At 41.8% G+C, this 72,089-nt stretch overlaps 1 protein-coding gene across 1 annotated transcript; it reads right to left on the bottom strand.

Annotated features, from left to right (window-relative positions):
• Nucleotides 1-25,509: 25,509 nt before the first annotated feature.
• On the bottom strand, nt 25,510-38,787 carry LACRT (lacritin). Its single transcript, XM_055127746.1, has 9 exons — nt 38,691-38,787; nt 37,599-37,652; nt 36,105-36,212; nt 33,605-33,658; nt 31,957-32,070; nt 30,907-31,020; nt 29,018-29,152; nt 28,361-28,462; nt 25,510-27,919 (listed from the first exon to the last, which is right to left on the bottom strand). The coding sequence occupies exons 1-9, from the start codon at nt 38,746-38,748 to the stop codon at nt 27,873-27,875; spliced, it is 786 nt and encodes a 261-aa protein (XP_054983721.1). The 5' UTR covers nt 38,749-38,787; the 3' UTR covers nt 25,510-27,872.
• Between the last annotated feature and the right edge of the window lie 33,302 nt (nt 38,788-72,089).

Here is a 72,089-nt window from a genome sequence, read left to right as displayed (position 1 = left end):
GAACTTTCTGTCTGGTCTGGGACATTATTTTATAGCCCTGTTTTTCTCATAGCCTAGTTCTCCCTCTCAGAGAACCTGGAAAGGTACTGAGAGCATCCTGCCCGCACGGCAGAGCCTGGCAAGCTTTCCGTGGCATATTTGATACGCCAAATACAGTAATAATGATGAGTCTCATTCCTCTTACTCTGAAAGAGCCTCTAAGGCAGCACCACTGGGAAGAATGAGTAAAGAGAGGCTGCTGAAATCTCAGGACTAGGACGAGTGGCAACGTTACTGGCGCCCGTTTGAGAAAACCGATAATCAACGAGATGACAGTGATAGAGTGATTATAGTTTTCCAGCAGTTTCCTTCACATACCTCAGGGTCAACTAAGGAGAACCCATTTACATGATTTATGTATGCCTTTTTCTGCATTTCTGCTGAGTCAATTCTCTCCCTTCACAATATTCTCCTTCCAAATACCTTTAAGTCTCAGTTTAAGGATAGGTTCTCTAAGCCCTACCCCAACCTCCCTCTGAGTGTTGCCTAAACTTTCCCACCTTCTAAGATAGAAGCGCTCTCTTAGTCCATTCAGGCTGCTACATAATTACCAAAGACCACATGGCTTTACAAACAGAAATTTACTTATTATTAGTTCTGGAGTTTGGTGATGGTGCCTTTCAGGGTTATAAACTGTCAACGTCTTATATGCTCACAAGACAGAAAGATGGAGGGAAAAGCTTGTTTTGCATCTCAGTTATAAGCTAAGCTCATTCTTGAGTGTTCCGGACTCAGGAACTAATAAACTCCTCAAAGCCTTCCTTCCTAATACCATCTCATTGGTGGCAGACTTTCAAAACGTAAGTTTGGGGAAAGCAAACATTTAGTCCACAACAGTCAAAGAGGATATCGGAGTCCCACACCTTTTTTAAGTAGGCAGCTTTTTTGGGGGGGGTGTCACACCCAGCAATGCACAGGGGTTACTCCTGGCTCTGCACTCAGGAATTACCCCTGGCGGTGCTCAGGGGACCATATGGGATGCTGGCAATCGAACCCGGGTCAGCCGCGTGCAAGGCAAATGCCCTACCCGCTGTACTATCGCTCCAGCCCCTAAGTAGGCAGCTTTTACACTGCACCCCCTCTATGTCTGACGCCTGGCACATGTTAGGTCTCTTGAAGCCCTGGCACTCATTCCAAAGGAAAACAATAATATGGCTTGGCTAAAAATCAACATTTGTATGTAGCTAAATTTGATGTGGGCAACAAAGGTTTGACAGAATCTGATTCGCTCCAGGAGACATACTCAATGCACCTGGACATTTCAGGGGTAACTAGGAAATTATCTGAAGTTAAACCATGAGAAATAAGGGAATATATCCGGCTTACCTGGCCAGGTGTTCTCAGCAAAAAACAAATCAAAGTATCGCTGCCAACAAACCCATGTGACCCAACAATCTCCACCCACAGAGACAAGCTGCTGGTCAGGCTGACTATTCATTTTCCTATGGAGGTGCTCACTGTACCCACATACAGACTTTCTGCTGTGGTAGATTTTACTGCCTGCATCATACAGAGTTTCTTTCCTGGCCTCTCACATGTCTGAAAGAAAATCTCGGTCCTCAGCAAGACATTTCCACCTTAGGATCTTTGCACAGGGATAATGCAGAGGTAGAGGGAATGGGGAGATAGTATGGAGAGTTATGGAAAATCTGTTTAAATAATGTAGTTTTATAATTTTATATACTTTTCTTAATGTTTTGGTGGGGTCATACCTGGTGATTCTCAGGGGTTACTTCTTACTCTGTACTCAGGAATTACTTCTGGAAGCGCTTGGAGAACTAAACGGGATGCTGGGGAATGAACCCTGGTCAGCCACATGCAAGACAAATGCCCTACCCGCTGTATTATTACTACAGACCCAAGTCATATAATTTTTTGTCCCAAATTAAGATCATCACTACCATTTTCTCAAGCACTTGGGATATGCCCTTAAATAAGCAATAAAAAATTCCAAAAGAAGGAATTCATGATGAAGAATGAATCAAATGTAAGTGAGCATGAACACAGCAAGCCAAGTCTCCTGGGAACAAAAGAATTTACCTGCCACAATCCAGAGTTGGGGGGCTGGAGCGATAGCACAGTGGGTAGGGTGTTTGCCTTGCACGCAGCCGACCTGGGTTCAATTCCCAGCATTCCACATGGTCCCCTGAGCACCGCCAGGAGTTACTCCTTAGTGCAGAGCCAGGAGTTAAGCCCTGTGCATTGCTGGATGTGACCCAAAAAGTGAAAAAAAAAAAAAGCAAAAAATGCAAAAAACAAAACAATCCAGAGGTGGGGGGGAGGGGGGAGGAATATGACCTCAACTACCACCCTCCAAAATGAGACATTTATTGGTCACAGCCCCTCACTGTTGTAACCTCCCACATTTCATGCCTTCAAATGTTTCCCTTTCCTTATCTACATTCGCACCCATGGCTGTCTGACACCAGATTCCCAGTGGAATCAATCCACTAGCTATTCACAGTAGATCCTGCTTGTTTTCTGCCCTTCCTCTGACTTTAGGGAGAGGGAGTAGGTCCCTCAGCCTCAGACGACTCTAACCTAATCTCCCTAACTCCTACAGGGCCTCATGAGGCTGGAAAGAGTGAGAATTGAGGAGGATGAAAAGGGTGGGGCCGTTATGAGGCCCTTCAACCACTTCTTTTCATTCCACTTGCTTCTAGGGAGGACTAACATTATGCTGGTCTGACACTCAATCCACTAACAGCCTATGAAAATAATGGGATCTCTGGAGTTAAAACCTTCATGTCTGCACCGCAGAGCAATTAAACGGAGAGCTTCCCCCTGCCTGTGTTCTGCAGCGTAGGCCCTCTGGGAGAGGGAAGAAAAGTTCTACCTGGGTTGTCTCGAGGCACTGGATGTCTTGATCAGGCCCTGGAGATATCACAGCCTGCCTTGGAGATACAACCTTTTAGAGGACACAAGACTCTAACAGGGCTTCTTTTATTTGCACTGAGCCACAACCACATGCCTGCTGAGCTTCCTTCTACTCCACGTGCCAACCCAGTTGCGACTTCCTCCTTCTTCCTCACACCTTACACGCCCTTCTCCTGACACTTGCACATTTTCAAAAATGTAATCAACCTCAAAGAACTCTGAAAATGCTGAAAGTCTGAGCCTTTTTTGGGTCACACCTGGTGATGCTCAGGGCTGACTCCTGGCTCTGCACTCAGGAATCACTCATGGCAGTGCTTGGGAGACCATATGGGATGCTGAGAATCAAACCCAGGTTGGCTGTGTGCAAGGCAAACGCCCTACCTGCTGTACTATCACTCCAGCCCCAAGTCTGAGCCATTGTTGATGTGACTTTGTGGTAACTTTATTAAACATTCATCCTTCGGGACATAGCTCAAATGTCTGGATCTCATGCTTTGCATACAAGAACTAGGTGCCAAGATTCCTCTGAAATCTGTAAGAAGAATGTTTGTTGTCTCTTCTAGTGTCTGCTGTTTTCTGGTAATTTGTGGCATTTCTGCTCATGTAGATGCATCACTCCAGTGCCTGCTCAGGTGTTACACATCATAAAGTTCAGAAAGTAGGTGGGAGCTCGGGGTGGGTTGCTTTTTGTTTTGTTTGTTTGTTTGTCTTTTCATTTTTTGGACCACACCTGGCAGTCTTAGGAACTAATCCTGATACTGTGCTCAGGAGTGTTTCTTGGCAATCACTCTTGGGAATCACTTATGGTACCAGGGATCAAACCAGGATTGGATGCATGAAGATGGTGCCGTAACCTTGTACTGTCTCTCTGGCTCAATATAGAGAGAGACTTCCTCATAAACAGTAGATCTTATTTTTTTGACAACCACTACCCTTTCTCCCATCTCCCATTCCCAGGAGAACCCCATTTCTCCATATCTATGGGTTTAGATTTGTTTAGATTCCATATGTAAGTGAGAATATACAGTATGTGTCTCTCTCAGACTTAGTTCATTTATCATAATGCCCTCAAGCTTAATCCATATTGTTGCAAGTAACAGGATTTTCTTTGTTTTCATGTCGGCATACTAGTCCATTATACTTATATTTATAATTGAATTCCTTTAACTGAAAGTATCCAAATTATTAGAAGCTAGAGCACAATGGTGGTGACATCCAGTTGGAATGGACCAATAAGGAGCTATAGGTCAAAGTTTATAAATTAGTCATAAATTGAGAAATCTAATATACTGCATGTTCATGAGAATTTACTACTTATATAATGATAGAGGGCTGGAGCGATAGCACAGCGGGTAGGGCGTTCATTTGCCTTGCACGCGGCCGACCTGGGTTCGATTCCTTCATCCCTCTCGGAGAGTCGGCAAGCTACTGAGAGTATCCCGCCTGCACTAGAGGATCCCACCCGCACGGCAGAGCCTGGCAAGCTCCCTGTGGTGTATTTGATATGCCAAACACAGTCACAAGTCTCACCGTGGAGACGTGATTGGTGCCCGCTCGAGCAAATTGATGAGCAACGGGATGACAGCGATAATGATAGAGTCTGTACCCGAAACTGGCTAAAAGAATATATACCAATGTTCCAAAAATTAAATCATGTAAAAGGTGTGATAATTAATGCTTTGGTAGTTATGAAACAAAACAGTGTGCATCAAATAACCATGTTGTACCCTTCTAATGTATATTGTGCTTTATATCAACTAAGTTTCAATTAATCTAGGGAGAAATGAGGAAAAAAATTCGGGGGTTCTAATCAGAGAGAATGGAGTGCAGAGGGCACAGACCAAGGAAAGAACATGTCATAATTTAAATCTCAACTCAGAGGAAAAAGTAAATGGGAATGGTGATGGAAGATTCATACTAGAGACATGAGTGGGAAAGTAAAACTGTGACACTCTCATCAAATATCAACCAAATTACCATCTCCTGAAATGCATCCAATAGTTCCCAGATTTGCCACATAAATTCAAAATCCTTAGTCAAACATTTAGAGTGACCTGTGATTTAATTCCCACTACTTTCTGAATTCATTGATCCAAAATGTACCTCTTAATGCTCCCTCCCTTAAGTCACAATATAGATTCCCCATTCCACAGACCTCTCTTCTCCTGTTTTAGAATAAATAACCTTCTTACCACCTCACCTTCTCCCCATGGGAAGCCCTTCTGCCATCCTTCCCACCCAAATTTCAGGAAACGAAGAAGAGAATTGTTTAATTAGAAAGAACTTTATCTCTGGGCTCTCAGTGTTTTTAATCCCTATTTTCTGAGATTAGAGAGTTTAAGTTTGGATAGGAAAGATATTTAATAATTTTATCACGAATGACACAATCACAAATGACTGGGAAGGGGACACTAACATAATTGCAAATATAAGGAGGAAAAATAAACAGCTGTGAACTTCTTATCTCTAGAACTAATTAAAATGATAGAGCAAGAAAAATAAATAGATATGGATATTTCATAATAGATGAAAATAGAAAGCACTTACAACCCTAAATCACGCTTTCTGTCAGCTCCAGTGAAACTGGAACCACTAAGGGAGAATCCTGAGATAATATCCCATACTGGAAATAATGGCAGTCACAGGCATAACTTCCACAGCACAACTAGTGTCAGTAACTGGATTATAATTCATTGACTGAACAGGAAGCCATGTATCATATTGATAGAAATACCTGACTACATAACTGTGCAGTGAGAAGTGCAATTGCTACAGCAAAATAACAACTAATAAACATAGTAGAAATCACTGAACTAGAAAATCACTAGTTGTCATCATAGTAATTAATAATTCAGCCAAAACACCAATAAGCACTAAGCCAATTAGTTCCAGTATAATGAGGAATATGATATTTCATGTCTCAAAGTATTTTCCCACATAATATACACTAATTACAAAGAGGACAAAGAGTAACTCCACTGTAGTAAAAACTTGGCAAAGGTAGCGTTAACAGTGATCAAAGTTCATATAACAAAACTGGGATAAATCTAAGTTATGTATTGCCTGAAAGAATGTGATGTAAATACTTCAGTGTCACTTCTAAATATTCCTAAGACTGAGGAACTGACACAACTAAATGCTTTGAATTATCTGGTATTGGATCCTTTTGTCATGGGGACAGAATTTGAGCAACCGACAACTGTGAATAAGATAATAAATATCAAATGTTAATTTTTTGAAGTTAATGGTTGTATTGAGGACATGATAACGTTATTCAGAAAGGTATATGAACTCACACACACACACATACACACACACACACACACACACACACACACAAAACAAAACCAAAAAAACCCAAAAATCCTTATTTACAGTAGCCGAGAATTGAAAGCAGCCTAAGTATTGAGCGACAAACAACTGGATAAATATTTGGTATAGATAGGTGATAGAGATTAGATAAATATAGAAATAATATACTCACAATGGAATGTATATGATATGGTGTACACAATATATACTCAGATATAAATATATATTTATATGAATAAATTCCATATATTTTAGTGAATCAAAATACTTATTATTTAAAGAAATTTAATTAGAAATATATGAGGTAGAGAAAGAGAAATTAGTGTCCAAGAGAGGACACAAACTTGAAAAACAAGCTAATACTCAGCTATTTTTTAAGATGAAATCTTGTTATGTACAACAACATGGATGGAACGGGAGTGTACTATGCTTAATTGTATGTCAATGGAGAAAGACTAATGCTAAATTATTTCACTTCTATGATATAGATCACTGTATCACCGTATCACTCTCATCCCGTTGCTCATACGGGAACCAGTAACATCTCCATTCGTCCTAACCCTGAGATTTTAGCAGCCTCTCTTTACTCATATTTCAAAACGGTGCCACATTAGAGGCTCTTTCAGGGTCAGGGGAATGAGACCCATCACTGTTACTGTTCTAGGTATATGGAATATGTCACGGGGAGCTTGCCAGGCTCTGTGTGCAGGATACTCTCAGTAGCTTGCCGGGTTCTCTGAGAGGGAGAACTAGACAATAAGAGGTCGCACTGCGGGTGATATAGATAAAGAAAGAAAGAAAACAGGGCCAGAGAGATATTAAGTGAGTTAGGCTGAGACAGATTCAGGAGTAAACTCTGAGCATCTGAGTACTGCTAAACTCCCCCACCATCTCCCCCTCCCCACAAAAAAAGGGAAAAGAACAAAATGAGAAAAATCTAAGACTTAGAACAAAGTAGTTATTACCAAAAGGAAAGGAAGATGAGGGATAAGAAAATTGGATAAAAAGTTTTCAACTATGGGGCAGAAGAGATAATGGATGGGCAGGGCACTTGCCTTGCAGTTGCATGAAACAACCAGTTTCCAATCTATGTGTTTGATGGACTTCTGGTGTATCCTGTATTTGCCCATCAGTTATGCATATTAATACTTAAGAAGTGCCTGTGCTACGGAGTAGCAGGGAGAGGATGTCTGGGTGAGGACAGTGTTCAGAGAGAGCAGTCTCTGAAACAGTACTCACTTGCTGGATTCCAGCCCCCCTCCCCACTCCATCTCTTCTCCATCACCCACCAAACCTCCCCCACTGTTTTTTGTTTCTTATAGCATCAACATTCACTCAGTAACCTAAGAGATCAGACAGTAATGTTATAGTTTTCCCTTCTCCCTGACCACCTATATTACAAGGACACAGATCTGACCTGTACGAAAAGTAACTCAACCACCCCAGCCGGCCCAACCAGTCACTGTTGACTCAATAAGGGCCTCTGTGGTGTGAAATGACACGGGAACACACCATGGAAGACTGGTTCTCATTGATCCCTGTGGTCGTTCCGAGAGCCCAGAGTAACAGTGGAAACAGTACGCACCTGCTAGATCCCAGCCCTGAGCACGCTGTGCTGTAACTCTCCTGGCACAGAGAAGCTTGAGATTCATGGCTCTCATGAGACTCAGCACTCCTGGGTCTCAGGTCTGGTTTATGGCCTTTCCTCTGCACCCATCTTCAGGGCCCCCAGAGGACTGGTCCCAGTCTGCACTCCCCAACCCTTGGCAAAGGCAGCTCTCCCAGTCCATTCCCAGAACTCAGTTCTGCCTCTCTACTCAAGGACCCGAGTCACTGATAGAGGAAGCCACGGGCCTATGCACCCAGTTTGGTTCTCCAGCTGCCTCTCCACGCCTGTCCCTATCTCTGTCTCTGCTTGTCCACTCTGCTCCAGGCAGGCTGTCAGCCTTCTCCCCTCCAGTGAACCAAGCCATTTCCCATTTGCTGGACTCATACCCAACTGCTTTCACATCTCCACCCCTTGCTTTAACCCAAAGTCAAGAGCCTCGTACCCAAGTCTTCAAACTGTCCCCTTGTGTGCCTGAATCTCCTTGTCAGAGAATTCCCTGGGAGCAGCTTTACCAAAGTCTCGGAATAGATTCCTTCCCCATTTCCCAGTTGATTGTTAAGGGTTTTTTTTTTTCTCTTCCTAAGACCATCTAACATGAAATTCAATCTTGTTTATATATCTATGTTAACTATTCCAAATGCCCCCAAGACGATAAACTTTCCCAAAGATTGCCCGACTTCCTCGTAGCTGTGTCTTCAGCTTTTACACAGTGTTTGTCACAAATATGTGGCCCATTAATGCTGCTAAAATACGAAGAAACAGAAGGTTGGGGGCTTCAAGGTGGACAACAGAAAAATTAGCACTACCTCATCACTATAACCAGTATGTATGGTTTCCACTGAATTCTGAAACTCAGATGTTGAGATTGACTCCATATTTTTCTGAATAAGGACCGGGTAAGTAAAGTTGATTTCAGGGGAGAAAAACAGAGAAAGGCTTTGTTTAGATATTTAAAAGTCACAGTGAGGTACAGGAAAGATCAACAGATTGGAGTGCTTGTTTTGCATGCAGGAAGCCCTTGTTCAACCCCTAACACCCCCTGGTTCCCCAAGCATCAGGGAGTAGCTCCTGGGTACCAGGTGTGGTCCCCAATCCCAGCTAATTAATAAATTAATAAAAAGTCATGGTCGATCCCTACTGCAACAAATAGTTCTCTCCAGTCTATTTGTACCCCTGAGATTAAAGATCCAGGAACACCACACAATCCCAGGGGATCTTGTGCCCCCATAGCTGTCTACTTCACTTGGTCTCTGCTCCTTCCCTTGCAGGCAAGCAGTTTCCCCTGCCCTATTAACTGTGACTTTGAGTCATTTCTCTCCCTCCTTCATCAGCTCTGGGTGGGAGGGAATGTTCTGGGTCAGGAATGGAGGAAGAGAAGTAGAAGAGGCATCTAGAAAAAGGATGGTCATGATACAGAACATAGAGACTTGCTGTAAAAGAAAATTGTGCACTGGTGCAGGCTTTAGAGGAGTGGACAAAATTTAAATGAAGCTGGAAAATGAAGAGGTTTGTTTTTTTTTTTTTTTGCTTTTTGGGTCACACCTGGCGATGCACAGGGGTTACTCCTGGCTCTGCACTCAGGAATTACCACTGGCGGTGCTCAGGGGAACCATATGGGATGCTGGGAATCGAACCCGGGTCGGCCGTGTGCAAGGCAAACGCCCTCCCCGCTGTGTTATAGCTCCAGCCCCTGGAAAATGAAGAGATTTTAATGTTTGTCTTAGAGGGAGGAAGATAACATTAGGTGGTTTCGGGATTTTCATCATGACCCATTCTCCCCAACATGGTCAATTCAGAAATCTTTCATGTAGTTCTCGTTTCCCAACCTACAACTCCCAATTTTTAAGCTAAAGTTCAAGTCACCCTGGATTTGACTAATTTGGGGGATTTAGTTCTGTTTTTCTTTTTTGTTCTTGGGCCATACCTGGTGGTGCTTAGGGCCTACTCTTGATCACTCCTGCATCAGTACCTGGGGAAACCAGATGTGGTGCCAGAATTGGCAGTGTACAAGTCAACTTGAGCCTCTACTTGGGAGACAGTTTTAGGTTTTAAGAAAAAGGAAGTAAGAACAAAAGTACAGAGAGTTCTCATACATGACAATCCTTAATCTTAATATCAATTTTTAGCATCTTACATATGGCACTTGTAGAACTGATGAGTCAACTGTATTGATTAGTATGTATTATTATTAACTAAATATAGTTTGCATCAGGATTTATTTTTTGTCTTCATATAGTCTACTAATTTTAATATATGGACAATGGCAGGCATCTTTCATTATAGGAACATGCAGAACAATTTCACTGCCCCCAAATTATCTATACTCCATCTATTGATCCTCCGTTGCCCTCAAGCCTTCAGTACCAACTGATGTTTTTATTTCTACCAGTTTAGACTTTTCCAGGATGTCGTATTGTTTGGATTATACAGCATGCAGTATTTTCAAATGGCTTCTTTTCAATTATTAAACAAATTTGTAATAATTATCTATTGAAGTAATGTTGCATTATAACATGTTATAAGTTTCAGATGTGCATCATTATTAAGCAACATCTGTAACTACTATATTAAGTTCACTATGAAAGTTCCAGTTTAAACTTTTCAAGTCTAATTTCCCCAGGCTCTACTTTCACATCCTCCAACATCAGGCAAAATTAATTATTTTCTAGGCCACTACTTTCCTTTCCCTAGGTTCCTTTCCAACTTCTCACCTGTTCAGGTGTTTCAATACCCATCTGCCCTCTTATGTACCCCCCCAAATCCTTTCTGTAAAAATGGTACCTGCACAACTCTACATCCCTGCTTTCATCTTTTCCTCCTCTGAGCTCTCAGTATGAACCTATTCTGCTCCTGAAATCAAGATCTAACTTCCATGCATTTGTACATTTCCAGCAATCTATACACATTGGGAACCTAATTAAACCTGAAAGTAGGAATGCGTCTTTGTAGGCTGCTGGCCCCAACCACACTACATACCTACACTGCTGCTATCTCCTCTCTCATAGCCTGAAGGCCCCAGGGAACATCAGACATCCTGTATCTCCTCTCTAAACCTCTGACCAGCAGCATGAATCTCCAAATAAACAGATGGATGTATTTATATCTGCGGGACACCTTCAGGGACTGTCAAAGAATATTCTCCAGCCCATTATAAACAAGCACACATGCAGTGAAGTCGGCTTACACAAGAACATGGGGGCAGACAGGAAACAAATTAGATAACCAGGTTCCCAGGGTCTCTCTTGGACACCAAGGACACCATATCCAGATGTGCCAGGTAGATTCCTGTCTCTACCCTTGACAACCTGGAAGTGATGCTGGGGCAAGCAGCATGATGCAGCCACCAGAGAGGTACACACACACATACACACACACTCACACATTTAGAGAGACACCAGGTCAGAGACCCAAGTCAACAAACAAATATAAAATTTAAGGCAGATACCTATGCCTACAATCTCCATGTTTAAATTTCCCATTTTCATGAGAGGCTGGTTGTTTCTTTCATCACATTCATCAATTATTAATTGGTGGTTCTCAAATGTAGAAAGACCAGTGAAAATTGTCTTATGGTTCATGGCTCTGTACTGTTGCTGTGACTTCCTCTATTTAAACTTTATTTTCCAAAAATTTTGTTGACAAAAAAAGTGTTTTCTAACATCAGATCAAAACTCCAAAGTGTCCCCTGTGCCACCCTGGGAAGGGAAGGGTTTTTGTCCCTTGGCCATTTCCTCTCCACAGCATCATGGCAATCGCCATCTTTCAGAGCCTATTGGACAGAGACATAGGAGCTTGCAGTGATGGGGCGCGCAGGAAATCAAGCGATGTGGGGGGCGGAACTAGCCCTGCTCCCGGCCCAGATGAGACCCCAAGCGGCCACCCATGATCTGAGCAGCCTTGGAGATCTCAGCCCCGGGTCCCACACACCTGGGTTCCTCTGCCGGTTCCTTCATGCGTGAGGCTCGTCCGAATGTGTGGACAGTGGCCTTTAGCATGGGTATTGGGTAAATATTATTTTTCATTCCATGGGCTCTCTCTGTATTTTGGTCACTGTTTCTGTGGAGGTGCAGAAGCTTCTCAGTTTAATGTAGTCCCATTTGTTTGTTTGTTTCCACTTGCTTGGTCAGTGGTGTTTCATCCTTAAAGATGCTTTTAGCTTTAATGTCATGGAGGATTCTGCCTACATTTTCCTTCATGTACCTTATGGATTTATGTCTGATATTGAGGTCTTCAATTCACTTTGATTTGACTTTTGTGCCTGGCATTAGACAGAGATCTGAGTTCACTTTTTTTGCAGGTTGCTGTTCAGATTTCCCAGCACCACTTGTTGAACAGGCTTTCCTTGTTCCACTTCACATTTCTTACTCCTTTATCAAAGATTATGTGATCATATATTTGACAGTCTGTGACAGAATAGTCAACTCTGTTTCATTGGTCTGTTGGTATGTTTCTATTCCAATACCATGCTGTTTCAATTACTACTGCTTTGAAGGACAGTTTGAAGTTGGGGAAGGTGATGCCACCCATCTTCCTTATCCCAAGGATTGCTTTAGCTATTTATGGGCCTTTATTGTTCCATATGAATTTCAGGAGTGTTTTGTCTATTTCTTTGAAAAATGTGATGGGTATCCTTATAGGGACTGCATTAAATCTGCATAATGCTTTGGGGAGTATTGCCATTTTGACAATGTCAGTCCTGATCCATGAGCAATTTCCTAGTGTCTCCATTTCCTAGTGTCCTCCTTTATTTCTTGAAGTAGTGTTTTGTAATTTTCTTTGTATAGGTCCTTCACCTCTTTAGTTATGCTGATTCTGAGGTACTTGATTTTCTTTCTTTCTTTCTTTTTTTTTTTAAAAAAATTAGTGAATCACCATGAGTTACAGTTACAAACTTATGAGCTTTCATGATTGCATTCTGTTTACATCCCTCCACCAGTGCCCGGTACTTGATTTTCTGAGGCACTATTGTGAACAGGATTTTTTTTTAAAAAATATCTTTTCTATTTCATTATTTGTGTGTAGGAAAGCCATGGACTTTTATTTATTTATTTTTTTTAACTTTTTATTAAATCACCATGTGGAAAGTTACAAAGTTCGCAGGTTTATATGTCAGTTATACAATATTCAAACACCCATCCCTTCACCAGTGCCCATATTCCACCACCAGAAACCCCAGTATACCCCCGCCCCCACCCCCTACCCCCTACTGTATAACTAATGAATTTCACTTCATTTTTTCTTTACCTTGATTACATTCCATAATTCAACACAAAACTCACTATAGTTGTTAGAGTTTCCAAGCAAGAGAGACAGACCTACTACATTTGATAATTAGTTTTTCATTGCTGGAAATGAAGAGACATGTAGCCCCACTGCTACAAGTACATAACTGTCTCTCTCTCTCTCTCTCTCTCTCTCTCTCTCTCTCTCTCTCTTTTTCCCTTTTTCCTTTTCCCTTTTTTTTTTTTTCCTTTTTCCCCCTCATCCTCCTTCCAGCGCCTCATAGTATGGTGTACGCCACGCCGCGTCGGCCAGCATGGGGCTTTTGCTTAGTTCACAGTCCAGAGAGCTGGAAAGCCATGGACTTTTAGGTGTTGATTCTGTAGCCTGCCACTTTGCTATACAAACCTATCGTTTTTAGGAACATTTTTTGTAGAGTCTTATCATGTCATCTGCAAATAGTGATAGCTTGACCTCTTCCTCTCCTATCTGGATGCCCTTGATATCTTTTTCTTGCCTAACTGCTAGGCAAGAACTTCCAGTACTATATTGAATAGGAGTGGTGAGAGCGGACAACTTTGTCTTGTCCCTGATCTTAGAGGGAAGGCTTTTAGTTTCTCCTCATTGCGAATAAAGCTTGCTGTGGGCTTGTGGCAGAGAGCTTTAACTATATTGAGGAAAATTCCTTTAATTCCCATTTTGCTGAGAGTTTTCATCATAAACAGGTTCTAGATCTTGTCAAATGCTTTCTTTGCATCTATTTATATAATCATATGGTTTCTATTTTTCTTTTATTGATATGATGGATTATGTTGATTGACTTGTGAATGTTAAACCATTCTTGCACCCCCAGGATAGATCTTACTTGGTCATGGTGTATGATCTTTTTTGATGAGTCATTGCATTTTGTTTGTTGGGATTTTGTTGAGGATCTTTGCATCTGTGTTAATCAGGGATATTGGCCTGTAATTTTTTTTCTTTGCGGTATCGCAGTCTGATTTTGATCTCAGGGTGATATTTGCTTCATAGAAACTGTTTGGAGTTGTTTCTGATTCTTCAATTTCCTGGAAAATCTTGAAAAGGATTGGGAGTAAGTCCTCTTTTGGTTTGGAAGAATTCACTAGTAAATCCATCTGGGTCAGCACTTTTGTTTTGGGGAAGAATTTTTATGACAATTTCAATTTCCTCGATAGTTATAGGTCTGTTCAGGTCCTCCAGGTCCTCTTGGTTCAGTCTTGTGGGGGCGGGCATAGAAATCCAGGAACTTATCTAGATTTACCTCGAGGTTTTCTTGTTTTGAGGCATAAAGATTCTCAAAGTCATCTCTGATGATCCTTTGAATTTCTGTAGTTTCTGTTGTGATGTTCCCCTTTTCATTCCTGATTCTGTTTATTAGGGTTTTCTTTCTATCTTTCTTTGTGACTCTTGCTAGAGGTTTATTAATCTTGTTTATTTTCTCAAAGAACCAGCTCTTGGTTTCATTGATCTTCCAGATTATTTCTTGGGCTTCCATCTCATTAATTTCCTCTCTAAGTTTTATTATTTCCTTCCTCCTGTGTGGGTTGGTGTCCTTTTGTTGGTCATTTTCCAAAATCTTAAACTGTGAGGTTAAGATTTCTTATGTGGGCTTGACCTTCTTTCCCGAGGAAAGCTTGTAGTGCTATAAACTTTCCTTATAACACAGCTTTTGCCATGTCCCATAAGTTCTGGTAACTCATGTCTTCATTATTTATTTATTTATTTATTGCTTTTTGGGTCACACCTGGCAATGCACTCAGGAATTACTCCTGGCAGTGCTCAGGGGACCATATGGGATGCTGGGAATCAAATCTGGGTCAGCCGCGTGCAAGGCAAACGCCCTACCCGCTGTGCTATCGCTCCAGCCCCCATTATTTATTTATTTATTTATTTATTTTTATTGAATCACCATGCGATAAGTTACAAAGCTTTCCTGTAAGCTTGTAACTATCTCACAGTGATTCAATAAAATAAAAAAATAAAATAAACCAAAGCTTTCCTGTTTGCATTTCAGCCATACAGTGATTGAACACCCATCCCTCCATCACTGTATATCTTCCACCACCAATGTCCTCAGTATCCCTCCATCCCAACCCTCCCTCTGCCTCTATGTCAGACAATCTTTCCCATACTCTCTTTTGTATTGCTTGTTATGATAACATAAGATGTTGCAAGGCCGAGAGAATCCTGTGCACTCCTGGAATTCTAATATTTTAAATAATTAGGGTCTGGAGAAATCTCTGCAGCGATCTGCTTGGTTCAGAGATTCTTTTGTGTGTCTGGATAATGGCCATTAAGAACTTAAATAGCAGCCAGAGGCAGTTTGTGGGTGTGACCTCCAGGATCCCATGTTGACTGGGGGAGGGGGGAAGCTGGCTCATTTCCTATCCCTTGAGGCCTGGAGTTTGCTGTCACTGAAACTGCATACCTGCCTTATCATTGGGTTCTGGAAGTTGGTGTTCACCAGGGTTCTTGGGAAGCAGGTGGAGGGAGGACGCCTACTCTCATCTGAGGCACCCATGTGAAGTCAGCCTGGAGGAATCTCTGCAGTGAGCTGCTGAGTTCAGAGATTCTTTTGAGTGTCTGTTTCCAGAAATCGTTTGATTTCCTCTTTGATTTCCTTTCTAAGTCACTCATTGTTCAGTAGTAAGCTATTTAATTTCCAGGTTTGATTTGATTTTCTGTTTGTGTGTGTAATTCACTTCTGTTTTCAGTGCATCATAGTCTAAGAAGACTGTTGATACAGTCTCTAGCTTCTTAATTTTATGGAGTTTTGTTTTGTGGCCCAGCATGTGGTCTATCTTGAAGAATGTCTTATGTGCACTTGAGAAGAATGTGTATTCAGCTTTTTTGGGATGAAGTGTTCTATATATATCTATTAAGCCCCTTTCTTTCATTTCTTCCCTCAGATAAAGTATGACCTTACTAAGTTTGAGTCTGGTTGATCTATCCAGAGATGATAAAGTGGTGTTGAAATCTCCAGCTAGTATTGTGTTGTTATCGATATCTTCCTTCAAATTTGTGAGTATTTATTTTAAGTATTTTGCTGGTCCCTCATAAGGTGCATATATATTTAGGAGTGTGAGTTCTTCCTGATGTACCAATCTGAAATCAATGTGGTTGATACCATAATGGCCACCCCAGCTTTTTTGAGGGAGTTATTTGCCTGTAGAATTGTTTTCTAGCCTTTGACTTTAAGTTGTATTTGCTCTGACTATTTAGATGTGTTTCTTGCAGGCAGCAGAATGTTTAGTTCAATTTTCTGATCCATCCTGCCACTTTGTGTCTTTAAATTGGTGCATTTAACCCATTGACATTGAGAGATATTATTATTATGGGGTTTTGTCCATCTTTCTACCAAAGTTTGGTGTATTTGAGGGGCTTGTCTTAAAGTAGCCTGTTTAATTTTTCTTGTAATCATGACTTTGAGTCTATATGTTAGGGTGGAGCAGATCTCTGCCCACGGGAGGCTCGGAGGAACAGGCCGAGACAACTCTTTCTGCAACAGCAAGGGGATTTATTCAGACCAGCATGCTGGGGCTCTCACCCAGCTCTCACTCCTATGCAGAGGAGGGTTAGAGAGAGAGAAAGAGAGCCCCGTATACAGAGATCAGGCTCTTTTTATACACCTTAGTAAATAAGATTACTTTGATCATTATTCCCATTTTTCTCATTTTTCCAAGGCTACTTTGATCAACATCCTCATTTTTCGGGACCAAGGGGGGTCATCAGTGACATTCTGCTTTGCTAGAGTAAATTTTGCCATATTTGTCTGTGCCTTTCCTGGACATTACCAGGCGTCTGGGCAGTTTCATTTCCTGAAACAGGTCCTTGTTTTGTGTAGCTTAGATCATACTGCAAGGTATTGTTTTACAGAGAGTGATCAAGCAAGTTAGCAAGTTACAAAAAGCAATCAAGCAAGTTAGCAAAACATTTGCTGCTACATGGCCCAAACCATTCATATGAAGTTCCTGAGTTGTTGTTTGTGAAGATATATGTTGTTCCTTCGGATATGAATGAGAGTCTAGCTGGGTAAAGTATTCTTGGTGAGGTGTTTATTTCATTGCATTTTTTTCCACTATATTTCACCAGTGTCTTCAGGCCCTGAGGGTTTCATCAGATCAGTCTGCTGTAAATCTTAAGGATGCTCCTTTATAAGTAATTTCTTTCTTTGATCTTGCTGCTTTCAGAAATTTGTCTCTGTCTATGGTTTTCATCATTCTGATAAGGATGTGTCTTGGGGTATTTTTATTTGTATTTCTTTCAGCTGGTACTCTCTAGGCCTCCTGAATCTGCTTGCATGTACAAGCTCTGAGCACATCTCAGCAATGCTGGCTTTGACAGTTTCTTCTTTATCAGGGTTTTCTTCCTGTCCTTTTGGGACTCCAATGATTCTTATTTTATTCCTCTTGGCTTCATCCCAATTTTCTTTTGACCTCTGTTGGTTCATGGTGGGTCTCTTACATTTTCTGCTGTTGTCTGGAGAGTCTCTGCACTTCATCTCATCTTGGAGCTCACTGATTCTGTCCTCAGCAGCTGTTACTCTGTTGCTGAGGCCTTCCACTGAGGTTTTCAATTCACCTGTCAGGTTTTTCAGACTTGTCATTTCTGTTTGTAATTTTGTTTTTATCTTCCACATTTCTGCTCTCAAATCCTCTTGTATTTTATTGGCGGTGCGTTCCATTGTTTCTTTTAGCTCCCTATGTATCCTTAATAGTTCCCTTCTAAATTCCTTGTCAGAGAGGTTGTATAGCTCACTATTACTGGTTGGGTCATCTGGGTTGGCTTCTTTACTCACTAAGCCTGGTGGGTTTCTGTGTTGCTTTAGCATTATAACGTGTGCACTTTGGATTTTCATGCTCACAGTTTCTATTGTATTTTTGGTGTAATATTAATTGAGGTAGGGGCTAATGAATTATGAGCCTAATGTGTTTTTGATAATCAGACCTCCTAGTGAAAGTTCCACATAAGAGACTAATTTATGATTCTTACAAGGTTTGGAGAGGAAGAGTAATTCACAGTCCCTAACTGGAAGCCACTCCCACCAGGCCTCTGACCTGTAATTGGAGGTTTTACGTCCTTGTAGCTGGAACTTGGAATTGGGGCTGTCTCCTGTCTGACTCCTGCCAGTCCCATGAAGTTCTGGCCTTGAGCACCTCCCATGCTTGTGCACAGCCTTGGCTCTGGAAGCTACTCCTACCGGGCCTCTGACCTGTCTTCAGCCACTGATTAAACTGACTGAATTGGGAATGGACTCCACATTCCTTTTTTAAAAAATATTTTTAATTGAGTATCCGTGAGATAAACCATTACAAAGCTATTCATGATTGGATTTCAGTCATACAGTGATCGAACACCCATTCTTCCACTTGTGTACATTTCCCCCATCAGTTTCCCCCGGATTCTCCCCACCCCCTCCCAGCCCCCAGCCCCCAGCCCCCCTCTATGGCACACTTTCCTTCTCTCTCTCTCTCTCTCTCTCTCTCTCCTTTCTCTCTCTCACTTTTCTACAAAAGAAAATGCACAAAGCATTATGGTTTGCAATAGAAGATGTCGATTGAAGTCATCATGTTTGTTCAGGGCATTCAGTATTTTTATCGGATGTTAAGGCTAGAATGGCTTTTACACTGGGTGGCAGCTTTGGAGTGTGGACGCGATTTCCAAGGCTTCTGGAAGTACAGGGAGGCAGAGGGAAGGAGACCATTCTGCCCCTGAGAAAGCCTAGAGATTTCAGTCACAAAACTTACAAATTTGAATTTTCAGCAATTATATCTCTGTGAGTTCCATCCTGAGATGATGGAGTCAGGCCAGGCACATGGTGGTGTTTTAGGATTGCAGAAGCAAGTGGCTGCTGAGACTCTGCTTGGGCGGGCACCAGGCTAACCCGCCCCCCTCCGATTTATCCTGGTCTGTTCAGCCATGCGCGGGTCCAAGAGTAACTGTGGCCTTTGATCTCTTTCAAGATTTATTTATGGGTTTCTGAAGCAATGCTAATAAATTAGCTTGTATAGCTGAGATGGAGGTGAATTGCGGGTGTCACTCCCACACACCTAACTTTTGGTCATTTAATTTCTCAGGAAACTTGATCTCGAGTTATTGGGGTCTGGCCAGAGGCACAGCAGCAATTTTGGGGTATCAGGAAGTCTGAAGGCACCATCAGGCTGCTGATGCACTTGCTTCAGCACTGCATCACTGAGGTTGACCTGCTGGGGGCAGCGTACCCCCATTATATCATGTTTTAAAGTAGAGGAAAGAAAAGTCTCATATCTTCTTTGGCTACTTGAGGTTTTTTTTCAATTGACAAATTCCAAGCCCAGATGGTTTTGCTAACAGTTTGTTCAAAACCTTTAAAGAAAACTTACTTCCAATCCTTTCAAGGCTGGTCCAGATAGCTGAAAAAATAGGAATCACCCTAAACAGATTCTGTGAGGGCAAACATTACTCTGATACTTACAACAGAGACATCATTAAAAAAGAAAATTATAGACCTATATTCCTGATGTAAAACAAGTCTCACAGTGGAGACGTTATTGGTGCCCACTCAAGCAAATTGATGAGCAACGGGATTACAGTGATAACAATGGCATTCCTGATGAACATAGATAAAAAAATACACAGCAAAATATTAACAAGCCAAATTTCTCAATGCATTAACAGGATTATATACCATGACTGAGTAGGATTTACCCCAAGGATGTAAGAATGGTATACACAGGTCAATTAATGTAATACACTATATCAATATCACTGTCACTGTCATCCCATTGCTTATCGATTTGCTCGAGCAGGCACCAGTAACTTCTCCACTGTGAGACTTGTTACTGTTTTTGGCATATCGAATACGCCACGGGTAGCTTGCCAGGCTCTGCCATGGGGGCAAGATACTCTTGGTAGCTTGCTGGGCTCTTTGAGAGGGGTGAAGGAATTGAACCTGGGTCGGCCTCGTGTAAGGTGTTACCCGCTGGGCTATCACTCCAGTCCTTCCATATCAATATAAGAAAAGATAACATGTCAATAGATGCAGAGAAGGCACTTAATAAGACCCAATACCTATTTATTACAAAAAATACTTTTTTTTTTTTGGCTTTTTGGGTCACACTCGGCAATGTACAGGAGTTACTCCTGGCTCATACACTCAGGAATTAACTCCTAGCGGTGCTCAGGGGACCATATAGGATGCTGGGAATTGAACCCAGGTCGGCTGAGTGCAAGGCAAACACCCTACCTTCTGTGCTATCGCTCCAGCCCCTGTAAAAAATACTCTTAACACAATGGGAATAGAAAGAATTCTCCTAAATATAGTTAGTCATTAAACCCACAGCTTATAGTCTGTCTTAATTGTTAAATCTGAAAGCCTTCCCTCTACAATTAGGCACAAGGGGGGGTGCCCATTCTCTCCACTACTATTCAGCATAGTATTGGAAGTCCTTGCCACAGCAATAAAAAAGAAATATTAAGTGGATCCAGACTGAAAAATAAGTCAAAATATCACTATTGGTAGAGGGGACATATAGAACCCCCTAAAGACTATAAAAACAAAAAAACCCCAAACTCCTAGTAATGCACTTGTACTATGTGTATTACATTTTATAAAATTTACATTTTACAAAATTAAGACTCAGAAATCCCTGGTATTTCTATATGCAAACAGCGAAGTGTAAGTGGGAGAAATTAAAAACCCCCAACTCTCCTATTTACAAACAGTTGTGCCTTAAAAAATCAAGTACCTGTTAATCAGCTTCACAAAAGACTCCTAAAAAAGGAAACTGTAAGTCACTATTAAAATATATAAAAGAGGGGCTGGAGAGATAGCACAGCGGGTAGGGCGTTTGCCTTGCACTCGGCCGACCCGGGTTCAAATCCCAGCATCCCATATGGTCCCCTGAGCACGGCCAGGGGTAATTCCTGAGTGCAGAGCCAGGAGTAACCACTGTGCATCGCCAGGTGTGACCCAAAAAGCAAAAAAAAAATATATATATATATATATATAAAAGAAATCACAGAATTATTTACATATATTAAAAACAGTAAATTTTCCTCTTTGTTACTTCTACTTGCAGTCAGGCACCACAGAATTCAGATGCAGTCTCTTTACCAACCATGTGGACCCCGAGCTCACCTTGATTGGGCTCAACCCTGACTCCCTCAAATTAGGCTAAGTTGGCTGCTGTTCTTTTCGAACTTGATCTCTGACACCTATGCCAGGCCGCTGCTTTTCATGACCCCTGTAGACATGTTTCTCATCTTCTGGAATTTCCCCCCTCTCTTGCCCACGTAGATGTACCTTTCTGGATTCTCTTCTGTATGGAATTTTTCAGAGATGGTGATGCAAGTGCAGGCATGGAAGAAGAAAGACAAAATAAATCAATTCCTTTGTCATTGATGATTTATTTTTAGTTTAATTCTGCTGTGTTAAATCTTAATCTGATAATAATATCACTTGATCTGATAATATTTTGTACTACAGAAGAGCGATAGTTTTATAGTATTAATTTTTCTATGATTTCCTTTCTATTTGTCTTACTTGATTTAGCAATTCAAAATAGATTTTGAGGTGCTTTGAACTTGAAACAGCTGCGGGATACCGGGGCAGCCCCAGCCGGGGCCGGTGCTCGGCTCCGGCCGAGTTTCGGCCCGGGTGCCCATGCCTCTGCACAGCCAGTGGATGTGGAACGAGCGGGAACCAGAGACAGCTTTAGGATTTGGGGTTTCAGCAAGTGCTTGCACCCATGTATGGAGACTGTGAACTAAGCTTTTGCTACATGCTGTTCCAGGAAGGGAAATGATTCATTTTCCAACTTAAATCTCCGAGGACTTAATTACTATAATACAGAAATTGTAAACCGCGCGGCCGCTACTGCAGCCGCGCGACATTTTATCTCTTCATTCTCATCAGTGAAAACTTATTATCAAATATTTCCTTGTTAATAGAGCTGTATTCTTGGGGGATAAATTCCAACAAAAATAGTGAGTCTATTTTGAAACTCTAACAACAATAGTGAGTTGTGTGTTGAAATCTGGAATGTAATCATGGTAAAGAGAAAAGGAAGTGAAATTATCACTCACGCACGGGGTGGGGGTTAGGGGGTGAGGTGTGGGATGTATACTGTTTTTTTTTGTTTGTTTTTTGTTTGTTTGTTTTTATTGGTGGTGTAATATGGGCACTGGTGAAGGGATGGGTGTTTGAGCATTGTATAACTGAGATATAAGCCTGAGAACTTTGTAACTTTCCACTTGGTGACTCAATAAAATAAATTTAAAAAATAGATTTTGATACTCAAACAATGAAAATTGTGTTTCAGAGTCTATATAAAGTTTCTCTCTCCTACGTCCTTGAGGCTCTTTCTGATCTTTGGCTACATTCTCATTGCTTATAAGTGCTTCTGTTTTGTAATAATAATTCCCACAGCAATATAATTTGTTGTTTTTCTTTTCTTTTTTTAAAAAAATTTTATTAAATCACCATGAGATAGTTACAAGCTTTCATATTTGGGTTACAATCACACAATGATCAAACACCCATCCCTCCACCAGTGCACATTCCCCACCACCAATATCCCTGGTATACCCCCCTTTCCAACCCTCCCCCTGCCTCCATAGCAGACAATATTCCCCATACTCTCTCTCTACTTTTGGGCATTATGGCTTGCAACACAGACACTGAGAGGCCATCATGTTTGGTCCATTATCTACTTTTGACACACATCTCATTTTTTTTTGAAATCGAATGGATTTAGTTCTCAGAGTTAATACTTTTACTTAATTTCAGCATTTATTTCTTGGTTGGTCAGATATTATTAGCTAGTAGTTGTTTTTAATTTATATAAATAAAACTCCCTGAACTCTTGCATGCTTGAAAATATTTTCTATTTACCTTGGCTTGATAAAAAGGCTTAATTAAGAGCTGGGCCAGTTCTCACTTCCCCCCCTTTCCCACAAATTTTGTAGGGAATTCACTATTACATTCTGGTGCTAAAATCTGCAACCAGTCTGGTTTTCCTGTGCTCCACTCTCCCCGGTGCCCACTCTCCCCTTAATGGGAATGGTGTGTTGTTAGCTTTACCTGCAAATCCAAAGAATTCCTTGTCCTTGAAGATAAGAAACTTTAACTAGACTTTTTTTTTTTAAATTGCTTTTCAGTGAATCACCACGAGGCACACAATTATGAAGTTGCTCGTAATTGGATTTCAGTCATACAATGTTCTAACACCCAGCCCTTCACCAGTGTACATTTCCTACTATGTGTATTCCTTTACCTATTTTTAGCATTCAGTTCTTGTCCAGAGTGATCATACTAGACCAGTTCTTAGCAATGACTTTTTTCCTTCTGTGCACTGTAGCACTGTCGTTGATTTGCTCGAGCAGGCACCAGTAACGTCTCCATTGTGAGATTTCTTGTTACTGGTTTTGGCATATTGAATACAACACGGGTAGTTTGTCAGGCTCTGCCGTGTGGGCAGAATACTCTCGGTAGCTTGCCAGGCTCTCCGAGAGGGACAGAGGAATTGAACCCAGGTTGGCCACGTGCAAGGCGAAGACCTTACCTTCTCCAGTCCTTAACTCTATACAATGTTAAATTACAATAATTTTTCTTTTCTTTTCTTTTCTTTCTTTTTTTTTTTTTTTTTGCTTTTTGGGTCACACCCGGCGATGCACAGGGGTTACTCCTGGCTCTGCACTCAGAAATTACTCCTGGCGGTGCTCAGGGGACCATATGGGATGCTGGGATTTGAACCCGGGTTGGCCGCATGCAAGGCAAACGCCCTACCTGCTGTGCTATCGCTCCAGCCCCTACAACAATTTTTCTTTAGAAAAAGAACCCTTCTGTACTTATAAGGACCCAGGGCCCTGACCAGCCAGCACTAGTAAGTGGAGACTGCAGTGGAGGTCCAGCCATATTTCTCATTACCATACTAAAAATACACCCTGTGGCATTTCGTTTTTATAATTTGCTTGTTTGTCTTTGGACCACACCCAATGCTCAGGGCTTACTCCTGGCTCTGTGTTCAGGGCTCAGGGGACTATATGGGGTGCCAGGGATCCAACCCTGGTGGCCCCATGTAAGACAAACACCTTATCCTCTGTATTTTCACTTTGGCCTTTTGTTTTGATTTGTTTTTAATTTCTAATATTTTTAATTCAAAGATCTTTTCAATTTTAATTATTAATTGTATAAAGATACATACAGCTTAGAACTTGTTGCCTAAAACATTTTAAATTATACAGTTCAATATTACTAAATCTCTTCACATTATTGAGCAACCAATCTCCAATACTTAATCCTTTTGCAAAGCTGCAAAACTTGAATTTCATACTCTTTAAATATAAACTCCCTATTTCTTCCACCTAAGTGTCCTATTTTTAGGGAATACTGTCTTCAATTATGTTTTTCTTTTCTGGTACACTATTTTTTTATACATTTTTGTGCTTGTGTTTCCCTCATACAGTGTTTGTGAGCCCATCCCTCCATCAGTGTCCATTCTTCACCATCAATAAACCCAGTATCTCTCCCACCCAATACCATCCCCCCTACCCTACCCTGCCTCTGTGGCAGGGCATTCCATTTTGTCCTCTCTCTCCTTTTGGGTGTTGTGATTTGTGATAGGGGTATTGAGTGGCCATCGTGTTCAGTCTCTAGTCTACTTTCAGCACCTATCTTTTTTAAACTTTTTTTTTTTTTTAGTCATAAAAAGAAAGGAATCTGCCTTTTAATACAGCATGTTTGAAACTTAAGGGCATTATAAAAAGTAAACTAAGTCAGATAAAGAAAGAGAAAGACAAATAATGTATGTTCTCATTTACATGTGGAATTTTAAACAATCAACATTTGGGCTGCATGAGTGAATCTGTAACCAGTTATTCGACTCGGTGACTGAAAACTCCAGGTTCAATGGAACCGGGAACGGGTTCCTCAGTCCATGTCCCCCCATGTTTCCGGAAACTTGGCTGTCACACCCACAAGCCATCTCTGGCTAGCGCCAGATAATATCATCAAAGGCCATGATCTGGAGACCCGTTGTCCTTCTGTCTTGAAAGAGAGCATAACATGATACTGCCATAGGCATGCCACCAGACCCAGAGCCAGGCTATTTCATTCCAGGTACCCTTGAGGGGGGGTGAGTAAGGTCTCTCCCCACCCCAAGGGACCCAGCCCCCACAGCCGAAAACTTCGAGAACTCAACCTCTGCCATGCTCCCAGCTGCTTTCCACACCCTTGAGCTGGGCCTCACCCACGAGTAAACTTATTTCCTAGATATTTCATACCTCACACCACTCACACTCCAAGAGTAGAACACCACATTTGATGAGGTTTAAAGTAGAAGGTAACCAATCTTAGAAGGAAATATATATTTACAGATATTTATATGTATATATATTTATATAAGCACAGAGGGCTCAGCCCTTAACAATATACTAGCAATCTCTTATAGAAGGGTTTAATGGCCCCTAAGTGAAATACAACAATCTTCATGCACTCTCCTCTAAGGAAGGTTTTTTTGGGAGCAATTTCAGCAGTTTATTTATAACAAACAATACAAAATAAATTAATTCGGTTTTTCTTAGGGGCAGGGGTTGGGGTTCTGGATTGAAACATCCAAATATAGTGGTGGAAGGAGTAATGGTGGTGGGATTATTAATATTAAATGTAATCAAATGTGAACTACACTATAAAATTATAATGAAACTAAAATAAAAAAAACATCTGGGGTGGAGAGATAGTACAGTGGGTTATGTTCTTGCCTTTCATTTGGCTGATCCTGTTCTGTCTCTGGCACCATATATGCAAGGATTGATCCTAGAGCACAGAGCCAGGAGTAAGCTTTGAATACTGTGGGTTGTGGTCAAAGCAACAAACAGGAACAAAAACCCAAAAATACCATCCACACCTAACAAAATCATAGAAATGAAGTATATATGGTAGTTTCTAAGGGCTGGGAGGTAGAGGAAGTAGGTGATGGTGACCTTTCACTTTTAAGAGCATTAAGTTCTGGGTGTCACATGGTGACTATAGTTCACAGTCCTACATCATACATTGAATTTTTTGGAAGGGAGCAGAACTTGAGTATTCATACCACGCAGACATGCAATGGTGGCTATATAAAGTCAAAGATAGGTTAATTGATCTTATCATAATAGTCACTTAGCAATATATGTGTATCCAAACATCTTATAGTATATTTTAGATTTATAAACATTCTATGTTAGTTATTTTATAATAAAATTGTAGGAAAAATAGTGGTAGTTTGGAATTCCTGAGTCCATGTTCCTAATGTTCCATGTTCCATGAGAACATTGGGCAAAGCTTGTAGTCTATGAGAGAATTTATTTGGAATAAATGATGTACGAAAGTTTCTTAGACTGTCAGAATAAAGTAACATAAACCAAATGATATTAGACAAAAGAAATTCATTGAATAGCTTCATAGTTCTGGAAGCTTGAATGTCAAAATTAAGGTGTCAGCAGGACTATGGTCCCATTAAACATCTAGGGAGATAATTCTTCCCTTTCTCTTTCAAATTTTGGAATTTTCTGGCAATCCATGACATTCCCGGTCTGATATATTCATCACTTCAATTCCTGCCTCAGTTGTCTTCACATCATCTTCCCTTTGTGTGCCTCTGCACTAACTTTTCTCTTTTTATAAGAACAATGACTGTCTATGAGGCCCCCTTACTCATTTGAAGGGTACACAGTCTTGACTAGTGACATGTGCAATAAATCAGTTAACAAATGAGATCTCTTTGTAAAGTGTCAGGGATCAAGACTTCAGCATATCTTTTGAGGAGCACATCAACCCCAAAGAGGTACACATTCCACATGAACTCTTCTGTTTATCCATGTTGACTATAACCTGCAATGAAAGAATCTTTTCCTGATGTTCTCTCTTGTTTGCTTGGCTGTATTTTCAGCAGTGGAGGATGTATGATAGGGGGAGGAGGAATGACAAGGAAGGTACATTTATTCATTCATTTAAAACAGTATAAGTTGAGTGCCCTTCACTCTCAAGAATAGAGGGGTGAGAATAAGATGTGAGAAAAATCAGGTGTGAGAAGTATAAAGACAAATCTAGAATGAATGACTCTGTGATATTAGGAGCTGATTTCCACTTGCCTGACTTGGGAGATGGTTAGCAGATCGTCTATTTCTCAAAAATGTGCAAAGTGTAGTCTGGGAACATGGTAGAATGAAATAAAAAATGCTCGATAATCACATGCATAATTGTAGCAATTAATTTTCTTTAATGTCAAGTGTCAGTTGTCACTGCAATGACTCGCTCTTTCAGTGATTTGATGTAAGTAGCCATCACTATTTACTTGTCCAGTGTAGAAAGTATTAATGGAAAGCCGGGGGAGATGTTTTTAATAAGGATACCAACAAAGCCACTAATTAGTAATGGCTCAGACTTTGAGCATTTTCAGAATAATAAATTTTGCTTCTTTTGAGATTGATTTAATTTTTGAAAGCAAGCAAATGTTAGTAGGAGCCTTATGTGAAGAAGAGAACGTAAGATGGAAACTGGGTCATCACCTGGCACAGAAAAGGCTCAACATGTATGTGACTGTGGCTCAGTATGAATAAAAGTCTTGGAAGAATCTGTGTCCTCAAGGTGGTCTGTGACTGACCCAGGACCTGGCCAGGCCAGCCCATACTTTGAGACTTTTCTCCCCCTCTTCATAAGGGCCCATCCCGTAGACACTAAGCCCATGGCAGATGGAGACATTCTCTTTAATTGCTCTGGAGTGCAAGCATGCAGGGGTTTAGGTTCAGAGACCCTACTGTTTTTCATAACCAAGTTTTAGAACTTGAAGGTGGACTTCAAAAGTTTTAGAAAGTCAGATCCACCTAGAAAAAAAGTAGAAAAGAGAGTGAGTTGTGAAATATTGAGGCGCCAGCCTCACCTACTTTTATTTTCTATCTTACTTGACTCGTTGTCTCCTTTCCAACCTCACCGCCCCTTGGGGAGCTTATACAGAAATCAGAGGTATGAGACTAGATTCACTTGAGGCTGATGGACTTGCCTGCTTTCATGGTGGCAAGAGAAAAAGAGAAGAGCATCCGCTGCTTCCTGTGAAAGGGCTAGAGCCCAGGTGGAATCTGGTACGAGACCACCATAGAGATTTGATGATGGCAAGAAATGGAGACATTTGAAAGCATAAAAGGCAGTTCGTGATCTCTGTGAAGGGTGGTGACATTGGAGAATTGTTTCACCCACTGCCCACTCATGAGTGGTGGGTGGTCAGTGTTCTCGCTCACACAGGCTTCACTGAGGCGTTTTTTACTCACCTTTTATGAACTTTTTCCCACTATCGAATCCGTCTGTCATTCTTTTTTTGGTGTCTTTTATGAATTCTTTTGGTATGAGTAAACCCTGGTCTATTAGCATTTCTATTTGGGGGAGCAAAAGAATCACATTAGTAAAAAAGACATAATTTTAAAGAGAACTCCACTCTCCTTTCCAATGTACAAACTCTTTTTTTGGGGGGGGGGTTGTTAGTTTTTTGGCACACCCTGTGATGTTTAGACCTTACTCATCTCTCTGTGGTCACATCTCACTTCTGTCAGTGCTCAGGGGACCATAGGGTAGTGTGGGGGATTGAAGTATGACCACCTGGGTGCAAGGCAAGTGCTTTGATCCCTGTACTATCTCTCCAGCCACCTGCCTCTCCCACATACAAATTCTTGAAGTTGCGTTGAGAAGTTTTATGAAGGAACAGGTTCTTTCTTGGAGGATTTTGGGCCACAGCAGAGAAACTTGGTAGAGAGCAGGCAGTAAGGTCACTATTGTAGAATCTATGGGCTCAGGGAATATGCTTAATTGAGCTTTTGTTTTGTGGTGATCGTCTGCTTCTCCCTATGCTTGCTGTTATGAATGATGACATCCAGGTAGGCCTGATGTCAGAGACTTTTCTAGGCTGTTTCCTGAGTAAGGAAGAAACTTACTTAGTGGGTTCATTCCTTGTATTTCAGGTATGTTCTTGATCATGTCCTGTGCTGCTGCTAAGCCGTCTGCCATTTTTGGCATTGTTATTTCCATCGGAGGAACGTTTTCTGGCATTTTGATTGCTTCCATATTAGCTAGAAACACAAAAATTTGCTAATTTTAGAAAGTCAAAAATTACTTGCCTCTTTTCAAGGTGTGTCACATCTCATGTATGTTACAATGATGAGGCCCAGTGGAGAGATTTGAAATGACATTAAGTCTGTGCTTTTTGGCATTGTCAATTGGGCTGGAGGAAATTCTGCTGGAAATTTGATCCCTGTATCAAGTTTAGCTGTGAAAATAACAATTTTGTTAACTTTAGAGAGTGGGAGTGAAATACTTGTTTTTCCCACCCTTTGGAATGGGTGTTGGACCCCAGGTTACATCATATATGCAGAATAGAAAAGTGATGTATAATAAAGATTGTTCTCTTAAGGAAGATAGGATTTCTATAAACTTTGAGACTCTTATAAAAAAAAGACATTTCTTCTTCCAAAGTTTATATGTTGAAGATTTAAATACTAATTGGATCTTTTCAGATGTTAGGAATTTGGGGAGTTGTTACATTGTGTGAGGGTGATAAGGCAGTTGCGGGTACTGGAGACTTGTTCCCACTGGTTATTTCAGTCTCTGTAGGATTCAGTCAGGGTGAGAGTTTCTAGTTTTTTTTTTTTTTCTTTTTGGGTCACACCTGGCGATGCTCAGGGGTTACTCCTGACTCTGCACTCAGGAATCACCCCTGGCAGTGCTCAGAGGACCATATGGGATGCTGGGAATCGAACCTGGGTCGGCTGCATGCAAGGCAAACGCCCTACCCGCTGTGCTATCGCTCCAGCCCCAGAGTTTCTAGTCTTTTATAAGCTATTTATCCTGTACAAAGAACTTAACCTGTCAACTTTGTCCTCAAGCACAAACACTTGAAACCGACTCTGTTTTTTCCATTTAAACAATCATGGAAGTTCATTGAAGTCGGAACTTGGTTTTCCCTTAGAGAGTGGATGTAATTAATGGGAGAATAATGCAGGGAAGCAGATAATTCTCTGTAACTTGAGGATTTTTTTTAAATAAATTTATTTATTTTTAATTAATGAATCACCATGAGGGTACAGTTATGGATTTATACACATCTGTGCTTATGCTTCCCCCATACAAAGTTTGGGAACCCATCCCTTCACCAGTGCCCATATTCCACCACCAGTAAACTCAGCATCCCTCCCATTCTCCCCAATCCCATCTCCCCCCCACCCCACCCTGTCACTGTGGCAGGGCATTCCCTTCTGTTCTCTCCCTCTAATTAGCTATTGTGGTTTGCAATAAAGGTGTTGAGTGGCCACTGTGCTCAGTCTCTAGCCCTCATTCAGCCCGCAACTCCCTTCTCCCACATGGCCTTCGACTACATTATAGTTGGTGATCCCTTCTCTGAGTTGCCCTTTCCCCAGAATGTGAGGCCAGCCTCCTAGCCATGGAGTCAACCTCCTGGTAGTTGTTTCTACAATTCTTGGGTGTTAGTCTCCCACTCTGTTATTCTATATGTCATAGATGAGTGCAATCTTTCTATGTCTGTCTCTTTCTGACTCATTTCACTTAGCATGAAACTTTTCATGCCCATCCACTTAAATAAAAAATTTGTGACCTCCTTTTTTCTAACAGCTGCATAGTATTCCATTATATATGTAACTTGAGGATTTTTTAATACTCTGAGATGGTTTTTGAAGACCTCTTTGAGCTTTTGTCTTGAGGTGAACGAAAGTCTCCTTATTCTGATGCTTGCCTTTGTATGTGTGGGCATGACATATGCCTGGTACCAGAGACTTCCCTGTGCTGTTTATGATCTAGATTAAAAACTTACGTGTTGGGAGATTCTTGAATAGGTCCTGTACAGCCGCTACAGGGTCTGCCATTTTTGGCATTGTTATTTCCATCGGAGGAAGGTTTTCTGGCATTTTGATTGCTTCCATTTTAGCTAGAAACACAAAAATTTGCTAATTTTAGAAAGTCAAAAATTACTTGCCTCTTTTCAAGGTGTGTCACATCTCATGTATGTTACAATGATGAGGCCCAGTGGAGAGATTTGAAATGACATTAAGTCTGTGCTTTTTGGCATTGTCAATTGGGCTGGAGGAAATTCTGCTGGAAATTTGATCCCTGTATCAAGTTTAGCTGTGAAAATAACAGTTTTGTTAACTTTAGAGAGTGAGAGTGAAATACTTGTTTTTCCCACCCTTTGGAATGGGTGTTGGACCCCAGGTTACATCATATATGCAGAATAGAAAAGTGATGTATAATAAAGATTGTTCTCTTAAGGAAGATAGGATTTCTATAAACTTTGAGACTCTTATAAAAAAAAAGACATTTCTTCTTCCAAAGTTTATATGTTGAAGATTTAAATACTAATTGGATCTTTTCAGATGTTAGGAATTTGGGGAGTTGTTACATTGTGTGAGGGTGATAAGGCAGTTGCGGGTACTGGAGACTTGTTCCCACTGGTTATTTCAGTCTCTGTAGGATTCAGTCAGGGTGAGAGTTTCTAGTCTTTTATAAGCTATTTATCCTGTACAAAGAACTTATCCTGTCAACTTTGTCCTCAATCACAAACACTTGAAACCGACTCTGTTTTTTCCATTTAAACAATCATGGAAGTTCATTGAAGTCGGAACTTGGTTTTCCCTTAGAGAGTGGATGTAATTAATGGGAGAATAATGCAGGGAAGCAGATAATTCTCTGTAACTTGAGGATTTTTTAATACTCTGAGATGGTTTTTGAAGACCTCTTTGAGCTTTTGTCTTGAGGTGAACGAAAGTCTCCTTATTCTGATGCTTGCCTTTGTATGTGTGGGCATGACATATGCCTGGTACCAGAGACTTCCCTGTGCTGTTTATGATCTAGATTAAAAACTTACGTGTTGGGAGATTCTTGAATAGGTCCTGTACAGCCGCTACAGGGTCTGCCATTTTTGGCATTGTTATTTCCATCGAAGGAAGGTTTTCTGGCATTTTGATTGCTTCCATTTTAGCTAGAAACACAAAAATTTGCTAATTTTAGAAAGTCAAAAATTACTTGCCTCTTTTCTTTTTTTTTTTTTTGGGTCACACCCAGCGATGCTCAGGGGTTACTCCTGGCTTTGCACTCAGGAATTGCTCCTGGCAGTGCTTGGGGGACCATATGGGATGCCGGGGATCGAACCCAGGTCTGCCGCGTGCAAGGCAAGCGCCCTACCCGCTGTGCTATCGCTCCGACCCCAACTTGCCTCTTTTCAAGGTGTGTCACAATCTCATGTATGTTACAATGATGAGGCCCAGTGGAGAGATTTGAAATGACATTAAGTCTGTTCTAAGAGAGCTTGAATTTCTGTAAACTATGTGCCAGTGATAGACCACCCCAAAATTTGAATATGAAATCCTAACCCTTCTGGGGTGGTTCCAGAAAGTAGAAATTTGGGTGCTGTTAATGTGTGTGAGGGTGGTTTTTCAGGCATAGGCTTAGCCCTCTATAAAAATACCACTTGAGAACTCTCTTCTCTTCCCCTATGTACACTGTAGCACTGTCGTCCCTTTGTTCACTGACTTGCTCAAGCGGGCACCAGTAACATCTCCATTGTAAGACTTGTTGTTACTGGTTTTGGCATATTGAATACACCACAGGGAGCTTGCCAGGCTCTGCCTTGTGGTTGGGATACTCTCGGTAGCTTTCCATGCTCTCCGAGAGGGACGGAGGAATCAAACCCGGGTCGGCAGCAAGCAAGGCAAGGCAAGTGATAGGCCCTACCCACTGTCCTATCACTCCAGCCCTATGTGAGGATCTATAAATGGCAACCCAAAGGGCCTCACTGTAACCCAAATGCAGATTCCTTCATAGTCATCCAGATTCCAGAACTATGAGTAATAAATTTCTGATGTTTAAACCTCCCAGTCTATGATAGTTATGACCTAGCATCCTATAGACAAAGACAACATCTTTGAGAAGGTGAGCAAAATTGAGTACATCTATTGGGCTAATGTTGGGTGGATTTGGAAAGAAGTAAAGGAGACTTAAGGAGCACATTAGAACTATGTCTTAATGTTAGGGTTGTGAAGGAGGGAATATTTTACCAATCCTTCCTTGGAGACAAGTAGTGATCCATAAGTTTTCTGGGAGTCATGGGATGGGTGTGTGGAAGGCATACAAGTTCAATTAGCTGATGTGTGTGGTACATAACAAAATGTTGTGGAACATAGTGTGGAAAATAAAGATGTGAGTGCAAATAGTGGGATCACAGCTTGGGGCTTGAGAGGTGATTGCAGCTGAAGGAATTGATACTTTGTGGTCTTTCGATTGACCCCATCTATTTCTATACTTTACTCATTACAAAACTTGCTCATTCTTCCCATTCATGTTGCCTGACCGGGTTATCCTGTCTTGTTCCTCGCCTTGTTCCAACCGAATCCATGTTCCTGTCAATATCCCCAATGTAGAACTCTAAACCTTTCTGTCATAATTATTCTTCCTTCCTCCCATTCCCAGTGTTAACTTCTCACTTTTGGTGCTTGGAGAGGAGAAAGAGGACTTACGGAACAAAGATTGCAGAGTGTTTACGGCATTTGTCACACCAGTGGAGGCATCTTCTGCAAAAGAAGAAAGTGATGGCTGAGGACTGAACCTGACTTATTTGGGCTACCGTCTTCATCATTCCTCCTCTGCTGTCAGGAAAGTACCTGGACTTTTGATAATTTCTCTTCTGCCACCAGGTCATTCTTTCAGATGTTTAACTTAAATTCCTTTGAAGCAGGTTCTTCTCCTATGTCTTTGAAACTACCCTCTTTCTGACTGTCCTCTGGTGCCTGAGGACCTGAGGGGCCTGGGAGTCCACTTTCTGAGGGCCTCAGAGGGCTCCAGTTCTGTGGTGAAGCAGGACAATGCATCCACTATGGGAAAATCCCTGTAATTTCTGGGGTTTCTCTCCCCAAACTTCCTACCCTCTCCTTTTATTTGGAGCACAACCTTTATGCAAAGCTCAGACCATCTTGAATGTTTATTTGATAAGGAAAGCAGACATGACCCTGTCCTGAGAGAGGTTGCGATTTTCTCACTGAATCTTAGAAGTGTCTGTGTGATGTGTTAGAAGGGAAGGCAGAACATTTTGCCAAATGAAAAGAGGATCTAATTTATTTTACATGCTCACTGAAGACTCTTGGGAAGGATTGATATTTAGACTGATATTTTACAGATGAGAAAGCTTGAGCTGACAACCTTCACTGAGCCTGGGGAGAGGGCAAGGTGAAGAAAAATATTCTAGACTAAGGGGACTCTAAGAAGAAAGGTTCTAATGTTGGTCTACAGGTAGGTCGTCCTGGCCTGATCAGTGCTTTTGTGAAATTGGAAAAGGCATGATGGGAGATACAACTTGAGGCATGGCTCTGTCTTTTATGACCTTGGCATATTTCTGCCTCCTTCCCTCTGGCTTTCTTTATGGACCTGTGTACAGGGAAAAAACTGCTCAGAAGTCTAGTATGGTTAGAAAGTAGGTAAATAATGGTGTGTGAAAATATAGGCAGGTAGAAAATGAATGACTAGGGTTTATTTTCTTCTCAACAAGGTGTAAAATTGCTGCATGTGCAGAACGAGGTGCCAGAGTCACCTGTAGAAGCATGGTAGCCAGAGAGGTAGAGAAGAGAGGTGGAGAAGTGCTCAGTGGTAGAGAAATGTAAGGACAGGAGCTCAAGCTCCTTGGGAAGGTCTCTGTTGGGGTGCAGGGGGAAGGTCAAACTCAGAGGTGCTGAAAATACTCACAGAACTGCCAGGACAAGAAGAGCTGTGAATATCAGACCCTGGGTGAAGAGTGGGCAGAGCCTTCAATATTCTCAGATTCAGATGTTGAGGTTGCTGAGCTCTTTGGCTCCTTTTGTCTTTTGTTTTCATTTTTGGGCCATAAATGGCGTTGTTAGGGATTATTGCAGCTTTTGTGCTCAGGAGTGATCCTTGTTGCACTTGGGAGATAATAAGTAATTCCAGGGATAGAATTCAGGTCATTTGAGTGCAAGGCAAGTTCCTGATCATCTTTACTACCTCTCTGAACATGGTGGGGCTCTTTTAAGGATATCATGGACCATTGAGAATGATGCCTGTAGGGCTGTAACTTTATCTTACCCTTTCTTACTTAGATGTTACTTGCCAAGCCAATAAGAGTGCATTGGAGCTGGCTGATACTGGGTAGATTTATGTAGGAGGTCGTTTCCATAAAACATCCAATCATACCTTGCATCTCTCTTTCTTTTCCACCCAACCTTCTACATCTCTGCAATATCAAGGATGGGAGGCATAACAAAGTTTGTAGGGAGGCTGAAATGTGTCTGTGAATATCGGTAGGAGAATTTTTGATCTGGCATATCTCCAAGGGGCTTGAGTGGCTCTTATCCATTCTTACCCACTGATACCTCACTCTCCCTAAGACTCAATTAAATATGACAGTATCACCTCTTTATAAATTACTGAATTCTTCTGAAGAACAATCCTCTCAGAGACACCCCACCTCAGGCTTAGATATATGTATTCTACTTCTATAGGATGATCTACTATTTCAAGAATGATGGAAGTTCATTGAAATTGGAACTTGGTTCTCCCTTCAAGAGGGGAGATAATTAATACGAGAATAACAGAGCAAAGCAGATGATTCTCTTTGATTTAGAATTTTTTTTTGTATTGTGAGTTGGAATTCTAGAGACCTTTTCAGGCTTTTGTCTTGAGGCAATTCTGCTTATCTTACACTTGCCTATGTGGAGGCACCAGACAGACTTGGTGATGGAGACTTCTCTATATTCTCTCCTTTTAAAATTTTATTCGAAGCACCATGATTTAAAGTACTATTAATGATAAAGTTTCATGAATCCACAATTTCAACACCACACCCTTCACCAGAGAGTTTGGTTCCTTCCTGATCATTCAAGTTGCTCTTGAATTGGTATGCCAAAATCTTCAAACCAGTTTCAGGTTCTGTTGTCTTTGACCATTTATTATTCCCAAACTCAATTCTTTATAACTCTGGGTTATTTTCCAATATAGAAGGAAACTTACTTATTGGATTCATTTCTGGCATCCCCGAAAACATCTTGATTAGGTCTTTTGTTGCTGTCACCGGGTCTTTGAGTTTTGGCATTTCCATTTTGACTGAAGGAGGACTTTCTGGAAATTTGAAGATTTAAATTTAGCTATAAACATACCAATTTGTTAATTTTAGAAAGTAAACATCCCTTCCCTCCATCTCTTTTGAATAGGTATTAGGACTTTACGTTATGTCCTATGTGCTGAATTCCAAGGTAGAGAAGTGATGTAATTATAAATTCTTTCTGTGGGAGCGAGAATTTCTGTAAACTATGAAGCTGTTATAGACCAAGTGTTTGTTTCATATCCCAAAGTTTATATGTAAAACCTAAGACCAAAGGATGGTATCAGACGGCAGGAATTGGGGGACTTATAATGTATGAGGGTGGGATTCTCAGACATGAGATTAGCACTGTAGCACTGTCATCCCGTTGTTCATCGATTTGCTCGAGCGGACACCAGTAATGTCTCCATTGTGAGACTTGTTGTTACTGTTTTTGGCATATTGAATATGCCACAGGGAGCTTGCCAGGCTCTGCCGTGTGGGTGGGATACTTTCGGTAGCTTGCCAGGCTCTCCGAGAGGGACGGAGGAATTGAACCCAGGTCAGCCGCAAACACCCTACCCGCTGTGCTATTGCTCCAGTCACAACATGAGATTAGATCTCACAAAAGAGCTTTTGAGAACTCTCTGCTGTGTAAATATTTGCAGTCTGCAGCCAAGAAGGTTCTCACCAAAACCCAACCATACTGAATCCTTTATCTTAGCTATCCAGACACCAGAACTATGATAAATAAATTACTGTTATTTAAACCACCATAGACTTAGATATTTAGGACTAACATACACAACGGACTAACACAGTATCTCTGAGAAGATGGGTGGAATTGAGCATTTGTAATGGGCAGGTTGAGTGGATTTGGACTGAGGTAAGGGAGAGTTAGGGAACCCATTATAATGGTGTCTAAAGTCAAGTGAAAATATTCTAAAAAGGCTTCTTTGAAAAAAATTTTTTTAGCAAGGATTCAGGGAAGGCATGGGGTGGGTGTGTGGTATGAAAACAAGTTCAATTTAGCTGCTATGTATCATACATTAAGAACATCATGGAAAATAGGCTTGGAAATGAAGGTGTAAGCTGATTCGTGGGGACCATTTTAGGGGTTTAGAAGGTGTTTGTGGATGAAGATGAAAATACCCTGTGAGATAGTTGTACTATCAATTGATATCATCTTTTTTCTTCTCTTTACTTATAAAAAACCCTTTTCATTCTTCCCCTTGACCTTGTCAGCCTGGTTTAAGATTAGTGCAGTCCCAAACTGTCACTGTTTCTCCAATATCCCCACCTGTAAGACTCTAAACCCTTCTCCCAGAATTCTTCTTCCTGACTCCATAACATACTCTGTAAACCCCCACCCACCCACCCACCCACCCACCTCCCCCCTTTCAGGTTGTGAATAGAAGACTTACGAAACAAAGATCCTAAGTTTTTCATGCCATTTGCGAAACCAAAGGGGTCATTTTCTGCAAAAGAAGAAAGTGATGACATTGAGGACTGAACTGATTCCATTGGGCCACCAATGGTTGGTGGGTAATGTCTCTTTTGCCTCCAGGGAATTCTTTCAGATGTTTAAATTCTATTCTTCTGAAGGGTTTTGAAATTGATTTTTCTTGAGACATAAATGATTTCTCTGAAAAAGTTTTCTCTACCTGACTATTCCCTGGACTGTAAGGATCCTAGATTCCCATTGGAAATCTGGTCACTGTCTGAGGGTCACTGGGGTACGGGCACCATGGGGCCTTGTCCTAGCGATTTCTGGTGTTCTCCCCACCCTAAATTCCCTCTTCCTTTCAATTCAACTTTTATGCAAAGCTCAGGTATTGTTGAAATTTTTTTTTTTATGAGGAAGATAAATTTGACCCTGCCCTGACACAACTAACATTTTATTATTGAATCATAGAATTGCGTGATGTGCTAGAAAAGAAGGAACAGTAGGATGCCAAGTGACAAAGAGGATGTAATCCCTCTGCTTGTTCGTAGAATATTCTTTAGAAAAATCAATATCTAAGCTGAGATTTGACAGATGAGATAGCATGAGCTGGTGACCTTCAGAGGGGACTGGACAAGGGAACAATGTGAGGAAAAAGTATTCTAGATTGAGGGGGGACTGGAAAGAAAGTCCCCAAGATTAGAGGAAAGGCGGGCTGTTTAGGTCTGACCATTGCTTTTGTGAAATTGGAAAAGGCATTTCTGAGAGATGCAGTTTGGGGCATGGACTACTGTGTGGGCCGAGGGTGATGTTTCTAGCCCCATCATCAACCTGTGTGAAGGATGGTGTGGCTGGGATAGTGCCTAAAGGATAGAGTTTGAGAAGATGTGCAGGTAGAGTAGTGATGACCAGGGATTTATTTTCTCCCCAACAAGGGATAAAGAACTAGCCCAGGAGTCACATGTAGAAGCAGGGGCACCAGAGAAGTGCTGGGAGGCAGAAAGGACTAAGAACAGGAATGGAAGCTGATGTGACAAAGGCTTTGAACGAAGCCAGGGAAGAGCATACTCACGGGCACTGGCCAGGGACCCAATCACAGCTGTCAGGTAGAGGAGAGCTGTGAATCTCATATTGTTGGAGGGAAGTGTGAGTTGAGCCTCAGAATCCTCAGTGTCCAGACACTGAGCTTGCTGGACTTTTTAAGGATAACAAGAGCCAATGAGAGTCAAGCTTCGAGGGGTGTGACTTCATCCTTCAACACTATGTTACTTCCTTCTCATTTGGTACCTGCCAAGTTACAAGGGGTGAATTGACACTGGCTGATGTTTTGCATTATCTTGCAGGAGGTCCTTCCCTAAAGCTTTCAACCATAAACTTCTTCCCTTTCTTTACCACCCCAACTGCCTTCTCAGTTCTTATCTCTGGAATCTCTAGGATGGGAAGCAGAACAAATTTTGTTGGTGAAATTAGAATGTGTCTGTGAAGTACGGTGGGATAAATCTTGGTCTGGATATCTCTCCATTAGGGAGTAGGGCTTAGGAGGTCTTGTACCCACAGGTTATTTCAATATCCTTAGGACTCATCAGATTCAATGGCTTCACTTATGTTATTGAACCCCCCATAGGCTCCTATCAATCTTTGTCTTCTGGCTCAATCAGTTGCAACCCTGTAAAGGTCTCCTGCTTGCATAATGATGAAAATTCATTGAAGTTAGACCTTGATTCTTCCTTCAAGCAGGGAATGGTAGAACAACACAAAGAATCAGATGATTCTCTGTGGCCTTGTATTTATTTATTTATTTTACTTATCTGACTTTTTTTTTTTTTTGACTAGGGCTGGAGCGATAGCACAGTGGGTAGGGAGTTTGCTTTGCATGTGGCCGACCTGGGTTCGATTCCTCTGTCCCTCTCGGAAAGCCCAATAGCTACTGAGACTATTTTGCCCTCACCGGAGAGTCTGGCAAGCTACCCATGGCATATTCAATATGCCAAAAACAGTAACAAGTCTTACAACGGAGACATTACTGGTGCCCGCTCAAACAAATTGATGAGCAATGGGATGACAGTGACAGACAGTGACAGTGACTTATCTGACTTGAGAGTCAATATGCCTTCACTTTTTTTTTTAAGTCTATGCCTTTGGAATATACACAGAACAATATAATCTCATGTATTAAAATATTTTGGAGAGGCCAGAGAGATAATACAGTTGGTACAGCACTTGCCTTTGCACATGGTTGATTCAGGTTTGATGTCTGTCACCACATTTGGTCCCTGGAGTAATGTCAGGAGTGATCCTTGAGCACAGAGGGTGTGACACAAAGACCAAAAAATTGTGTTTTTATTTTCATTTAAAAATGTAGACTTCTATATATAAAATACTTGGGGTAATTAGGGGAAGTTCCATATGAGAATGAAGTTTCTAGATAATAAACCTCTGTGATGATGTGAGGGATTCTTACACATTGCAGATGTCTCATTTATCTGGTTGGTTTATTTCAGCATGATGCTAAATGCATAGTAAAGGGACTCATGAGCAGTAGGAGGAAGTTGATGGGCTGAACTAAGTAACAGAGAACTCTGGATACCTATTCGTGAGTGTCCATTTTCTTAGTGCCTCTCACCAGATTCTCGGTATGACTGTCTGGATCTTCAGGGTGATAAACACTTTTATGTGATGGCAGTTCTGAAGATAGATGTGGAGAACATTAGTGTTACTGTCAGTGACATAAAGCTGCTGTTTTGAGGAATATCCTCAAGAGATAGGATTCAGGAAAAGAATATTAAATGGATGGACATTAGAGACATGAAGAGCGAGATTGTTGAGTGATATCATTCAGCTTTAGCCTCCAGATGAGATGACTATCCCTTTCCAGCCTCCAGATGAGATGAATATCACTTTCCAGCAGCTAATCTGTTCCACACATACAGTGTTGGCAGTGAGTCAATGTAAGATCTCCCTGTTAACTCTCTGTGAGGTTTGATATTTGAAATAATTTTTATATCTAATATAGTCTAGCAGTTAAATAAGAAGGACACATTCAATTAATGTAGGGAACAAGATTTGGCAATCCATTGCAATTCCAAGATGGAAATCTGGAATGTCGTTTTGGTCATACCTGGAGAGTGGAGAAATGAAGAACGAGGAGAGAGTTCTCACTGCAGTAATGCCTTCGGGTGTCTATGGGTGAGTTGTGCCTGCGTGTGTTATTGTAGAAGAATCTCTGACAAGACAATCTCCAAGAGCACATCCAAAAAGCAACAAAAGCAAAGCATGATATTTGTACAAGTTTTTTTCCATAAGGAAATTAGGCTTTTTAAACATTGACATTTTAAGCAGACCTGTCCCAGAGCAGAGTATTTCAAAATGTCAGTGCTTACTCATCTGTGGAATATAGAATAATAGACTATAAGACTAACGCCCAAGAATAGTAGAAATAAGTACCAGGAGATTGTTTCCATGGCTTGGAGGCTGGTCTCTCATTCTGGGTAACTCAGGGAAGGGACCACCAAGTAAAATGTGGTTGGAGGTCATGTGGGGGAAGGGTGATGCGGGCCGAATACAGACTAGAGACTGAACACAATGGCCACTCAACACCTTTATTGCAAACCACAACACCTAATCAGAGAGAGAGAACAAAGGGGAATTCCCTGCCATAGTGGCAGTGTGGGGTGGGGGGAGACAGGACTGGGGAGGGGGGGAGGGATGTTGGGTTTACTGGTGGTGGAGAATGGGCACTGGTGAAGGGATGGGTTATCGAACTTTGTATGGTGGAAACATGAGCACAAAGATGTATGGATCTGTAACTGTACCCTCACGATGACTCTCTAATTAAAAATAAACTAATAAAAAAAATAAAAAAACAAAACAAAACAAAATGTCAGTGCTTAGCTTTATTCCCTGCCTCAACTTTTCTTGTCTCAGAAATTAAAGAGACAGGCCTTGACTAAACTAGGGTGAAGTGTAAAATGGACACATTTGTTATATTAAAAAATTCTGTCATTTTATATCAGGACCCAGCTTCAATAAACCTTAAACTATAGAGCCATGGCATTAATCATAGATATACAAATATCATCTGATATTTATATATATAAATATATAACTTAAATATATTTATATATGTATTTATACATTTATTTATAATTATATAATTAGAACTATACTATATAAAATCTATCTATATTATATATAAATATATATAATTATATAATTATATCAGATGTGCGACATCTGATAGCCTAGTTCTCCCTTTTGGAGAACCTGACAAGCTACCGAGAATTAATTGCCTGGACAGGAGTGCCTGGAAAGCTCCCAGTGGCGTATTCATATCCTAAATACAGTAACAGATATATACATACCTCGCAGAGAGCCCGGCAAGCTACTGAGAGTATCCTGCCTGTACGGGCAGAACCTGGCAAGCTACCTGTGGCGTATTTGATATGCCAAAAACAGTAATGTTAGGTCTCATTCCTCTGACCCTGAAAGAGCCTCCAATTGTTGGGAAAGACAAGTAAGTAAAGGCTGCTAAAATCTCAGGTCTGAGAGGAATAGAGATGTTACTGGTGCCTGTTTGAGTAAATCGACGAAAAACAGGATGACAGTGATACAGTGATACAGATCATATATATATATATATATATATATATATAAACCAGATGTTAGCTGGAGAGATGGTACAGTGGTTAGGGTGCTTGCTTTGCACATGGCTGACCTGGCATTCCATATGGTCCCCTAAGAATTGCCAGGAGTAATTCCCAAGTGCAAAGCCAGATGTAACCCCTGATCATTGCTATGTGTGACTACCAAAAACCAAAAACAAACAAAAAAAAAAAAGAGAAAAAAGAATCAGATGTGCTCTACGAATTAGAAGATGAACTCTCCTCTCTGGTGTCTTGTTCTTTTGACCCCATGAGACAGTCAGTTTACTAATTTGTCTTTCCTTGTTCCTGATTATTTTTCTATGTCCATTCTACTTCCATCCCCTTTCTGCTTCAGATATGTTCTCTTCTCATCTATGCTCTGATTTGGAGGGTAAGTTCTGTGGGAGGCATCACCTTTGTCATCCCACTTCTACTTGAGTTTGGTCAATAGGAGACACTCATCATAAGTGAGAAGACAGAAAGAAATAGCTCAAGGCACCTTTTTCTCCTATTCCTCTTTAGTTTGGTACATATGATAGGAAGACTTCAAGTTGACTTTCAATGGTGCCTACTTCCAGGATTTCTTGCCCCTATCTAATCTTCTCTGCCTTAAAATTTCTAGATTTAAGAGTTTCCTTATACCAAAATAGAACACAGTAAAAGTGATGGCATATCACTTTCAATATTTCTTTATAAAATCTGTGACTTTTGTCACATGTAACTCAGAAGCTACGATCACTGAACATCTAAAATAACATTTGACCATATACTTGGGCACAAACTCCTATTTTTATTCTCAGTGTCACAGATGAAATAAATGATGAGCTTCAGAGAGCCACAGAACAGGTCCACAAAGAACCTCAGAGTCTTCCCTGGGACAAGAAATAGAAATTCTTACAGCCCATATGTGCCAGCTACTTTATTTGTCAATGTTTAGATAGGGACTGGAGTTGAAGACTAGGGTTAGGGGTTGAAAATTTTCATGCATATAGGAAGTAGGTAGTAATATAAGACAGTCAGGTTGGTTCTTTGTCAGACAGTAGAGAACACAAAGATACCTGATGAATGAATATCCCTCCATTACAGGATTAGGGGGTCAAGGATGAAATGATATAGCTGGAACAAAATGCAGTGTAGATTGTTGCCAGATTTTCAAATTCTTAAAAAGGACATTAGAAGTCTGAATTTCCATGTGAAATCTCCTGATTTTCTTTCTAATTTTGAAAAGCACTTTATGTAATTTTATGTAATTCTTAAATGTTTTAACTGGGAAATTACCAACAGAATTTTAAAATATAGTACAGAGGCTCTTAAGGTACTCTTCCGGTTCACTGGAGATGAGTCCTCAAATATTTGTATTTAACCAGTTTGTTTTACTACTATCTGTTGTTATCTCTTTTTCCTGACTATTAAAGAATCAATTGAAAATTTCTAGTCATAACCAAAGATATCTTCAGAAGTGATTTGTTGTAGCACTATTCATAATAGCCAAAATCTGTAATGGAAATGACCCAAGTGCCTAACAACAGACAATTGGATAAAGAAGCTATGGTACATCTACACAATAGAATAGTACACAGCTGTTAGAAAAAAGGAAGTCATAAAATTTGCTGACTACATGGATGGGACTTGGAGAGTATAATGCTCAGTGAAATGAACCAGATGGACAGGCACAGACATAGAATGATCACACTCATTTGCAGGATATAAAGAAACATAGTAGTAGAATAATACCCAATAACAATAGGAACAAAGGCCAGGAGGACTAGTTCTTAGTAGAAAGCTTGCCACAGTTGGGGTATTGGGGTAGGGGTCTTAGTCAGAGAAGGGACCACTATGATAATGATGGTGGGAAGTGATCACTCTGAACAAGAACAGGGTGCTGAAAGGAGGCAAAGTTATATGCATGATACCCTTTTAGTAACAGCATTGCCAACTAAAGTGCCTAAAAGTAAAAGAGAAAAGTTTCTGCCATAGAGGCAGGCTTGGGGGCAGAGGGAAACTGGGGATATTGGTGGAAGGAAGTGGACACTTGTGAAGTCATACATTCAAACATTGTATGGCTGAATTTCAAACTTGAACAACTTTGTATCTCATGGTGATTCAATACTTTTTAAAAAGTGGGGGGTGGCTCAGCGCCATCTTGCCACAATCAACAGAGAAGCAGCAGGCATTCTGGTGAGCAACGCGGCCCGGAAAATGCTCCGGACCCGAATTGGGGCCAGCAACACTGGGGAGCCGGAAGGAGGAGGTGCCGCCAGCACACCTTCTCCAGATGGAGCCCTGGCGACACTGAGCAGCAACTAACACGGCTCCAGGATTCGGGACTGGGACACATCCGAGCCTTGCGGCCGCTAATGCAGCCGCGCGACCTTTTCTAAAACCTGAAAACATACAATCTTTTAATGGAAAACTAATTATCAAATGCTTCCTTATTAGGTTTATCTTGTTTGGGGGTATAACTCCCACAACAATAATGAGTTTTGTGTTGAAATATGGAACGTAATCAAGGTGAAGAGAAAATGAAGTGAAATTCATCAGTTATACAGTTGGGGTGGGGGGCGGGGGTATACCGGGGATTTTGGTGGTGGAATATGTGCACTGGTGAAGGGATAGTGTTTGAATACGGTATAACTGAGACATAAACCTGAGAACTCTGTAACTTTCCACATGGTGATAAAATTAAAAAAAATAAATAAATACATAGCACTGGTATAATTTTTATAAATTTTGGTTTATCTGTTGTTATTATTAGATGATTAAGAATAAAACAACAAACAAACAAACAAAAAAAGTGGGGGGTGGGAAAGAAGTGGTGTCTAATTCTCAATGATATTCATGATGGTAAATCCTTGTTCTGAAGATCAGTTTTATATTTTAAAACAATAGTTTATTCATTAGGCAGAATCTGGTGGAGGTTTTCTTGTTGTTTGGTTTATCTTATTTTATTTGCAAACAGTAATTTCAACATGTCAATATTTTCAAATTATTTAAAGGACATTAGAAGTCTGAATTTCCATGTGAAATATCCTGATTTTCTCTCTCATTATTGAAAAACATTTTACGTGATTATTAAATTGTTTTAAGAATTAAGAATTAAGAAATCTAAAGTTTTAACTGAGAAATTACCAACAGAATTTTAAAATATAGTACAAAGGTTCTTTAGATACTCTTCCAAGGTTCACTGGATATGAGTCCTCAAATATTTATATTTGATTGTTTTATTTAACCATTGTTATTCTATAGTTAGTCTTCTCCTTCTCCTTCTTCTCCTTCTTCTTCTTTCTTCTTCTTCTTCTCTTTCTCCTTCTCCTTCTCCTTCTCCTTCTCCTCCTCCTCCTCCTTCTTCTTCTTCTTCTTCTTCTTCTTCTTCTTCTTCTTCTTCTTCTTCTTCTTCTTCTTCTTCTTCTTCTTCTTCTTCTTCTTCTTCTTCTTCTTCTTCTTCTTCTTCTTCTTCTTCTTCTTCTTCTTCTTCTTCTTCGTCTCCTTCTCCTCCTTCTCCTCCTCCTCCTCCTCCTTCTCCTCCTTCTCCTCCTCCTCCTCCTCCTCCTTCTCCTCCTTCTTCTTCTTCTTCTCCTTCTCCTTCTCCTTCTCCTTCTCCTTCTCCTTCTTCTTCTTTTCTTCTTCTTCTTCTTCATCTTCTTCTTCTTCTTCTTCTTCTTCTTCTTCTTCTTCTTCTTCTTCTTCTTCTTCTTCTTCTTCTTCTTCTTCTTCTTCTTCTTCTTCTTCTTCTTCTTCTTCTTCTTCTTCTTCTTCTTCTTCTTCTTCTTCTTCTTCTTCTTCTTCTTCTTCTTCTTCTTCTTCTTCTTCTTCTTCTTCTCTCCTCCGCCTCCTCCTCCCACACATACCCAGTAGTGCTCAGGGCTAACTCCTGGATCTTTGCTCAGAGATTATTTCTGATAGGCTCAGGGGACCATATTTGGTGCCAGGAATTAAATTTGGGTCCACCACATGCAAGGCAAACACCTCACCCCCTATATATACTATTGATCCAACTCTTTTGGTTTTGGGACCACATCCAGAGGTTCTCAGGGCCTACTCCTGGATCTCTGCTCAGGGATCTTTCCTGTTGGTGCTCAGGAGACCATATGCAGTACTGGGGATCAAACTGGCATTGGATGCATGTAAGTTAAGCACCTTAACCCCTGTGCTGCCTGAAAAATGGAGTATCCATCCTCTTGACTGGAACCTCCAAAGTATGAATAATTGCTCTATGGCTACACTTGACTTAGGGGTGGGAGAAGCAGTGAGCTCTCTTATTTCAAGGAGATTCTAATGAAAAAAAAAAAAGATCCCTTTCAGTGGGAACACCATACTCCCCACAGAGTCAGGAACCATGATGGTTCTACTTTTAACTTCATCTCTTAGGGAAAGGAAAAACATCCTGGGGTTGATTGGGGATGGACCATTTTTTTCTTTTTGGGTCACACCAAAAAACACAGGGGATACTCCTGGCTCTGCACTCAGGAATTACTCATGGCAGTGCTCGGGGGACCATATAGGACGCTGAGGATCAAACCCAGGTCAACTGCGTGCAAGGCAAATGCTCTACCTGCTGTGCTATTGCTACAGCCCCATGGGCCTTTTTTTTTAAACCTAAGTTTTAGTGAACCAAAGATGTGGGGGAAAGGTTGCATCAAGTTCATATATTAGGGATTTTATATGTACTGTAAGAGCTTACAGAATTTTATTTTCAGGTGTGGATCCTAATGCCAAGTCCAGGTTGGCAGAGAAAGTCTTATTGATACTTTAATCACAATATCATAGCACTAGGCAGAGAAACTGAGGAACATGAGGCAGGCAGTTTGGCTATGAAGGCTCAGTTCCTGTAAATATGGGGAAGGAGATGCTATGAATCAAATTCTCAGAGAAGGCTGAGATCAGGAGTTGTCCTGAGAAGACTGGATTTTCTGTCATAGGAATATTGATGGGAAAAAGACAAACTATATTAATCAGAATAAAATCCTGTAAGAGGAACTAGGGTATAAGTCAGGGGCAGAGAAGGGGAGGAGGGAGAGAGAGAGTGTTGTGGTGTCTGTGGGAGGGAGTATGGGATGGAAAAAGAATCTTGCACTGCAAAATTATTGAATGTTGAAGTGTTCCTTGGTTCCTGACTAGAGTGGGATTTATTGGGGAAGATCTGGGAAGATTCTGGGCAATCCTGTATTATGAAGCAATGAAAAACGGTTGTTTCCACCATGGAGGGGAGAGGTGATTCACCTTTTAAATAATCAACTTGATGTTTTCAAACACCTGTTGTGTCCTCAAAACATTTTTAGACTGAGTCCTGATTTGAAATAGCGAAAGGTATCTCAATAGTAACTGTCCAAATCCTCCTAACGACTTGGAAAATACTTGGAACCTATCAATATGGTAGAGAGGATTAACCACCTTCACAAAATATAGGTTCACATAGGTTGGTGGGTAAAAAAGTGTGATCTACGTAGACATGTGTTTTATGCTATACATTTTATTTTTTATTTGTGGATTTTTGCCTCTGTCCCAGTGCCTGTTTTTAGCTTTAATGCCTATGATTCTTATGTGTGTCCCTACATGACTTTTTTGTGCTGCTTGCTGCAGTGACACAGAGATTGTCTGGCGTAGAGAGGAATTTACCTGGCGAGCCTGGATATGCCTCCTTAGAGTCCAACAGAGGCTCCAGGAGTCTCATCGTTTCTGATGTTTGCATTGACTCTTACTCATTATTCTTTCAACAGCATGAATTAAACAAATTTGCACCAGATGTTGCGTTAGAACTGAAGATAGGCAGTCTTTTCTTAGAGAAAGGGACACTATGGGGGATTGAGGGAAACTAACATAATTACACAAACAATGATTTGATTTAATTGCATTGTGATAGTGCTAGGAAAGAAAAATATAGGAGGCAGTAAAATGGAAAATAGGACTTAAACTATTCTGGGTTTTAGTGAGGCTGTTGTGAGGAAACCCATCGAGCTGGGAAGAGGGGAATGCTTATAAGCATGGAGAGGGAGGGGCTGGCGGGGGAGGTGGGGGGAGGAAGAATGGAGTGGAGATGTCCAAGCAGGTAGGTGAGAATCCGGTAGGTGGGAAATAGCTTGTTTCATTTTTTTCTTTTTTTCTTTTTGTATTTGGGTCCCCTTCAGCAGTGTTCTGGGCTTACTCCTAGCTTTTCACTTGGGGGTCACTTTTTTTTTTAATTTATTTATTTTTAATTAGAGAATCACCATGAGGGTACAGTTACAGATTTATACACTTTTGTGCTTATACTTCCCTCATACAAAGTTTGGGAACCCATCCCTTCACCAGTGCCCATTCTCCACCACCCGTAAACCCAGTGTCCCTCCCACCCTCCCCAATCCCATCTCCCCCCCACCCCACCCTGCCACTGTGGCAAGGCATTTGGGGGGTCACTTTTGGGGACCATATGGAGTGCTGGAGATCAAACATGGGTCAGCCACATGCAAAGCAGGCACCCTAACCACTGCACTCTCTCCCAGTCCCTGTCTAGCTTGTTTCTTGGGAAGGAAAAAGAATACCCGCGTGCCGGGAGCAGAGTGGGCATAGCAGGGGGTGAGGGAGAGGTAAGACAGCAAGGGAACTCGTTTGGAGCACGGGTGCTTGGCTTCCACTCACCAAAGCACTCAGGCTGCTATGTGGAGGACTGAACGGGAGGCAGAAGTAAGCAGTAGAGACAGACCTGGGAGAATTATCTGCTGAGTGGGGAGGGGTTAGTTTTACTGAGTAGTCATTTGGGGACTCTAGTCATCTGGGGACTCTAAGAATGGGGTTAGAGGAAGGACTATATACTCATGGGCAGGACTTGGGCGCCGGCCAGTACTAGGCAAGGAGATTAATGAATGTTCATTACTCATGCTGTTGTGTGCAGAGTAATTAGATCAGAGTCCTTGGAGTTTGGCATTAGCACAGTACATAAGGTATCAAGTGGGCTCTTGATGTCAGGGACTAATGGGTCTCAGTGTTCTAGTGGCATGATCCCTTCTCTTCTATCTGAGACACGTGCCTTGCCCCAACACCCGCTGCCTTGTATGTCATCAGGGTGACTGGGTCACTTCTCGGCAGGTCATTTATGGTCAGTGGTCTGGAATAGGCAATATTCTGACTGGGACCAAGGTATCCTCTGCCTGCCTCACCTCTCTTCATCCTGGGCTGACCTGTTTGATGACATCTGGTGTCAGGAAGAGACTCAGAGAGAGAGAGAGAGAGAGAGAGAGAGAGAGAGAGGTTTCTGGGAAAGACTCTGGCAGGAAGGCTGTGTCGAGAAATCTTTCCCTACAAGTAAAAGTGGGTATGTTACCCAGGAGGTCAGATGGTCTCCTCAGGGGACAGTGGAATGACCTGAGCTAAGCCTGTTGGGCTGAGTCCACCCCACCATGTTGTCTGTGAAGCATTTGAAAATTCCTCTACACTGAAGCCGGGAGATGCTGGGGTCTTAGCGAGGCGTTTCACGCTGTCATCAGACTTTCCCAGCTTCTGTAGGCCCTGTCTACGGTATCTTAAGAGCCAGCGAATTCCCTCAACTCCTGAAAATTCATCAGGAAAAAATTTCAGAGTTTATAACAGTTCCCTGTTTGCTACTAGTGAGTAGGAATGTGGCTAGGAACATTGATAATCCAGATTACTCGGAGACCCAAAGGTGCTTTCCTATCTCAGAATCTTTTTCTGTGAATTTATGTTTGCTTGGGGATGACAGCGCAGACTTGGTGATGCCACTTTATGATTTGACTTTATTAGATGTTTGTGAGAAGCAATTCTCCTGACCCACTTCAGTTCTTTTTCATTTGGCAATTGGAATTCATACTCTCTATCCTACTGGACTATTGAGGAATTTATATATGAAATTGGTTGTCTTTCTTCTCCATCCATTCTCAGAACCATTTTGGGGAGCTGAGGACCACTTGGAGTTTTTGTTTCTGGTCTTGAAAAAAATCCCTTATTTCCCTGAGGCATCTCTATCTTCTCTTGTTCAGACATGGGACCCTGGTACAAAATGAGCTAAGAATTATTTGTAGAGATTTTTGCTCCGTGCCAGGTACTATGTTGGCCCAGATGAGAAAGACAGAGATGAGTAGATTACAGTGGTGACTGGGAAGCACAGAGGGCAAGGACCCAGAGAGATGAAGATATAGGCAGCATTCAGTGGTATAGTTGGTATTTAGGGGAATATACCATACTGAATACATATTCTAGGAGATATCATATTCTGGAAGAAAAAGTATACCCTCTTCCTTCCAACCCCCAACTTAGGGGCTTTGGAGTGAAGCTGGGAATATGTAGCTGGGAATTTTGGGGTGCGTCACATAATCTCTTTGATTCTGTCCCTCCAATATTTGTAATAACCCAAGAATGAAAAAGGAAAATGCAGATGGGTAAAGTTCTCCACATGTGTGCCTCATCCCTCCTTCCTCCCTATGTTTCTCTCTGAATCTCTCCTTGCTTTCTTTCTTTAACATTATAAATATCTTAAAAATTAAAAGAGAAAAACACATTTTCATTGACACTTCTAGCTTCTTTCCCTCATTTTATAATCAGGTTTTCCTTTTGGAAAGGCAAACTAATTTTGGAGCGGATTCAACATTCTCATTTTACTTGACAATGTTCTGTGGTAATCCTAAAATGTTCTCACGGCCATTCTGAAAACAGAAAATACTCAAACATGGTCTCTATGGCCCAATCAGTGGGTTTCTGGCATTTAACCACTGATGTTTGTAATGCTGGGATCTCTCTCTCTCTCTCTCTCTCTCTCTCTCTCTCTCTCTGAGAGAAACAAGCCTGTTCTGTTTTTGTCTTTCTGTTTCTGACTGTCTTTTCATTCAGGCTACCTCCTTTTGCTCATATTTCTTTGTCCCTTGGATTTTTATTTTGATGTCTGTTCTTATATATTTCTCAAATATCCTCTTATATACTCTCCTATGTGACTCCAGATGCTTCCATGAGTGACCCATTATCATTTCTTTAATTTCTATTCCAACTTTACTCCTTAGCAAGACTCTGCCTCTGGGGGCTGGAGCAATGGCACAGACGGTAGGGCATTTGCCTTGCACACAGTCAACTCATGTTCAATTCTTAGCATCTCATATGGTCCCTCGAGCATTTCCAGGAGAAATTCCTGAGTGCAGAGCCAGGAGTAACCTATGAGAAAAAGACAAAAAAGCAAAAAAAAAAAAAAAAAAAAAAAAAAGGACTCTGCCTCTGGCATATCACATTCCAAAAAAACTTATATGGATTTTTTTCTCTTGCTTTTTATATTCATATAATTCTCCTAGCAGAGCTCCCGGTGGCCGAAGACCTCCAGAACCTAGCGACAGCCATGCTCAAGGCCCCTCTCCACACATTCGGACAAGCCTCATGCATGAAGGTACCAGCAGAGGAACCCAGGTGTGTGGGACCTGGAGTTGAGACCTCCAAGCCTGCTCAGATCAGGACTGGGCCTCCTCTGCCCAGATTTCCCATTTCCCAGTAGCTAGGTGGTCACACCCAGGGACTGCCCCCGGCGCCATGGAATCCCATCAACACCCAGCATCCAGAGACTTAAAAGCAAGCTCCTGGAAGCGCGCGGCCGCAAAGCATCTGTGCAATATCTTATAGCTTACTTCTCCCTCTGGAGAACCTGGCAAACTACCAGGAGTTTCCTGCCCACATGGGAGAGCCTCACAAGGTCCCCATGGTGTATTAATATGCCAAAACTAGTAACAAGCTGGGTCTCATTTCCCCGATCCTGAAAGAGCCTTCAATGTGGCATCGTTGGGAAGGATGAGTAGAGAGAGAGACTTCTAAAATCTCAGGGTTAGGACGAATGGAGACGTTACTGAGACCGCTCAAGAAATTCGACGATCAATGGGATGATGATGATGATGATGATGATGATGATGATGATGATGATAATTCTCCAAACATATTGTCCTTTTTTTTTGTGGGGCAGGGTGTTTGGGCCACATCTGTGTGGTGTCCAGGGAATCATCTGGTGCTGAGGATGGATCCCAGGCCTCCTTTATGCAAAGCACATGCTTAGCCCTTTGAGCCATCTCCTTGGTTTTGTGTCCATTGTCTTTAATGACCTTTTGTAGCTAGTTGGCGAACCTCTTTCTGCCCATCCTTTAAGATTTGAACTGTCTGTCTCCCTGGATGTTTCCCGAGTATGTATCCCCCTTCCTCTCCATACTTCAGAACTCAGTGCTCTGATAGACTCCTAATGTTTCCCTCTAACTTTGCATCACTAGACTGTCAAGGGTTGTTTCTCATTGCTGGGTCTCCTATCCAGACTTTGAAATGCAGTTCAGGGAACTTAAATTCTTAAGTTCTCTGTGAACTCCCAGCACAAATTAAGATGCCCTATACCATATGAAGAAAGAATATTTTGATGAAGTGAGAATAGATGGCTACATGATTTTAGAGTTTGAGACTAAGAGATATGAGTTGGTAGATGAACCCTAAAGTAGATTAGCATTAAAAATGATCAGCTGCATCTCAAAAGGAACAGTGACCAAAATACAAAGACAATCAACAGAACGTAAAAAATATTTACGCAGTACCCATCCGATAAAGGGTTGATATCAAGGATATACAATGCACTGGTTGAACTGAACAAGAAGAACACTGCCGACCTGATCAAAAATGGGGTGATGAAATGAACAAAAACTTTTCCAAAGAAGAAATCCGAATGGCTGAGAGGCACATGAGAAAATGCTCAATATAACTAATCATCAGGGAGATGCAGATCAAAACAACAATGAAATATCATCTCACAACACAGAGACTGGCCCACATCCCAAAAAACAAAAGCAACTGGTGTTGGCGTGGATGTGGGGAGAAAGGAACTCTCCTTCACTGCTGGTGGGAATGCCGACTGGTTCAGCCCTTTTGGAAAACAATATGGACGATCCTCAAAAAATTAGAAATTGAGCTTCCATTTGACCCAGCAATACCACTCCTGGGAATATATTCCGGAGAGGCAAAAAGGTATAGTAGAAATGACTTCTGCATTTCTATGTTCATTGCAGCACTGTTTACAATAGCCACAATCTGGAAAAAACCGGAGTGCCCAAAAACAGATGACTGGTTAAAGAAACTTTGGTACATCTACACAATGGAATACGATGCAGCTGTCAGAAAAGATGAAGTCATGAAACTTGCATTTAAGTGGATCAACATGGAAAGTATCATGTTGAGTGAAATGAGTCAGAAAGAGACAGACATAGAAAGATTGCACTCATATGTGGAATATAAAGTAGCAGAGAGGTACGAGCTTGCAATGATGCAAGTTCTGGCAGAAATTTCTCTGGACTTAGTTACTAAAATACTAAAATACAGAATCCAAAACCGTGTGGCTGCTAGTGCAGCCTCTCGACCTCATATCTCTTCATTCTCAGCAATGGAAAACAAATTATCAAATGCTTCCTTTTCAGCAGGTCCGACTTTAGGGGGAGAAACTCCAAACAATAATAGTGAGTTTTTTGTTGAAATATTGAATGTAATCAAAGTAAAGTGAAAGTAAAGTGAAATTTATCAGATACCCAGGCGGGGTGGGGGTCTGGGGTGGTGGGGGGTGATGGGGGGTGGGGGGGAGGTATACTGCGATTCTTGGTGATGTAATATGTGCACTGGTGAAGAGATGGGTGTTCAAGCATTGTATAACTGAGACTTAAGCCTGAAAGCTTTGTAACTTTCCACATGGTGATTCAATAAAATATATATATATAAATAATAAAAAAAATGATCAGCTGTGGGGGCTGGAGCAATAGCACAGCGGGTAGGGTGTTTGCCTTGCATGTGGCCAACCTGGGTTCAAATCTCAGCATCCCATATGGTCCCCTGAGCACTGCCAGGAGTAATTCCTGAGTGCAGAGCCAGGAGTAACCCCTGAGCATCACTGGGTGTGACCCCAAAAAGGCAAAATTAAATAAATAAATAAATAAATAAAGTAAAAATGATCAGCTGAAGACTTATTTCACTTGGGATTTTTATTGTATACCCAATGGATGGCTTCAGTAAATTCTTCATTGGAATAAATGTGGGCCTTATCTAATAGACCTAGTTTTATAGATCCCCCCATTTGGGTCAAGAGATGAGCTCCATGTTCCCAATGGTATTGAAAATCTCTTTGGGGTTTAGCCTGAAATTCTTGAACTCAAGAAGAGCTGTGTAGCCAGGTTAGAAGTGGGACTATTTAGCATGGGGAAGTCCATGGTGCTGCTATTTGACTGACAACTTCCAGCAAGAACTTCAGAATGAAGGTCAGGTTCTTCTGTGGTACAAATGGGAATAAAGTGGCTATGAATTTGGTGTCAGGGGCAGATAAATTTTCACATTAAAGGTGGTTAAGAAGGTTTTGTGGGGAGAAGTAGGGAGAATTCAGGGGATAGATGCTGAATTCAAATCTTTATGCAAATACTGGGAACTGAGAGCTGGGAGATTAGTGTATGGGATTTCACTCTCATGGAACCCGTAATCAAAGTTCAGCAATAAGTTAAACTAAAGAAATGATGTGATTGCTAGTAGAAATTGCCAAGATAAGACAAAAAGGAAGGTCTACAATAGTTCTTGGATCCCTGGGGAAGACTATGGTAATGTTAGGTTAACATTCAGTGATGGTGAGGAGAGTAAGGGAAAGAAAGTGCTGTGTATTCCTGAAAACCAGGAAGGGAGAAGATCAGAGGCAAGGGAGGCCTGAAGTGGGGTGAAAAGTCCAACAGGAGAACTTGGATTATGGAGGCATGTACGTGCACGTGTGCGTGCGTGTGTGTGCGCTCCCCATCACCAAGACTGGAGTAGTCCCTGAACACCAGTGGCCCCCAAACCAAAATGCTTTAAAAAATAAAACTGGCTGAAGAGATAGTACAGGGATTTAGGCATTTGATTTTTCCCTCCCTCTACCTTTAGCCCTGACTTAATCGCAGGTACTACATATGGTCCCCTGAGAACAGACCCAGGAGTAAGTGCTAAGCACACCTGAGTGACTGAACAACCAAAAATACTGGGTAAAGATAACATCTTACTACTTTCTTAGGATATTAATAATTTTTACTACTTGTGTTGTTGCACGCTTCGATTTCTCCATCCCTCTCAGAGAGCCTGGCAAGCTACTGAGAGTAACCCACCGTCACTGCAGAGCCTGGCAAGCTACCCATGGTGTATTCGATATGCCAGAAACAGTAACAATAAGTCTCACAATGGGGATGTTACTGTTGCCTGCTCTATCAAATTGATGAGCAACGGGATGACAGTGCTGCAGTGCTACTTGTGAGGTTATAGAATGTTTTCATTTATTGTATATTTGCACATAGTATCTGATCTTATTCAGTTACTGGAATTTTAATAGCTTTTATTGATACATATTTTTGCTATTAACTTATTTATTGTTAATAACAATATTTTGTTACTTCGTTATTAACTTATCACTGGTTTACAATATTGTGGGCTTGAGGGGGTTATCATCATATCTTTATATTTGTATAATATACATTATACCTATCACCCAGTATACCTGACCACTACACAATGGTTACCTGACCACTACACAGATCCTTATATTTGTTTGGTTCTCTCTAGCAGCACTGCAGTTGCTTCTGAGTCTAGAAGTGAGATGTGTGTGTATGCGTGCATTGATTTATTAATTTAAAATTAATTCATAATTAAAAATAGACCTTTTGGCTTATTTTCTTGAAAAACATAGTTTTACAATAAATAAAATCATTATAATGTTTTCACATTGATGTACAGAGTTATTGTATCCCATCACTACTCAAGCACATTCATCACTGTTCCTGTGTCTCTTGTTCATCTCTTTGTTTCTTCCCTAGTACTACCTCCACTATTTGTTAATAGAGTTTTGTAATCCAAGGACAAGGGTTTGTTCTCATTGGGTAATCTACATTCCCTTACTTTGTTTCCTATATACTGCAGATGAGAAATATTTATCCTTCTCTCTGATTTATTTTGCTTAGTATGATACCTTCCAGTTCCATCACATTGCAGCAAACAGCAAACCTCAAGATTTCATTGTTTTCTTACAGCTGCATAGTATTCCATTGTGTCTATATCTCACAACTTTTTTTAAAATCCATTTGTCTGTTATAAAAATAGAAATGTTACACAGTCTATAATGATCTGTTACCAAGCTTATGCTTTATCCAGAACGAAGAGAGATGGGGCAAATGGGGATGAGAGCAGAGTCAAGGATGATACCTTGCCAACTATAGTTCCTCTTTCCCTGATTGTGGTTAAAGGAAAGGACACTCTAGGCCTCTGGGTATTTGAGGGGGTGATTATCCCCGGATGCCTGATTAAACATCCTGGTGATTACCAGGGTGATCTGACACCTTTCCTATCGTTCATGTTCTTTCCGTTTTTTTCTCTACTTGGAGACCGAGTTCTGTTTAATTTATTTAAAATAAATGACATTTGGACCACCATAATGTACAACACTGTTAAATACTGTTCTTTTCGATATGGGGGGTGATGTTTCCTGCATTTAGGATACTTCAGAGGTACTTCTACTTGATCATCTCACACTGACCACTTGGGCTGCAGTAAATTTCCCCAAGCAGCTTGAAGCTGACCAATCAAGTGAACTTGATATGTCCAGAAGGCAAATTAGCCGAATTTCATATATGCTTGCCAGAAAAATGTCCTCAATGTTCGAGGCTTTGAATAATCTGACAGTGAAATACCATGTATCTTTTAAAGGTGAGCTAATATTTGAAAATGGTCACTTTCATTAAGAACCAAGGGTGAGAAATAAAGGAGGTTTAGGTTGGAAATTAAAAAAAAACAAGTTTTGGAGGGGATCACTCAAACTATTAAACTATTCTGGAGGCCTGGGAGCCCCACTGGCGTTTCTTGGCTCACAGGACTGTCCAGTGGAAGGGGCTGAGGATGCAATGATGCAAAGGCCCTGAGGGCGCTGAGGGCCTCTAGAGCTTTACTCAGTGATATGTGAGGGACCTGATGATACCAGGATCTAAACCTGGGTGGGATACAGGCTAGGCTTACTGATCTTGAATACTTGGTTTACTTTCTTATTTGGCTCCTGAGGCAATTATAAAAGTCTATTCAAAATGGGAGACAGTTTTAGAAAAATAGAATCTCATTTGGGGTGAGTATACAACTTTCCAGTATCATGAAACAGCAATATGTGGTGCTTATTTAAGTGGAATTATGAGATACACATTTTCTTCTCTTTATTTTGTTATTATTATTATTATTGCTTTTTGGGTCACAGCTGGTGATGCACAGGAGTTACTCCTGGCTCTGCACTCAGGAACTACTCCTTGCGGTGCTCAGGGGACCATATGGGATGCTGGGAATCGAACCCGGGTCGGCCGCGTGCAAGGCAAACACCCTACCCGCTGTGCTATCGCTCCAGCCCCCAATTATTATTATTATTAATGGGCTGGTGTGATAGCACAGTGGGTAGGGCGTTTGTCTTGCATGCGGCTGACCTGAGTTTGATTCCTCCATCCCTCTCGGAGAGCTTGGCAAGCTACCCGTGGCATATTCGATCTCAAAAACAGTAACAAGTCTCACGATGGTGACATTACTGGTGCCTGCTCGAGGAAATCAATGAACAGCAGGATGACAGTGCTACAGTGCTATTATTATTGATAGTACCCACTTTTGTTTTACATTAAAATTATTATAGATAATGTAATGTGTTTACAATGGTGTTGGCAGTTATCATCTTGGTATACATAATTACCATACCTCACCACTACCAAGGAGCCCGAGACCCCTTCACCTATGCCCCATCATGTGCAACCCACATACTACCCATCGAATCTGGTATTCTCATTTTTTCAACATACTTTTTTATTCTGATGATATGAAAAATCGGGGAGTCATCAGTTCTAAGGAAGTTTCAAGGACGAAATTAATTTGAGAAAACTTTCTGATGCGAGGAAAAGAGATGAAAGTGAAGGTCTTCAATGTTGGGGCCTGTTAAAGTGAGGCTTGGAGGCAGAATGGAGGCAAATGCTACAAATGAAATTCTTTTAAAATAAGAATGCAGTGATTAGCTTATTAAAATATGAATTCTTTTAGAATAAGAATTAAAAATTTTTTTTTATTGAATCACCATGGAAAAAGTTACAAAGCTTTCAGATTTAATTTCAGTTATTAAATTCTCAGTAACTCAACAATCAGACCCCCATCCCTTCACCAGTGCACATGTTCCACCACCAAGAATCCCAGTATACCCCCATCCCACCCCCCTTCACACCCGTGTGGCTAATGATCTTCACTTTATTCTCTATTTACTTTGAATACATTCAATATTTCAATAGAAAACTCACTATTATTATTTGGAATTTTCCGCCAACAATCAAACCTGCTTGAAAAGGCATCATTTGATAATTTGCTTTCCATTGCTCTAGATGCATTTCTATAAGAAGTCGGGGTGCCAAAATTGGTTGGTAGATCTCCAAGAGCATAGTCTTTAAGGAGCAGAGGAGCCATTTTTGTGTGTGGCTGCTCCGGATCTCATCTGGGCGGAGAGCGTGCCGGTAACACCCCATCCCATGATCTCCTGTGCACCACGTCACTGCAAACTCATACCTCTGAATAGTGGGATCTAGAAGATGGCGGACGCCACGTGGGTGTCGCTGCCGCTGCCGCTGCTGCCGCCTCCCCCATAGCAAGAAGGGGTTGAGAGAGAAAAACCTTTCCCCTCCAGGGATGGTATGGGGTTGTCGCTCAGTTCACAGTCTAGATTCATTTCTATATGAAGCCGCGGGGTGCCAAAATTGGTTAGTAGACCTCCAAGATCATCTGGAATAAGAATTTTTTTTTAAAAATAAGAATTATTAAAAAAAATAAGAATGCAGAGATTATTTCCTATTAGTAAAAAGTTAAGATCAGTTATTTTGGTAGAGTTTTAAATGGGAAGTCAGGGAAGTTATCTTAGTTGTCTGTCAATTTCTGTCTCTCAATAATTGGAGCCTTTTCCAAAGAACAGACTGGGGCCCTAGATGGGGTGTGGTCCTTTCCAACCTCCAGCCCTTATGATTAACTTCTTTAATCCTCAGATGTGCCATGGTGTCAGATCTTACTTACATCAGAGTTGTTCATTTCCTCATGGAGATGACTTGGCTTAATAGGATTTTAGTGTTCCTTTAATGAATTCTTGTGTGAGCCTGAACCACAGTGAGGCTAGAGACTGGAAACAGAAACGGCCAGTGTGGTTTGCAGGAAGCAATTTGTTTCATTCTCTGCTGAGATTCTAGAAGCTCTGTAAGGTTGCTGCTCTAAAATCTTCCCGACTAACCCCAGGTCCTGCATTTCCTGATCTTCTGGCACTCTCTAAGGTCTCTTCCAGTCTCTGCCCTACTTCTTGTTTTGAGTTAATATCAAGTAAAGGGCTCATTTATAAGTGGCTACTTCCTTAGAGACTTAGGACACTTAGAGGGGAAGGGCATTAGGGAGAAATCATTTCATTGGTATTTTCAGGCAGAGGAAAAAGAAATGAATGGCCAGGCTGAGGGTGGCAAAGGGATGGGAGACAATAATTCCTTCTCTTAGGATTTGCCAACACACACATTAGCACCTGCATCTGTGTCTGGCACTGTTTTTTTTTTCTTTTTGGGTTACACCTGGCGATGCACTGGGGTTACCCCTGGCTTTGCACTCAGGAATTTCTCCTGGCAGTGCTCAGGGGCCCATATGGGATGCTGGGAATTGAACCCGTGTTGGTTGCATGCAAGGCAAAACTACTTGTGGTGTATTCGATATGCCAAAAACTGTAACAAGTCTCATAATGGAGATGTTACTGGTGCCCACTCAAGCAAATCGATGAGCAAGGGATTGACAGTGATACAGTGATATACATATATATACATATATATGTATATATATGTATATATATATGATTGCATTTTTACTCAAAATCTTTACTGACTCCTGCTGGAGCGGTAGTACAGCGGGTAAGGCATTTGCCTTGCATGCGGCCAACCCGGGTTCGAATCCCAGCATTTCATATGGTCTCCTGAGCACTGCCAGGAGTAATTCCTGAGTGAAAAGCCAGGAGTAGCCCCTGTGCATCATCAGGTGTGACTCAAAAATAAAAATAAAAAAAAAAACCTTTTAATGACTCATCTGTGGCATTTTTGATGTTTAGATTTTGGTTATTGTAAATAGTACTGCAATGAGCCTAGGTGAACACTGCCCTTTTATTTATTTGTTTAATCCCCCCACTGGGCTGGAGCGATAGCACAGCAGTAGGGTGTTTGCCTTGCAAGCAGCTGACCGGGGTTCGATTCCTTTGTCTCTCTCAGAGAGCCCGGCAAGCTACCGAGAGTATCCCACCTGCAAGGCAGAGCCTGGCAAGCTACCCGGGGCATATTCAATATGCCAAAAACAGTAACAAGTCTCACAATGGAGATGTTACTGGTGCCCACTTGAGCAAATCGATGAGCAACGGGATGACAGTGACAGTGACAGTGACAATCCCCCCACTACTTTAAACACTGTGGCTTACAAAGATGCTCATGATGGTTTGTTACAGGAATTCAATATCCCAATCCCAATTCTACCACCACTGAGACCTTCTTGCCACCACTGTCTCCATTTTCCCAACCATCCCTCCAGCTTGCCCCTTGAGGCCCACAATAATTTATTTTTCATTGCTTGTTACTATGAGATGGCTAATGGAATGATCAAAAGATATTTCAGTCAAAGAAACTTTGTGAAAAGAAAGTAAAAGAAAATTTGTGAACATTGTTCTACCTCATCATGAAGACATTAAGTCTTTATCTGCAGGTTTGTTAAACTATTGTTGCAAGTCAAACCTTCTGTGTTAACGTCTTTGTTAGTGGAGATTAGTTGGCTTCAATATTACATTTCCTTCCAGTACTGTGTGCTGTGTGCTCCTACTCCTCCTGGGATGAACACTAGAGAGCAGTATAGGAGTTAGTGTTGTGGAATTTGGAGAGATCACACAGCCATGAACTTGGTCACATGCTCCAGAAAATCCAGAATATTTGATTAGGGAGTCCTGCTGGAGGCATAGTAGCTGTTGTTGGGGTGTGAGTGTGGCTGCCAGGCTTTGGTATAGCTGGGTCTATATCTAGCTTTGATTGAACCTGAACTTCTTGCATGCACTCAGCTCTTTTTTTGTTGTTGTTGTTGTTTTTGGGTCACACCCGGTGATACACAGGGTTACTCCTGGCTCATGCACTCAGGAATTACTCCTGGTGGTGCTCAGGGGACCATATGGGATGCTGGGAATTGAACCTGGGTCGGCCGTGTGCAAGGCAAATGCCTTACCTGCTGTGCTATTGCTCCAGTCCTGCAATCAGCTCTTTGTTGTCTCTCTCTCTTTCTCCGTCCACACCTGACAGTGCTCAGGGCTTACTCCTGACTCTTCACTCAAGGATCACTCCTGGCAGGCTGGGGGATTGTATGGGGTGCCAGAGATCAAACCCCAATTGGCTGTGTGCAAAACAAATGCCCTATCCAACTGTACCATCATACTGGCATCTTCGAGTTATCGCTACAGTCTTTTCTTTTTTTGTAGGAAGGGGCACACCTGGTGCTGCTCAGGGGTTCAAAGGTCACTCCTGGTGCTGAGAAACCTGACATGGGAACCATGTATATAAAGCCAGTGCTCCAGCCCTTTGCACCATCTCTCCAGTCCCTTATTTCCTTTTTTGTACAGGATAAACCATCATATTAATAAGATGGTAAGTAGTTTAAGAAAGGAGCGAATTAGCTGCACAATCTATAGACCTGGTTCAAGATTATTATATAACCCTTTGTATAACTTCAGGAGAACTTGTACCCGAGGATTTATTTTATATATGTAAATTCTTAGTTGAATACATTTCTCCTCCAACTCTAAGGATTTTAGAGTAAAATCACTTTCCTGAGTATTACTAATAATATCATATCTGTGTAATGGAGAGATAGAAATTATGTCTTAAAATTACCTTTAATTGGAATATACTTTAAGTACCTTAGTGGTAACTCTGTGGGGAATACAGACCTAATGAAGCAGTTTCTGAAGTAGTTGATAGAGTCTGGCTCTCTGCTCTTTAGATAGGAGGGGGCTGAGAACTATCCCCAAATGTTTTATATTTTTTTTTTTTGGCTTTTTGGGTCACAACAGGTGATGCTCAGGGGTTACTCCTGGCTCTGCACTCAGGAATTACTCCTGGCGGTGCTCGGGGGACCATATGGGATGCTGGGAATTGAACCCAGGTCGGTCACACGCAAGGCAAACACCCTACCCGCTGTGCTATCGCTCGAGGCCCATGTTTTATCTTTGGATATTGCCCACAGCTCCCTGAAATATTTTCTTACCCACAAATATATCATGGAATATTCTGGAGTGCAAAAGGCTTATAGCCAGTTATTTTTTTGTTATAAATTTTTTTGTAATAACAATATAAAATTTTTTATAATAAGAATGTGAAAGACTGGGGAGATGCCTCAAAGGGCTTGGTGCTTCATGGATGCAAGCAGCTCAGGTTTCATTCTTGGTCCCACGTGCTTTCCTGAAGACTGAAGGCGGTGACCCTGAGCACAGAGCTGGGAATGGCATACAAGTTCTGCCATGTGTGGTCAAAATTTATTTATTTATTTTTAATTTCTTTTTTCGTCTCTTGCCCACATGCCTGGCTGTCTTCCCCGGGGTCCCTCGGAGGGGATGGGCTCCAGCTTCCCTCCCCACCCCGAGCAGAGCTCCCGGCGGCCGAAGACCACCAGAACCTAGCTACAGCCATGCTCGAGGCCCCTCTCCACACGTTTGGACAGGCCTCATGCATGAAGGTGCCAGCAGAGGAACCCAGGTGTGTGTAATCCCATCAACGGCCAACATCCAGAGAGAGACTTAAAAGCAAGCTCTCAGATATCTTTAGCCTTCTTCTCCGTCTGGGAGAAACTGGCAATCTTCTGAGAGTTTCCTGCCCACATGGGACAGCCTTGCAAGCTTCCCATGGTGTATTCATATGCAAAATCTAGTAACAAGCTGGATCTCATTACCCTGACCCTGAAGAGCCCCCAGTGCAACATCGTTAGGAGGGCTGAATTGAGATGGACTTCTAAGATCTCAGGGAAAGGACGAAATGAGATGTTACTGAGCCCGCCTGAGAAATCGTGATTAACGGGATTTCGTGATTCGTGTGATTCGTGAATTTCTTTTTATTTTATTCTTTTTATTTTATAAGGTAGTTCACAATATTTGATTACATTTAATATTCAAACACTAATCCCACCACCATTTCACCTTCCCACCACCAAATCTGGGGTGTTTCCATCCCAAGCCCCAAGCCCTGTCCCAAAGCACAACCGAAATAATATATTTTGAATTGTCTGTTATAAAAAACGGCTGAAAATGCTACAAAAAAGTATTCACAGAGGAAACCATGTGAAGATTGTTCTATTTGGGCAGGGGCCATTCAGACATTCTTTAGGATATCACTAACATGTTGTTAAAGGTTGAGTGATGTAAGCTTTCATATATATATATATATGTCTGAAAATATGTATATATGCATATATATTTGTTTCCCTCTATGATTTGTTGCCTACTATTTGAACCCTATATAATGTGGTGCTGTACTCTTGGAGAATAGGTAGGGAGCATCTTATGATGTGTCATAAGCCGCATTCATGGCCTCACAGTCCAGGAATATGTTCACTCATACGTGAGGCTTGGCCCAAGAGTATGGGGAGTGGCCTTGACCATGGAGGCAGTTGGGTTCTGGAGGGTTTCAGCTGCCTTGGAGCAGAGGGGGTTCTCAGCCTACCCCCTCTGGGGCGCCCCGAGTGAAACAGCATGGCGCGGAGTCTGGTGGCATGGCTATGGCGGGTGTCATGTTGCTCCCTTCTGGGAGAAAGTCGTGTGATCTGGATGGTGGCCGATGATGAGCTTATCTGGCGCCAGCAGGAGGTGGTTATGGGCATGACCCCTGGGTCGCCGGTGATCAAAATTTATTTTGTAAAAAAGAATGTTACAATTTGCTCTGCATGTAGGCAAAGGGCTTTGTTTTTTTGTTCTCATGTACCTGAAGTTGGAGGCAATTGCAAGGGCCACGGCTGATCGTCAGGTTCCTGCTGGTTCTGACATACTGGGTTACAGTATGCCACAACTCTCTGTTTCTCCTCCATTCTGTCTTTCTCCCTCTTCTCCCCAGCTTCCTGCCTTCTGGCTGTTCAAAAATCATAACTGATTGTTTGATCCTAGGAAGAAGCCTGAGTCTATGGGAATTTCAAGCAGCATCTCACTCCTTAGATCTGCTTTCTCCTTAGCTATTCTCCTTCCCCTGGTCCGCATATCTGTTTATCTAACTTTATTTTTCATTGTTCTCTTGACTCGCAGAGCCCGGCAAGCTACTGAGAGTATCTTGTCCGCATGGCAGAGCCTGGCAAGCTCCCCGTGGTATATTCAATATGCCAAAAACAGGAACAACAAGTCTCACAATGGAGATGTTACTGATGCCTGCTTGAGCAAATCGATGAGCAACGGGATGACAGTGACAGTAACAGTGACACAGTTCTCTTGACTGAGTACTTACCACATACATACATTGCTCTAGCCACAGTCCATCGAAGGAAGCAGCACTGGCTATGTCATCCACACGTCTCTGGTGGTTGTGAGAGCGCCCTCTAGAGTGCATGGGAGGGAGGGTCACACTTTGCAGATCTGGCAGTTTTTTCATGGCCACAGCAGCAGCCCTGTAATGCAGGAGGCAGAGCGGGCAGCTCTCTGAGCACTGCCGAAGCTCCCCCATTGGGCCAGGATTTGTGAGCTGGGGTGTTTGAATCTAGCTTTTAATTTGGTTTATTTTGGGGAAGGAGGGGTATCCCTAGTGATGCTCATGGCCCCTGGGAGATACTTAGGATGTTTCTTGGCTACCTGGACTGACAGTTGAACGCTTGGGCCAGAGAATGTAGCTCTACTTGGGTCCTCTCATGCCAGGACTGTGAGGACAAATCACAGGAATCTATTTAACTTTCTTAAGACTCTTTTTACAGGAGCCGGATTGTAGAATAACTTGTCTATCCGTCCCTGAGCAAGGAATTTGGATACAGGCACCCTGGGTCGCAAGAAGGGTGGTGATCAGACCAGATAACAAGACCCATATCACAAGACCCATATCACAGGACCCAGGACTGTCCCCAGAACCGGGACATTCCTGAGTATTGGCGTGAATACTGATCTCTAAAACCATAGGCTAAGGAGTGATGTCCTTTTAAATGGATTGGTTAAGAAAGTTTGCAATATTACAAATCTATTGGCTATGAAATGCACGGGCTCTACTGTAATGGCCGGGGAAGGCCTATATAAGATCTCCTTTGGAGAAGCTCGGGGTCTTTTGCCCAACCTGCTGGACCTGCGTGTCTGTGTAGGTGGCTGGACCCTGGCTAGCCAGTCTCACAATAAACTCTGCTTGCTGTTTGCAGTCTCTGGAGTCTCTTTGTCGGTAAGGGAGATCTCGATCCGTGCCCTAACAAGGACCAGTCGTGCCACATTGGTGGTGCTTGGGGGTTCTCCGGGATCACGCTGAGTACTGCTTGGGTTGTCATGAGTGCCAGGATCAAACTGAGGTTGAGTACATTCCAGGTGGACTTAAGCCCCGTGCCCTCTTCCTGGCCCCTTGCTTTTTATTTTTAAATTCCCTATTTATTCCTCTTTCATAAAGTCATGCTGCACATTCCAGTGTACTTTAGCTGGGTTAAATGGATTAGGCCAAGGGTGTGTTTACCATGCCAGAGCCAGGGAGGATTCCAGCAGCTAGAAAAGAGCGGTGTGGCAGTGACATTCTCCAGAAAAAAAATACAGAAGAACAGATTCTGGCCGTTTGCCTGGCTCTCCCTACCTTTCCTTCTCTGTGCAGCTCTTAATCTCATCTGAGTTGAGAGTTAAGAAAGAGGATGGGTCCTTTATCCAGATCTCATTTAAGGATGCAATTTTAGTAGTCAGGGGCATGAGGAACAGCAAAAATACTAGCTTTGTTGGTGGACACCGTCGGGATGAGAAATAGGAAGGGTAGCAAGGGACCCATAAGGTAGAGTGGTTCCTGTCAAAAGTTGTGGACGTGGGGCTGGAGCGATAGTGCAGCGGGGTAGGGCGTTTGCCTTGCACGCGGCCAACCCCGGTTCAAGTCCAGCATCCCATATGGTCCCCTGAACACCGCCAGGAGTTAATTCCTGAGTACAGAGCCAGAAGAAACTCCTGAGCATCTCTGGGTGTGACCCAAAAAGAAAAAAAAAAAGTTGTGGACATATTCTGGGTCTGGACTGGGTTTCTAAAATCTCAACTTGGGTCTCTCTGTCTCTGTCTCTGTCTCTCTCTCAAGTGGAGTTTCTTGGTCCCATTTCCCCTCCCTTCGTCAGAATGCTTTCACTTTTGCCATAGGTTGTGTTTACAGCCACAGAGCATGCCCATCTCCTGTACACAACACATCCAAGACTGATCTATCATATGCCGGGCTCTCCTTTGGTCTGTGAATGTCAAGCCCGGGAACATTTCGGCCAAGTGGCTATGGGGACCAGATTCCTCTCATAGTGTTGACCAGCCCGCAAAGTCTCCTTGGAAGCCACTGGCTCTCTCTGGTCTCTGTCTCCTCCTGTGTAAAACACAAGTTGTCTCCATTAGACCCCTCTGAAGCCCCTGCCAGTTGAAGCATCCTAGTGCGTGGGATGATCCACTTGGCTGTTACTCTCCAGCTGGTCAAAGACCGCTTGAGATTCGGTGGTATTGCCCTTGCAGGGAGGATTCTGGGTGAGTCCATGTTCTGGCTCACTGCCTGTCTCACCTCTTGCCTCTTGTGCCACAGCTTCAGCACCCTTCTGCTGTGACAATACTAAATTGTAGGGAGCCATTTTACAAAGCTTGGCTCTTATCTTCTGATTAAACAGAGGCTTACTTAAATTCCTGTAGCAAGGTTGCCACTCCTGATCTTACTGATCTTATCCTATCACCATTTGTTTATCACTAGCTAACACCCATGCCACACCCTGCATTTTACTACTGTTCGTATTGGGGGTCCCGGCATGCATATCATACCACGTCCTCCCAGCAGAGAGGTATAAATACTGTAACTGCCATAGAATAAAATAAATGCTCTCTCTCTGTCTCTGTCTCTGTCTCTCTCTGTCTCTGTCTCTGTCTCTCCTCCTCCTTCTGGCTCTGCGTCTGTTCATTAGGCTGCGTCCCCTCCTCAGCCCCACAAAGGGTCCTCCCTGCTGGACAGGATGGGACCCCCACACTAAATCAACAACACATTTTTACTGACTGGATATGTTTTCTATGTTGTTCAGTCTGTTATAGACCGGCTTCTGTGTCAACGAGGTTCAGAGGGAAGATGGGAGTGTGACTGGGAAAGCTTCTTCAGGGCTCCTCCCTGGAGCATAGCAGAGTCAGGAATGTTTGTCTTAACAGCTAGCACCAATCTGAAACAGCAGAGGGTGCTGTGGACGCATCCTTGAGGCCTCAAAGTTATTCTTTGCCTCCAGAGGTCAGGGCCACCCAGTCTTAAAAGCAGACTCATCCGCCCTCAGAGTTCATTTACCTCTTTCATTCCCACCATGTCCTGTTCGAATTGTTCTTGGCGTGTGCTTATCAAGTTAATGAACAATTGCAACCAATCTCTCTCTGGCCTTTTACCTTCTATGGGTTAAGGAGAGATGGATTTTCCTTAGCCAGGCAGTTGTGACAACGGTCCAGTCTCGTTGACGCCTGGACCTGGGCTTTAACTCCTGTTGCTCCCAACAGCTGGGGAGCACAGAGCAAGCAGTGTCTGCTGGGGGCTCTGGGTGCCGAAGGAAGAGTTTTTCCAAGATGAGAAAGTCATGGCAACATTTAATATTTCAATGCTGATAGGAAAGGAGCTGAAAATGAATGCTGTTTATATTTTCTTGTTTACACATCCAGATAAACAGTTCAATATATTTATCATGTTGCTCTATATCCATAGAATGGTCACTTTGGAAAATAAAACTATATTAAAAAGTCAAAAGGAAAGAAAGAATTGCAATAACAAATGTTACTTGGAGTGGTAATGTATATGATGTGTGTATGAAGTTTTATTTCTTCTTGAGATTAAATTCTAACTTGTACCTCAAGAACTGTTTCTGTTTTTCCGTTTGCCCTAGTTCTTACTGAACCAGATACAGAGATCTAATATCAGTTTAATTTCATAACAGAGAGCTACAGATGCATACTTGCAGACGTTTCTTCTCCCCAAGAACAGATGGCAGCAAGGTCTTTAGGTTTCATGTTGGGGACCCTCCATGTCCAGGACCTGGGAACAGTATTTCAGAATTTGGGGCTGATCCATCCCTTACAATAAGCCTGGATGCTCCAAGGCCTCCCTAAATAGATGCAATGTACGCAAACATACCCAGACTGAGGCTGTGCCTGACACGATCCCCAGCATAGGAGCGAGGGCAGGTATGCAGAACTGCTGGGGATCATGGCCACGATTCTAAATATTTACTAAATGAGCTGGACTCAGTAAGGGGAAAGACGAGAAACGAAGTTAATTTTGTTTTCACCAGGGTTTGAAAACCTATTTGGAAAACTATTCTTCTAACCCTTGGGTAAGAGGGCAAATGTTATTTTTCTTTCTATCTTTTTCAAACACAATAAACGAATGTGATGCAAATCTCTAAACCTTCACCTTATGGAAGTCTCCTTTGGCACTAGTCCCGGTTTGTAAGCCTGTAGTGAAGGGAGAGGAGCCGAGAAGTTTAAACTCTCCTCTCCCATCCGTTGCTTTTTATCCATTGGCTGCATCTGCCTCTTCTAGACTTGGCATAGAACAGATCTCCCAAATGCCTCTTCTGCTGTCCCCTTCATTTAGCTTAATATAAAGGGAGGAAGCATAATCCTCGCATACACAAATCTTTACAACAGAACCCCCAATGACAGGGCTTGAATTATTTCATGAAGGCTTCTGCTTCTCTCAGAGAATCTGGAGATGGTTGATGGGAGCTGCAGCTATTTTGGGACTATTTATGATCTATCTAGGTAGCTTAGCACCTGAGGGTACTCGGTGTGTAATCACAAAAAGAGGCAGGCGGCAACAGTGCTCTATGTCTCCCGCTGCCCACGTTCGGTAGTTTCACGCTGCTTCCCCCACCCCGGGGAGGTCGATGGCGTTGGGCAGGCGAAGGAACGAGGACCAAACTGGTTGCTGATTAGTTACCGTTTACTCAATCTTTCGTCTCTCTCATCTCTCACACTCTTCCTTTCTAGCTCCTCATTCCTCCAACCCGCTCTCTGGACTCTCCTCTCTGGATTCTCCTCTCTCCTTCCCTAGTCTCTTCCCTCTACTTGTCTCTCTCCACCTTGCCCTCTGGGCCACACCCAGTCTGGTAGCAAAATCAACATAAGAAAGCCCTTCCTGAGGGCCCACCATGTTCACAGGAAATACCACCTACAGGTATTCTAAAGCCCTTCCTGACTGCCTGCAGGCAAAATACCTCTTAAGGTGTTTTTCTCTTTTACTCAGTCCAAAAACTCCATCAAGGTCTTAATACTAGTTATTTTGTATGGACACAGTAAGAGATACATTGAGTTTGTAGGGCAGTTTTCCTGGCAACATCTTGCCACAGACTCAGACTACAGCACTCAGGCCAGATTAATCACTCCTAACCCTAGCAAGGTCCAAATCTAGTTATTACTTTTTTTTGGATCATGACAGCATTTGTCCATGACCAAGCTCTTAACTTATAGTTAAGCATTAGGCGCTTTGGCCAGGCCCATCTCGATGCCAGGGTAGCACATGTTAGAGTCCGGTGTCAATTAGTTCCTCCTCCGAATCCACATAAAGAGTTCAGCCAGTAATGTAACACACAAGCGGAGTTTTTTAAGCCAGCTAGCTGGGGGTCAAACTTCTAGGCACGCCGGCCCAAGCAAGACCCTGAACAAGGAAAAAGCTGCAAGATTTATAGTTGATGTTTACATCTGCTTACGTCCTAACCCACATGTATGAATTTTAACAAAAACGTAAGTGAAAATGCAAATTTCATGATTCATTCATGATTCAGAGGAAAACATAATTTCAAGTAGTACAAACAAGCAGTTACAGATAGGTCATCTAGGCATGTTTTCAGAACATTCTGGCAGCTACCCACCCTACTTGTATCTGGGTGACTTCTACAGACAGTGAATAGCGGTTATGAAACTATTTGCCAAGGTCGAGTTTTCAGCCCAAATGACCTTCTCTCACAGATGGCTGGGGGGAGAAGCAGGGGTTTTAAGAAAAACAAAAAGATTTAAGTAAAACAGGACGTGGAGCAGGAACTGGGTATGATGGAGTCACTCCTGCCCCGGTCTGTGTCCAACACACATAACTCACTGCTTGCCCTGGGTCCGTCCCTCATCGGGACCCTGCTTTTGGGGTGCTAGGAAGTAAGGGTAGCTGAGGCTTAGGTTGAGAAAACAGATGCCCAGGAGAAAAATATCACATAGAGTCAAATGACTCCCAGGTTACAAAAGCATAGCATTTGCTACAAGTCTTCCTGTGCCCATACAAAAGGATTTGGCTCTGAATAAACTATGCAAAGGACTCAAGGAGAAGAGAAAAACAATATTTACACGTCAACAGAACAGAAAGAAAGAAGTTACAAATAAACAGAAGAATGGGAGCACTGTGATGGGAACAACCCAAATAAACCTAAACTACCTGAGCCTGGCAAGCTCCCCATGGCGTATTCGATATGCCAAAAACAGTAACAAGTCTCACAATGGGGACATTACTCCTGCCTGCTTGAGCAAATCTATGAGCATTAGGATGACAGTGCCGGTGACAGTGACCTGAGGCTATGTGTCCTACATCGAGGTAGTTTAGCACCTGACCTTAGAAGTGAGGGTACCTGGTACTATTATTGGGATTGTCTTTTTTACCTTTTTACCTTGTCTTTAAATCTTTAGCCAAAAGTATAGAAAGATCCCTTAAAACAAATATGATCCACAGTTATAATAAAAAGAATCTTGTCATGTTATGTATACTGTTTTTCTCAATGGATACTGCATAGTAATATTTTCTCAGTGCTAATAAGCACATGTTTTATATGATTACCTTAAGGGATTAAATTAAATTTACTACTTAAAATTACTTAATTTTAAGTAGTAAAAAATTTAAAAAGGTAATGTATGCCTGTATAAAAATTCAGAAAATATGGAAAAATGAACACACTCTATTACTCTATTATTGGAATTCCTTCCTTCTCTCTTATAATGTTACTTAAATTTTCTATGTAGCCTTTCAAATATTCCAGTTTGCAAATGTAGGCATAGACCTAAACATTAAGAATAGGATTACAGGGGCTGAAGAGCTAACACAGAGGTTAAGACACTTGCCTTGCACATGGCTGATCTGGGTTTGATCTTTGGAACCACATGTGGCCTCTCAAGAACCACCAGGAGTGATTCCTGAGCACAGAGCCTGGAGTAATCCATGAGCTCTGCCATATACAGGCCTCAAACTGAAAACAAACAAAAAGCAAATAAAACTCCAAAGTAAACACTTGCATTTTTACTGATAGCTCAATGTCTTAGTGATTTTCTCACCTTATACAACTTTCCCACTTTATTAGTACTGTTAGGGCGAGGATCAAGATCTCCCTTTAACGACAAAGAGATTCCAGAGACTGCAAACAGCAAGCAGGGTGTATTGTGAGACTGGCTAGCCAGGGTCCAACCACCTACTCGGACACGCAGGTCCAGCAGGTTGGGCAAGACCCCGAGCTTCTCCAAAGGAGATCTTAAATAGGCCTTCCCTGGCCATTACAGGAGAACTCGAGCATTTTATAGCCAATAGATTTGTAATATTACAAACTTTCTTATCCAATCCATTTAAAAGGACATCACTCCTTAGCCTATG

The sequence above is a fragment of the Sorex araneus genome, chromosome 2 (assembly GCF_027595985.1).
Source record: "Sorex araneus isolate mSorAra2 chromosome 2, mSorAra2.pri, whole genome shotgun sequence".
Classification (NCBI taxonomy): Eukaryota; Metazoa; Chordata; class Mammalia; order Eulipotyphla; family Soricidae; genus Sorex; species Sorex araneus.
The sequence above is the reverse complement of the archived record's forward strand: the minus strand, read 5'-3'. Positions and strand labels throughout refer to the sequence as shown.

What these genes read in the sequence shown, in the direction of transcription:
- LACRT (XM_055127746.1), bottom strand. Translation starts at nt 38,748, where the DNA reads ATGAGATTCACAGCTCTCCTCTACCTGACAGCTGTGATTGGGTCCCTG. An exon ending in ATTCAAGAATCTCCCAACAC is followed by an intron (nt 29,153 to 30,906) that starts GTAAGTTTTTAA and finishes TTGTGTTTCTAG; the next exon opens with CTAATATGGAAGCAATCAAA. An exon ending in TGGGAAAAAGTTCATAAAAG is followed by an intron (nt 27,920 to 28,360) that starts GTGAGTAAAAAA and finishes CTTTTTTTCTAG; the next exon opens with GTGGATCTGACTTTCTAAAA.